Raw genomic sequence first — 67,325 nt, 5'->3', positions numbered from 1 at the left:
AGTCCAGTGTGCACATAGCCCAGTGTGAAGTAGTCCAGATGTGCACATAGTTCAGTGTGCACATAGTCCAGTGTGTACATAATCCAGATGTGCACGTAGCCTAGTATGCACATAGTCCTGAAAATAGTTCCATTTAAATGGAGGAGAGGACCCCTTGCTGAAGGACTATTGGCATTTGACAGCAGCTGGGAGGGGGAGAATCTCCCCCTGGCATACTGATCACACTCTGGATCAGTCACCAAACCTGAAAGTAATAGGCCAGCACAATCTCGACTTAGTTCACTTAAAGGGAGGAAAGAAGAGAGAAATGGTGGTGGTGGGGGGGGGGAGTTAAGTGGGTTGAGAAGTGGGGGTAATTCTGGGAGGATTGTGGGGAAGTGGTAAACATGATCAAATACACTGTTTGAAATTCTGAAAGAATTAATAAAAGTTATTTGGAAAAAAAGGAAAGAAAAAGAATTTTTACCAGTACATAAATGCCTCAGCTCCTTCTGTGAGGTTCAAGTAAAACCATCACAGTGTACAGGTGCTCCTCTTTCCGCACAGGTGGGCCATATGAGTTAGACACTGTGTTCGGTCTGACTTTTACTTTTGTGATAATTTTCATCACTAGCACTATCTAGGAGACTTGGTGAATTGTCTGAGGGATCTGTTGGGGGTTGGTCTGGTGCTGTGTATTCTGATGCTAATTCCTGCTCCCCCCCCCACAAGATCTGGTTGCCGCCCAGACAAGCACATTCTCACTACACTTGTCCTTGCTGTGTAAACCTTGCTCTACCTATCTAAAATTGATTGTTAATAAACAATGCTGCAGTTTAGGATTTGGCAGAAGAGAGAGAGAGAGAGAGAGAGAGAGAGAGAGAGAGAGAGAGAGAGAGAGAGATGGAGTTTTAGATTTGGGGGCCAGGGGTCAGGGGACCACAAAGCAGAAAAGAGAGAGGAGACAAGGACGGGTGGAGGAAGAAAGGAAGAGGAGGTCTCCATGTGTTAGCATGAAGAGAAGCACATGGCCAGATGGATGATGGAGGAAAGCAGCCCAGGTGAAGAACATTAGCAGGTGTTTAGGGACTGTGGACGGGAAGAAGCCCAGATGGGAAGGATTAAAGAGATGGCCCAGGATGGGGGCTGGGAAGTGGTAAGGACAGTTTACAGGGTTGATATCTGCCCAGTCCCAGGTAAAATGAGGCTTATCCTAAAATACAACAGGTGTGTGTGTGTCTTTTATTGATTATGATAGCGGGTTAGATAACACTGCCGTAATAATTATAGATATTTAATAATTAACACTAATAGATATTTTTATATTTACTACAGCAGGGATCAGTGATGATTCAAACAGCTGAGACTGTCACTGTTGTGAATGCCTCACTGTGTTGCTCTGGAAGCACCTGGCTCACTGTCTTCTCTGACTCATGGGCACATGGTCTTTTTTTTTTTTTTTAAAGATTTATTTATTATGTATACAGTATGCATCAGATCACATTATAGATGGTTGTGAGCCACCATGTGGTTGCCAGGAATTGAACTCAGGACCTCCAGAAGAGCAGTCAGTGTTCTTAACCGCTGAGCCATCTCTCCAGCCCTGAGTACATGGTCCTTAATCGGCAAATCTTTTGATGTCCCTGTCTCTTTTTGTCAAAGTCTTCTTAGTGACTTAGTTATCAAGGAGGCCCTATTTTTATTTATTGTTATTTCTTGATAAGCTACTATCATGTGGTTGTGTTTTAAAATACTATTTCCAGGAGCTGGGGGAGATGGCTCAGCAGGCAAGAGCACCAGCTGCTCTTCCCGGGGAACCCGGGTTCAGCTCCCAGCGCACAGGTGATGCCTCACAACTCTCTGTAACTCCAGTTTCAGGAGACCTGAAGCCTTCTCTGGCCTCTACGAGCACCAGATATGCAAGTGGTGCAAGGCACTCACACACATAAAAAGTAATAAAAAAAATCTCAAAATATATTTTAAAACACCTCTATTAAATTAAACATCGTAGTATATTTTTCTACTGAAACTTATTCCACTTTGTGAGCCCAGTGTAAGTATCCCATAATAGTCAATTTCTTCTACTGGTCCATTTTTTAAATATTTATTTTTATTTTATATGTATAAGTATTTTGTTTCCGTGTATGTCTGTGCACCACATGTGTTCAGCGCTGGTGGAGTCCTAAAGAGAGAATCATTTCCCCTAGTGCTGGAGCCACAGAAGGTCGGGAGCCGCCATGTGGGTGCTGCTGACTGCTGAGCTCTCCAGCCTCCGAATGCCGACCCTGTCCTTAAATCACTTCAAAGCATTTTCTTTCTACAGCTAGCAAATCCAACAAGCTAGTGTGTAATTGTGTGTGTTTTCCAGTGTTAAGATAGACCCATTTTAGAGGCTGTGTGTGAATCAGCAACCTTGCCATCAAAAAGACCCGAAAGCTTAGAGCCTTGAACGAGTGTATGAGAGAGCAACTCCGTGTTGAAAATTTACTTTTGTTTAAAAAAAAATCTAAGAAATTTTCATTCTACAAATGACTAATCTTGGACATGTCCTTTGGAGGGTCAGTCTCCAAGGCAACTATAAAGCATGGTCTATTAGCTAGCTTCCTGTTAATAAGAAGTTTTTGAGTGGCTGTCCCTTTTCCTTTCAATGGTTCCAGGTTTGTGCCAACAAAGTAATGAAATAGGGATTTGTCTTTCACAAATAAAGTACCATAGAAATTATCTCTAGGCTGACAGAGTAGTCCTGTGACATTTTGAATTAAACACAGCAATAGAACCATTTGTTTCATTTTAAGAGGATTGTATTTACAGAGCTCTTTGCCAGGGCCACATAATCTGAAAGACAGAACGCGTGACCCAGGGCTACGTTTATTATAAAGACTGCTGTGCCAAAGCTTCACTAGAAAAGCGCCAGGCAACAGGTTAAAATCATTTCTCCTCCTTGGTTAAAAACAAGTGGCTCAGACCCACAAGGCGGAGTAGGACAAGGTTACAGCGTGCCAGAAGCAGGCGTTAATGAAATCGTGAGCTCCATGCAATGCTCTGGCTTTATTCACTCTCCCAGGCAGAGTGGTGGCTTTGAGTCAACGTTGTCAGTGGTGACTAAGCCTGACCCATTTAGAGATACTTATTTCATAATTCTCCATCCGTGGGGCTTCGTGCTTCGAGAACAGTCGAGTGCTGCCAGGTCTTCTGCATTTTCAGATAGATTGTGGGAGACATGATTTTTAAAAAATGGATAGCCTTAATATTTGAGTAAAATCAAATGCCCCCTTTACTGATTTCCTTCAGGGAAAAGAGTTAACCTAAGAGATTATGAAGTGAAAGCTGTATGCTTTTTACAGGGGCAAAAAATACTTAGAAAATATGTACATAGAAATCTATTTCTTTGGAAATTTATTTAGAAAACAGATTACACATCCTTTTAAGTGAAAAATTTACTCAGTGGAAATAGATATTCAAAGAATAATTAATTAAAGGTTCAAATGGGGTAATATAAAAGGTTTATTAATTTTATTAATAATTAATTTTATTAATAATTAATTTTAAGTTAACGTATAAAACAACATGCTTAATTATGACAGTGTTGTTCGTGCACATCATTGCACTTTGTTCATGCTTGCCCACTAGGAAGTGTTAGCGAACATTTTCCTTAATGTTTTATTAATTCTTTGAGAATTTCACACAGTGTGTTTTGATTACACCCTCCCTCCACTACTCCAGCTGTATCCTCTTACATCCACCCTCCCCTCCTGACCTCCAGTAATAACCCTGATGACACACAAGAGACAAAGAGACAGCATCTCTGCGACAGTTGATATATGAAGCTCCGTACCACGCTACCCCAAGTAACAACCCTTTCATCAGAAAATGTCACTGGCATATCTCAAATGCATTCTTCTTTTTGAAAAGACATATGAACAACATCACTGTAGAGTTTGAAGTGATTGTCAAATCAAGTATGATTTAATCCAGGTATGAAAAACAGTTATCTCTACTCAGAGAGAAGGTCCTGCCTCTGGCCTCAGCTCCCAGGTGTGACCTTCCAGCCCTTGGCTGGCCTGCCTGGTGAAGGGTCTTTATCAGAAGCTAGGCTTCGGTAGTGCGGAAGGAAGGAAGCAGCAGGAAGTTGGACCACTAGTTTGAAGATTCTTAGCATTTTCACGTACATAACCCAGGACCTGTTGCAGCTTAGAGCATGTGAGTGCAACGCCTAAGTTCCTCTGTGTAGTAAATTTGTGGTACTGGGCTAGAAGCCCTGGAAAGAAAGTGACCACCTGTCTGTGTGTATTGGATGACTTGCTGTCCTGTCTGGTTAGCCTGATATACAAAGTACTGTAAATTGGGTAACTTATAAACAATGCACGTTTCTCACAACTTAGAAGCAGTGGAGTTCAACATTAAATCTTTTGGGGCCTGTTTCCTAAATCATCAATTCTAATGTCTATTTCTTCACTGCATAGGAGAAGCTAGCATTGTTTAGTCTTTTTTTTTTCTAATAAAGACATTAACGTCAATAATGAGAGCCCCCGCCCTCAGTATCTAATTAACTCCTTAAAGTCCCACATCCAGTAGCACCAGCAAATGAACTGAGAAGGAGGCTAAACATCCACTGCATAGCACTCGCTGTGTGCCGGCCAGTATCTAAGCCCTTGCTGTGAATAAATTGTCTTAACCAATCCAATAACGCTATGAAAATAATAAATTGTCATCTGACGCAGTGGGCAGAGAGTGACATGGCTTGTCTTTGGTGCAACAGGAAGTAGCAAAATCAGGATGTGAGCCTCAGTCGGCTTTGAGCTTCCTCACACTGTCAGAGAGCAGAGGAAATAAGGCTGTTTCTGTATCTGTTACATAAACGTAGATTTTCCTGTCTGAAAAGCCCTTATTACCAGTTAATACTTTTGAAGACATGTTCAGACTTTGAAGGCCAGCTTGGCCCTGCTCTGTTCTTGTCCTATATTGTTGTGGTTGCCCGCCCCTTTCTCAGTATTCTTTTTCTTTCTTTCTTTCTTTCTTTCTTTCTTTCTTTCTTTTTCTTTTTTTCCTTGCCTGAAGATTCTAACTGGCCTGGTTTTCAGGGTCCCTCTGCCTTAGCCTCCCGAAGAAGGGAATGTTCCGTGTTTTCTGACAAAGTATCTTTACCGCTCTTTATTCTTTATTCTTTATTCTTTCCTCGTCTCCCTAACATATTTTGTGTCCCTCCAGCCCACCCCATGGGTATCCCTTTCTTCTGTTTGCTCTTTTCATCCATTAATCTTAGGGTTTTTTTCCCCTTTTATACCAACTGTTCTGCTGGAACCCCTGCCCACCGCTGCATAAGCTGGGAAATCCTGTCTGCACTCCCCCCACCCCCCACCCCAATCCTGCCCACACCGAGAAAACTCTGAACAAGGAAATGGCACCTAAAGCCCAGTTCCACATTTTGGACAGCGGGTGCAGCACACCTTTCTGATATGACCTGTCCAAGTGCCCGCCCAAGGGCTTAGCATATCTTGATCCGGGAAACCTGACTGAAACAATGAGGGGATGAAGAAATAACAGGCACGTGCAGCAAAGCTTGGGTCAGGTGAGCCACCAGCACTCTGATGGAGTGGCACCCACAGGCACCCACAACCTGGGACCCCAGCACAGGGTCGGGTGCAGGGCGGAAAAAAAGCTTGTCTCAGAAGGAGGTCTCTGAGGGTAAGCAGTCTCAGGCTGCAGGCACTAGTTTTTGCACATACTGGTTAGTTGTTCACCAACACTCATACTTGTCAAGATTTGCCCTGGAACAAAAAGAAGACTTTGCCATCCCTCTGAACCTCACCCTAGGGGAAAGGCTTTGTCAATTCCCATGCGTCTGAGGCATCGGGTCCTTGATATGGCCGTGCTTATGTCACCATGCATTCACCTAGGACTTGCTAATCTTCATTTCGGGGCTTCCTCAGCTCTGCATGGGGGTGAGTTGGGTGGCTGTTTATTACTCTATTTTTCTCACCGCAAGTAATCCTGGACAGTGATGTGCTGTCTCAGTCCATTAGATCAGCTACAACAAAGCGCCATAAAGTGGGTAGGCTACTGTTAGTGTTTCTGTTGTTGCAGTGAAACACCCATGACCTAAACGCAAGCGGGGAGAAGAGGGTTTATTTTGGCTTACACTTCCGTCTTGCTGTTCGTCATTAAAGGAAATCAGGATAGGAACTCAAACAGGCCAAGAACCTGGAGGCAGGAGCTGATGCAGAGGCCATGGAGGGGTGCTGCTTACTGGCTTGCTCCTCATGGCTTGTTCAGTCTGTTTTCTTATAGAACCCAGGACCATGAGCCTAGGACTGGCACCACCCACAGTGGGCTGGGCCCTCCCCGGATGAATTGCTAAGAAAAGAGACCCTTACATGGGTCTCATGGAAGCATTTCCCTCAATTTGGGTTCCCTCCTTTCAGATAACTCTAGTTTGACATAAGACTCGACAGCACAGCTATAAACAATGGAAATTTATTTTCACCAGCAACAGAGTAGAGCCTGGTTCCCTAAACACCAGGCTAACAGAGAAAAACAATACTTCAACCCTAAAACAACATAGTCCCTCCTAAACATTGCAAATGCTTCCAAAAGAACAAACTTTATTTAAATAATAATAATAATAATAATAATAATAATAATAATAATAACAACACAATTAAGCCAACCACCCAACTCCTGATATGCAAATCCCAGTGTAAAAACACAAGCAACAACAACAACAACACCCAAGACATGTCTCCTCCAAAGTCTACCCCTTGTAATGTTCCTCAACAGGAGTGACCTGGATGAAATTCTAGACAAAGAATTCAAAAGCCTGGTGATCAATCCATTCACAGAAATAAAAGAAGGCATAAACAGACTCCTGAATGAAATCCCAGAGCACACCAACAGCTGAATGAAATAAGGAATTCAATGTAAGAGATGAATGGAATTCAATGAGGACAGAAATACCCCGGGAAAGCCAAACTGAAATGATGCTGGAAATGAAAATTCCAGTAAGTGAAATGAAAAGCCGGGTGGGAAGCCTCACCTGTGAACAGATCACGAGGAGGACAAAACATCAGGGCTGGACGACAGGTAGACGACTTGGTGTAGTCACTCGAGGACAATAGAATTTTTTTTTTTAATGTTACTATAAGATGCATGATCTCTGGGACATCATGAAAGATAATCTACACCTATGGGCACAGAATAAGGGGTGGCGTACAGCGTTTCCTTGAAACTCAAACAGCCCCTCAGGGAGGGGCTTATGGAGTAAAGAGCAGGCCACATACCAGGGAAACAGAGTCTGAGGGTTCTCTAGGTTCCTTTCCAGCCGTGTAGACGCCGTCCACAGTCCACAGCTGCTGGGAACCAGACTCCGACCTGCCAACCCGAAGAGAAAAATCTCTTATCAGTGAACTACCTGAGTGCTGAGCAGAGGGATTCAGGCTTACAGCTTTCCAGTGTGTTGTCACCCATGTTGGGGTTTTTTTTTTCAGCGTTGCAGCTGCTTTTGTGGGGAGCAGGGATTGCAAAGTTCTTGCTCTGGTTAGTGAGATGTGTAAGCAGGCCTGAGCCATACATAGTGGGTCAGAGTGAGACTCCCAAGTTGGAAGCCTAGGAGGATTCCAGATAGATCCAAGCTGAAAGCCTTCCCTCCTCGGGTACAGGCGCTTGGGAGTGGCTTGTCGAATGTGCTGGAAGTGACTTTTGTGAAGAAGAGACTTTGGCAAAGCCGAATACTGTAAACTGGCATATGGATCTAGTTTATACGGTGACAAAGCAAGCTAAAAGAGATAAAAAAAAAAAAAAAAGACAAAAGCATAGGGGGGACATGTCTGTACAGGTCACCTGGAGGCAAATGTGGCCAAGATCTGTGTCAGCTGAGTTCCTGGGGGGAAAGAACTGACAGCTAGACGCAGCCGAATTCAATTTATAATATGAACTGCAAATTAATCTAAAATGTCAGAAAGCAGGTGGGAGAGGGCCATGACGGGGGAATTACAGAGGGGCCTAGGGAAGTCTGGGATAGGCATACGTCTATGGAGTGGTCTGCCGTGATGATCTCAAAGGCAACGCCATTTAGGGTATGTGCAGTTTATGTTTGTCAGTTATACACAGCAATAAAGCTGGCCATTACAAAAGGAGTAGGAGAGGCACTGTATGTTGACGTAGAACTGTGTTCCAATGTAATAAGCAAAAGGGGAAGTTTCCAGAATCACGTGCATAGCTTGATCTCCTGTTTTGAAACAATTTTTAAAACAAGCTTTAAGATCCTTAGGCCACTGTACATTGTTTTTGTACCGGCAGGCTGGCACAGGTGACCTTGCTCAGTCCTGGTCTTGCAGCTCAGGACCGGAGAGAGTAGCTGCACGCTGGTAGTGAGGTGTCCTTCTCAAGTTAAAACCTTCAACGGGAACTGTTAGTTTTGGGCAAGCGGTCATTTAACTGAATACTCACTAAGCATCCCACTCGCCGCCTAAGGAGCACTCTCACAGCAGCCCTGGGACCACCAAAGGACTTCTAGAGGCCTGGGAACTAGCATACAAGAGGTGAGCCTCAGGGCAACCAAGCGCCTGGGGGCGGGGCGAGGCTACCTAGGAAAGAGCTTCCGGAGGTGGAGCTTCCATCAGCGGGCGGGTCATCCCCTCAAGGGGCGGGGCGTGGGCGGGAGTCAGGGTCTAGCGCTGGGTGAACCGTGAATGTAAACACAGCACCTGGGGACGTGGCGGGGTTGACAGGGACCCCGGGGTCTCTGAGAGCCGGCACTTCCGAAGGGCGGGGCATTATTGAGGGGGCGGAGATTGGAGGGTCTGAACCCTAGCAAACTGGCTGGGTCAGGCTTCCCGGAGGGGCGTGGCATGGGCGGGGCCTGCGCGCCCATTCAGTCCCTCGTAGTCGGCGGCTTTAGGCGGCGCTGGAGCCCGCCCACCTGGAGATGGTTGCTGGAGTTCAAACCAGCGGAGTCTTTGCTTGACCTGAGGGCCTGCCTTGGCCTCAGGCGTATCTCCTGAGGTAACGTTTGTTGCGCAGCAGCAGGGAGTCGGCGGGGCGGGCGGGCCGAAGCACCGAGTCAAGCTCTCGGAGCTGCCTGGCTGTGGAAGGGGAGAGCAGAACCGAACCCGCTGGGAACCAAGCCTGTCGAGCCGAGCCAAGCTGCCCCTGGGGCTGTTCAGCTTTCCGGCGGGTTGGCTTCTGGCTCTGTGAAGGGTCTTTTGCCTGGGATCCGGCTGTCCCAGCCCCCTTCCCTCCCTAGGCAGTTACGATAAGATAAATTGGACTGCGCGGTTTTAGAGTGGTGCGTTTGCACTGTCAGGGCTTGGCGTCGCCTCTTTCTAGCCCAGTCTGGAAGCAGAGGTTGCAGGGAGATGGGGCAGGCTGCTCCGTGCCCAACTCCCCTTAGAGATTCTAAGGAATGGTCCAGGTCAAGTTCTGGACGTTTCCGGCACCCTCGCCTCTCAAAAAGTGTTTGCAATCCAAGTACATTTTGTAAAATTCACTCTTAACATGATGTACTTAAAAATGAATTCATCTATTAAAAAACTGAAGCTTCCTTCGTAAGTAAATATATCTTAATATCACAGGGAAGCATGAACCATGAGTGAAAGATTTATACAGCTTATAAAAAATACATGTATTTATGAACTACTTTAAAGTTTCGTGATATCTCTCTTTAAATATTAAGTAAAATGTGAATTTTCAGAGTCCTTTACTGCTGGATACGTAACCTTAGTATAGCTTCCAGTGTAACTCCTGGCAAGTACTGCAGTATTCCCACAAGCTAGATTTTCATAAGGGCAGAAAGTAGTTTTAATAATTTACTAATAAAATCACTTAATGTATATAATGATTCATAAATAAACTAAGCATAAAATTATTATATGCCCTAATGATGCTTTTGTGGTGTTTTTCCAAGATTGAAAGTGACGTCAGATGGATGTTGGTGAGTACCCCATGGCAGCAGATGCTGCGTTTCATAGGCTCAGTGTGAACTGTAACTTGGAAGCTGCTCTTAGGTAAGAAAGTCTTGACAACGAGGCGATCTGTGTTTTGTTTTTGTTTTTGTTTTTTAACATGAAAAGAAATGATCAGTTTTTAAAAAGTGGCCTCATTATAATCAAGGTAGAATTTTTATATAAAACATTTCCAAGAAAAAAAAAAGTAAATGGAAATGCATTATGACTAAGTGGTGTTCCATGTTCATAAGCCATTACTGTAACTCATGTTATTAAACTAAATGTGAACATATGATTAAAAAGGATATCTAAGTAATAAAAATCAGTTTTTCTTACACTGTAAAATATACTGACACACACATTGCTATAATGGTGTGCTATTTGAAGTTTATAATTGGGAAGGAGGGATTTAATGCTCTATTTATGTGAGATGAAAGAAAATTAACATGTATATTTTACTGAATTATTGGTATCAATATAATGTTTTTTAAAAGAAGTGTTTATTCACTTGTATTGTTTTTTTTTCTGCACTTATGTCTGTGTACCATGTGTGTGCCTGGTGCATGTGTGGGTGCTGGGAATTGAACCTGGGTCCTCTGTGAGAGCAGCAAGTGCTCTTACTGAGCCATCTGTCCAGCTTTTAATAACATTAATTCTTTATGATGATTCAGTAAACTGGAGTTTAATGAGTTGAGTAAGTTGAGCAACTTTTGTTATGTGCAACCAAACCTGATGTATAGCAAAATCCTGCTGTGTCGAAAACTATGAAGTAATTATAGGAGACCTGGCATGTGATAAAGTCTTCATCTTTACTGCTTCTCTAGTATAAAGTTTTATACTAGGGATAACATCTCTTAGTGGAAACTTTAAGTATTTTGTAGGCTACAAAATATAAGTGAAACAGTTATGGTCATATTGGTATGGATGTTTTTCTTATGCCTCTGAGTTTAGAATCCAGACTCTGCTCCTTTACTAGACACACACACACACGCACACACACACGCACACGCACACACGCACACACACACACACACGCACGTGCACACGCACATGCACACACGCACACGCGCACACACACGCACACACACATGCACACACACGCACACACACATGCACACGCACACACACACGCACACACACGCACACGCACGCACACTTTTTAAGGGCACAGTCACTACAGTAGATCTGTAGGCTGTGCTCTGAATTGTTGCCTTGTATTGCCTGAGAGGCTCTCAGTTCCCCGTGTAACTGTTCAGCCAGGCACAGGTGCGTAGAGTATTCCCCCTTCTCTGTTGCTCGAGATGCAAGTTGGCAAGGGTGTTGTTTTCCATCGCAGTGTCCAAGCCCTAACAATGACTCTTCATTTTTATTTTCAGTGATTTTATAGGTCAGTCCTGCTTCTGGGATCCAACTTTATGCTGTGGTTAAGAAATGTTTCACATCGCTCAGACTGAGTCACAAGACAAGTGTATTTACGTTGTAAATAAATATTTCAGTAGCTTTGAAGGTAAGTTCAATTCTGACTCATTGAATCATTAGTTAAGTTTGGAACCATTTTATCATTGTTAAGCCTCTCAGATAATTGTATATTTAATCCTCTCAAATAACTATATATTTAACATTTTGGATTCTTACATAAAACATACAGAGAAGATTACAGATAATTTGTTCTATATATCGACATGTCTGGGCTTCAGAGTGTTAGACTTTGTCGTATCCCCAGTAGTTAATACCTAGGGCATCTTGCTAAAGAGAATAATGTCTATTCTTGTGCTCTTTATCACTGGTTGCAGAGGGTCAGATATGTACTCATGCAAACTCTGTCCCTACTATGTCCACGTTTCCCAGAATTCTTATGTTCAAACTGCCACCTGAAATTCGTTGCAAATCATTTGGCTTTCTGTTAGAGTTGTGGTTTGACTTATGGAATGAAAATAGTTCAGAAGAATACAACTTTCTACTGCAACATTTCTTTAAAAAAAAAAAAGAAAGAAATGTTAATTTATTATGTATACAGTGTTTTGCCTGCATTATACCTGCAGGCCAGAAGAGGGCACTAGATCTCATTATAAATGGTTATGAGCTACTGGGAATTGAACCTTTGGAAGAGCAACCAGGGCTCTTAACCTCTGAGCCGTCTCTCCAGCCCCACAGCAATATTTCTTGAGTGTGTGCTACACACACGTAAAGTGGCCCAGTCCTCAGAGCGACTTCATGAGTACTCGGATCCCTGCCTTATGGGTGAGAGGCCAGGGTTAGAGTCTCGTGGTCAGTAGGTGGCACAGCTGAGACTTTCCGTGCTTTCAGTTGAGTTGTACCGTCTCCCAGATCTCGCAGGACTGTAGCGGAACTTCAGTGTGGCATTTCCTTTGTAGGATACAGTAAGACACAGCACTTGGCCATGAGGAAAACAGAAATTGGGGTATATACTATTTTGGATGCTTCCTCTCAAGAGGCCTCCCCAGGCACTTCTCCCATGTACAAACGCAGTTACATGCGATTCTCTCTTTTTCCTTCATGCAACACGCTCAACTTCAGTCGTATCATTTACCATTGCATTCAGCCATTGCCCATGGTTTTGAGCACAGTTTTGCACAGAATAGCACAGAGCAGCACGTGTCAATGCATGGGAATGGAAGATTACCGTTAAGTTGTGTTAGTAGGATTATTTTCATTTTCTGATATTATCCTGTACAGTTAGACTACAAGTAGATGTGGGAGAGCTGGAAGGAAACAAGCGGCATTTTCTGGTACTTACAGAATGAAGAGGAATAATCTCTCTGCTGTGAATAAAGTGGTCCAGTCGTCACCAGTAGTGAAACAGCCCAAACGTGGCCTCTCCACCTCTCTCAACCAGACTCATGCGTGCCCAGCCCTTCTAGACTGGGGCACTTTGCCTCACCATGTGATACTGCAAGTTTTTCAGTATCTTCCTCTGATAGATCGAGCCCGGGCATCCTCTGTGTGCAGGAGATGGAATGAAGTGTTTCACATTCCTGATCTTTGGAGAAAGTTTGAGTTTGAGCTGAACCAATCGGCCACTTCTTACTTTAAGTCCACGCATCCTGATCTTATTCAACAGATCATCAAAAAGCACGCAGCGCATCTGCAGTATGTCAGCTTTAAGGTACAGAGCAGCGTGTGTGTGTGTGTGTGTGTGTGTGTGTGTGTGTGTGTGTGTGTGTGTGTGTGTCCCCTTGCTTTCAGGGACTTGGTAAACCTCCAGGGATTTTATCCCACATTATTTTCTGATTTTCTCTCGAGTTTATTGTACAGACTGAAATAGAGAACCTGAGCTTAATTGAATGACATAAAATTCACTTTTCTCATTTGGCTCGTATTACGCAGGTAATTATAAAGAGCTGAAAGCATGAAGTGCTTCCAAGTTACTTTGTCATATCTCAGTTTCTCCCTTTGTGAGCTCAGACATTTTGTATCGATGAAAGGGATTAGCAAACCTTGGTTATTGAATTCCATTAAATAATTGCCTTCCCAGCAGGCCTGATAAAAATGCCTTCAGGAAATTGGGATTAAAATTGTCTTCCCAGGTCGATGGGAGCACTGAGTCAGCAGAAGCTGCCTGTGGCATCCTCTCTCAGCTCGTCAACTGCTCTATCCAGACCTTGGGGTTGATTTCAACAGCCAAGCCAAGTTTCATGAATGTGCCAAAGGTAAGACCGCTGTGCTTCCTGGGAGATACGCTCAACTTCTTTTAAAATGATATTCGCGTTCATGTGTGTGCAGGTGCGTGTACGTGTGCGTGTATGCAACTGTCAGAGACCAACCTTGGGTGCCATCCGCAGAAACACCATCCACCCGCCTGGAGACTTGGCTGGAAGTTTACCGATCAGGCTAAGCCAGCTAACCCCAGGGGTCTGCCTGCCAGTTAAAACTTGGTGCAGGATAATCAAGGAGGAAAGACGGAGCTGCTGAGAGGTGCCCTGAACCGTGTGTTGCAGAAGCCACCATCTTACTTGGGCCTTACCTGTATGTCATCTGCACCTCTGAGACACCTCCGGTGGGCCACTCTGCCCCTGCTGTCTTAGTTTCTTGTCCTGTTGCTGTGAGGAAACAATCAGTCAAAAGCAATGTAAGGGAGAAAGCGCCTGCCCTGTCCATCACGGGTCCATCACGGCCAGGAGGTCAAGGCAGCGGGAGTTTGAAGCATCCGGTCACGTTGCATCCATTTCTAGGCAGCATAGAATGCTGACCGCATGCGGCAGTTGAGTTCCCATTCCTCAGGGACCCCAGGACCCCAGACAGGAAAGGCCGCCACCCATAGCCGGTGGCAAGTCTTCTCACCTCAGTTATCATAATCAGGATACTCAGGGATAGCAAGGTGGCTCAGTGGGTAAACGTGCTGGGTTTGGTCCACAGAACCCATAGGATGTCAGGAGAGAAACAACTCCTGTAATTTGCCCTTGAATTCCACATATGGGCAATAGCACACACACGTGAAGTTAATCCCCAGAGGCTCCCAGGTGGTTCCAGACTCTGTCGGATTGACAGCCAGCACTAACTACTGCAGTATCCAGTCTGCTTTACATCGCTTGCTAGTGCTCAACACCATCTTAACGATTTGTTGTCGTCTCCTCACTGTCAGACTAACTCTCTGAAGGATGAGAGTCTGGCTTTTTTTTTTTTTAATCATCATAAATCCAGGTTAACATGGTATGTGTTTTTTAGCAAGCACTTCAGTATGGTTGTTGCTAAAAATCTACCTCATGGAACCTCCTATAGAAGCAGATAGTGATCACTGTTCCTTCACTCCTATAACTGGGTCATGGCTCCCTTAGGCAAGCTTTCTCCTGGCCTGCTATCTTTTTAAGAGATAATGCTGGGAAAAAATTGGGTCACTTGGGGATTTAGAATAATATAAGTAATCAGATGAAAACTTAATAGTGCTAACCAGTTAGTTACTCCTTGCTTATAAACCATGGGGCCAGGCTGGCCTGATGCTTCTTAGGGTCTGAAAACTGAGGCTAGCATCTCCCATCAGCCTCCAGGGCCTGCGTCTGGGTTCACTGGTGCTATTTCCCAGCAGATGCCAGGCAGTAGCTAGCCTGCTGTCTCATGGCTTCTAGACACCCTGAGAAGCTCTCTGAGAGCCATTTTTGTTTTTTTCTACTTATAAAACTAGTGGAAAAACTAGATAAAATTATGGTATTTTACTAAATATAAAGTATAGCAAATACGATTATAACGAAACATGTACTCTGCTGCTTCAGTGCCCTTCAAGACTGAAACAGCAGATTAAAGAGGAAAAATCAACTTATAGTTCTTGAAAAAGGGATACAGTCCTATAGGAATTTAGTAGCACTCTAGCCCTCTAGTATGTGAAAAATGACTTTTAATTAGTGTGAATCAACAAATTTACACATTTTTAACCAGTGTGGTTATCCTAATAGGGCCAGTGGAACCTTTAATACAACCAAGATTGATTTTGTGGGAAAAAAAGGGATTTTGCCCCGGATTTGGTTTCCACACTCTCTGACTTTGCAGAAACAGTGAATCTGAAAATGTGTGGAAATATACCTTTATTGATGGCAAATTATTAATAAGCTTTATTTTGTGGTCCTTCTAAACAAGTAACTACTTTTATTTACTTTGTTTAAATCTTCTAGGGAAAAAAAACCCATAAGATTGTAACCCTTTATTCATTGTTTTAAAAATATTTATTCACTACCATGAGCAGATCTTATCTTAGGCCTGGAAATGTGGATGTGATGAAACAGGGGAAATGTGTTTCTCCTAGCCAGGAGTCAGAGAAACCCAGAGAATAACTATTGTAGGCTTTGAGAGCTCTGCAGTTCTGCCTCTCATGCTCAGCTCCATTGGTGCAGTGGGAGGGCCAGCACAGACAATGCAAGAAGGAAGCACACGGCTCCATGCCATGCAGACTTCATCTGTGAGCACAGAAGTCTGTGCCCCCCCCGCCCCCTCCCCGTGCAGCCCCCAGACAATGCAATATTATGCTTCAGATTATTTTCAACCCTTTCAAAATGAAAAAAAGTTACTCTTCACTCATGAAACAGAGAGAAACAGACTCTCCAATGAGCTTACCCAGTGGTCCATAATTAGTTAATCTCCATTCTAAAAATAATAATAAATTATGTCCTTTTAATATTGGATATCAATATTGAAAATAGCTAAGATATCCTTTACAAGATATTTGGGGTATTTTCCTTTGCTGTCACTCCATTCCCAGTTGTTCTATGAAACTTTTTGTTATAGGAATGTGATATATGCCTTAAGAAAGTCTGCACCATAAAAAATTAGTTTTTCCCCAGGGATTCAAAGTTAGTTTTACATATGCATATCATTCAATGTAATGCAACACATAAATGGGTTTAGCAATGGAAGTCACATGATCATCTCCCTAGACACACATGAGGGAGTTCAATACCCCTCACTGACATCCCTCTAAAATTAGATAAGTATATCTACTTTAACTACTCTTATTCAATATGATGCAGGAAGTCTTCACTAGGACAATAAAATAAGAGAATAAATAAAAGGATACACATAAGAAAGGAGGAAGACAAAGTATTCATTCTTGCAGATATGACTTCACCAGAAAGCTCTTAAATGCCAGCAAAGTAACAAGTTATAGAATCACCAAAGAAGAGTTGTAGCCTTTCTATATATGAGTAATGAAACTGCTAAGAAAGAAGAAATCAAGAAAAAATCCCATTTATAGTACCCCCAAAACCTAGAATTAAACTTAACCAGGAAGCAGGGTGGTGAAAGACCTCTGCGATGAAAACCTTAAGACAGGGAAGAAAGGCATTGAGGAAGACACTAGAAGGTGGAAAAACCACACAGCAAAATCAATACTGTAAAAATCGGCTACATGAGCCAAAGCGACTTAGAGATTCAACGGCTTCCATCGAAACCGTGCTGGCAGTCTTCACAGGAGAGGAAACAAACCCTCACCACCAAGGCAATTATAGTCAGAAAAGCTACGTGCAAGAAGCAAACGCCAGTCTCAAGTTCTGTGGCAGAGCCGGCGTCACAGGAGCTGCTCAGAACTATCACCAAACATAGAAACCAGTGTTGCAGAATATAAGACCTAAAGCTGAGCTCAAACAGCCACAGTCACCTAGTGTCCTACAGAAGTCAAAACCATATATTGGAAACTTACAACATCTTCATCAAATGTTGGTTGGGAAACTGCATATCCACATGTAGAAGAAGGAAACTAGATTCATATCTTACTCTGTACATAAGTCACTGGAATAGAATGTAAGACTTAAAACCGAGTTCAAATATCACTGAATACCTGCAAACGACAAGAACAGACATCAGAAGAGTACTGTACGATCCAGCTGTGGTCCTGGTAGTTACCTCAAGTAGTAGTCTAAGTCAACTACAGAGACGCTTGCATAGCCATGCCTGTTGACTCACTGTTCACAGTAGCTAAGATAGAACCAACAGGCGAATGAATGAAGCAAGATATAGCCACAGTAGGCTTTTGTGAAACCGTGGTATTTGCAGGAAAATGTACTGAAGTGGAGATCAATATGTTAACTGAAGTAGACCAGACTCCAGAATACAAATACTGCACGTTTTCTCTCACATGCAGTCTCTGTCTCTCTTGTCTCCCTGTCTCTCTCTCTTTGTCTCTCTGTGTCTGTCTGTCTGTCTGTCTGTCTGTCTGTCTGTCTGTCTGTCTCTCTCTCTCTCTCTGTGTGTGTGTGTGTGTGTGTGTGTGTGTGTGTGTGTGTGTGTGTGTGTGTATTTTAGATCATGACAGAAGGGAACCATGAAAGAAGGAAGGGGAAAGAGAGAAGAATGGAATATACATGACAAGAGAGCAAGGGTAGTATTTGAAGGGACTATGGGATCGGAGATGGATTAAGAGGGGAGGGAATGGCAGACAGAAGGGAGTGAATAAAAACAAAGTATAAAGATGAAAATGTATAAAATATAGACAGTATGAAAATGCCATAAGGAAACTCATTCTTTGTAGACTAATTTCATTTGAAAAGGAAATAGAAATCTCTTCTGCTGGCTAGTAATACCATGGAAACATAATATATTTGTTGTTTTTACTGTGTTCTTAGCATTTAACAAATTGTTTTTTTAAAGCTACTTGACTGGTAGCCGGGTGTGGTGGTGTTCACCTTTAATCCCAGTGCTTGGGAGGCAGAGGCAGGAGGATCTCTGTGAGTTCAAGTCCAACCTGGTCTACAAAGTGAGTCCAGGACACCAGGGCTACACAGAGAAACCCTATCTCAAAAAAATGAAAATAAATAAATAAATAAAGCTACTTGATTGAAACTGTGAATTTTAAATAATATTTTCATGATTTTTTTTCTTGTTGCCATGCAAGTCTCATTTTGTGTCAGCACTTACAGTTGTGTTTGTCAACTCCAAATCATTGTCATCAATTAAAATTGAAGACACCCCAGTGGATGACCCCTCACTTAAGATCCTTGTGGCTAACAACAGCGACACTCTGCGGCTCCTGAAAATGAGTAGCTGTCCTCATGTCTCATCTGATGGTAGGGTGCGTTTTTATATAAATTGATTGATGGTTTTTTATTATAGCAGCAATAGATTACTTATTGAAAAGTACATACCTTTGGAACATAATTTATTAATTTTATTCCAAAGCAATCTTAGTCTTCAAGTTGGGTGTGAGACACTTGTTCAGAGAATATTTTTCCCCTTAGGACATGTGTTAATCTGTTCTAAATTACTGACCTATGTTGGACAATTTCATGCACATATATATTATCTTCTCTTGTTCGTCCCCTGTCTGAGCCTCTTCTTCTTTCAAGCTAGCTCCTCTTCTAATTAATTTCTTCTCCAAATTTTTGATGCACCGAGTTTATTAGGAAAGCTTTCATGAGCATGGGCAACTTAACAGTGGCAGCACCACTGAAAAAAACTTCTCCCCCAGCAACAATCAACAGGAAATAGCTCCTCAGGGAGAGGCGGAACCTAATGAGCCCCCCAATGATGATATTCAGGGGGGTAACCTTAGCTTCTGTGAGTCAGGAGTGCAACAAAAATGTCACGTCCAGAAGACAGCATTCTACAGTATACTTTCCATCCACCTGCCTCAGCCTTTCCTAAGTCTTGAGGGCGTTATATAGATACTCTTGTTTAGGGTTGAGCACTCAAAAGTCACTTGTATTTTCATCTCTTTTACCAGCTAAAGACTCTGTAGTAACTGCTGTCCACTACGAAATGGTGCTTCTCTAATCAAGGCTAAACAGCACTAACCCATGAGCATAAGATAAATATTTAGAGGTCAGTTTGAGGGCCAGGGCATGCCTGTTTAGCAGAATGATAGTAGACACTTCCATGCCAGATCCCTTCCAACCATGGGCTTTTGAACAGGTTTACAATAATATCAAGCGTGATTTGATTAGAAAGTGGATGGTTATGCCCCTAACAGCCGTGCCACTATTGCGCCAGTGGCCACTTTTTGCCTAGTGGAGGTTGCAGCTATGGAGGCTTCATAGCTGGGTAGGACTGCTGATCCTTTTCTCCTCTCCTTTGCTTTCTGACACCCAGCCTTCAAAGCACATTGGAGCATTATGAAAGTTGGCCTGCAGGAAAGTACATCTCAGTTTCGGCTTGATTTGTCCACATCCTGCAGCCGGGGCATATGGTTCATCATCTAGTGTCATCTTCACTTTCTCTCTTGACTGTTTTGAAGTGTTTGTTAAGTGATGTCTTTCACTTCCTTGGTTTGGTTTATTCCAAGGTGTGCAGGTGGGGACGGTTGTGAATGGGCTGTTTTCCTGACTTGCTGCTCAGCACAGTGTTGGTATGCAGAAAAGGGTAATGACTTGTGTACGCTCATTTTGTATCCCGCTCCTTTTTGTCAGCCCTAAAAGTTTCCTGACAGAGGCTTATGTAGAGCATCATCTACAACTTCTTTACTTCCATCCCTATTGTCTTCATCGGGGTTCTATTGCTGTGATAAAACACTATGAGCGAAATCTTGGGGAAGAAAAGATTTCTTTCATTTTATATCTTATATTTCATCATCCAGAGAAGTCAGGGCAGGAACTCAAGGCTGGAACTTGGAGACAGGAAATGATACAGAGGTCATAGAGGAACGAGAAATGTTGCTTTTTGCCTACTTTCCTGTGGCTTGCTCAACCTGCTTTTTCATACATCCCACCTTCCCAGGGTGCCACTGCCCACAATAGGCTTGGCACTGCCACATCAATCACTAATGAAGAAAATTCACCACAGGCCTGATGTGGTATTTTCTCAGCTGAGATGACCTCTTCCCAGATGACTTTTGTTTTTGACAAACTGACATAAAACTACTAGGACAGTTATTTCTATTCCTTTTATTTGCTTCTCTCAGCTTGGCATTCCATGGCTGCTGATACTATAGTAAGAGTGGAGAAAGCGAGCAGCCTTGGTTTGTTTCTCATTTTAGTCAGAATGATTTGGGATTTTCGCATTTATTTGATGTCAGCTGTAGGTTTGTCATATATAGCCTTCATTGTGTGTTGAGATACTTTTTTTTTCTTCCCAGTTTCTTCAAGGCTTTTATCATGAAGGAATGTGGCCTTTTGTTGGAACACTTTTCTGTTTCTATTGAGATGATCATGTGGCTTTTGGTTTGATTGCACAAGTTGATCCTTCCTTGTAGCTGTAGAATAAAGCCAACTTGATCATGCTAAATGACCTTTTGGATGAGTTCCTATATTTGACTTGTAAGCATTTTAAAAAACTATTTTGTGTGTTCACCTTTTAGTGTGCTGGTCAACAAAGTCTGTGGTACATGTGTGGAAATCAGGCATGGGTCCTCACCGTCCAACTCATCTGAGGCAGGATATATCTTGTTAGCCACTGTGTCCGGCAGGTCAGCTGTCCCAGGCACTTCTGAGGTTTCTTCATCTCTGCCTTCCACCTTGTCTTAGGAGCATCAGGCTTGCAGACAGGTTGCCACATCCAGCTTCACATGGGTTCCCGGGATCCGAACTCGGGTCCTTTATGCCAGCACAGCAAGCTCATTAAGCACTGAGATGTGTGGGTGTCTGGTTGGGATTTTTGTCATGCATGGCCTTCAGGATGATTGGTCTGTAATTTATTTATTTGTCTAGTTATTTTTTTTAAATTAACACTTCAAAGAGGTGGGTTTAATCATGGCATCTTCATGCATATGCATGTGTTGTTATTCTTTATGCCTATTTGTCTCACCTTCTCCATTTGCCTCCCCTCCCCCTTGCTAGCCCCCTTCCTGTCTCTTCTGCTTTCATGTCACATGTATCCCATGACTTTCTCCCGTCTCCCTCTCATCGTCCTCTCCTTTCACGGTGCTCCCTTCATGCTCAGTAGGTTTTCTTCAACTGACCCAAGCTAATGTCATCTGGGAAAAGTCAATTTCAATTGAGAAAACGCCTCCATCAGATTGGCCTGAAGTCAAGTCTGGGAGCATCTCCTGATTAATAATTGATGTGGGCCCACTGTGGGCGGTGCCAGCTCTGGGCAGGTAGTCTAGGGTATCTGGAAAAGGCAGCTAGGCGAGCCACGGAAGTAACCAGTGAGCAGCAGTCCTCCATGGGCTCAGCTTCAGTCGCTGCCTCCAGGTTCCTGTCTGGGCTGTGATCTCAAAGACTAAGTCCAATAAGCCCCGGCCTCCCCCACGTTACTTTTGGTCAGTGTTTTATCACAGCCACAAGAAGGAAGCTAGGGCACCTTTCTGCTTTCATGTCGTGTGTGTGTGTGTGTGTGTGTGTGTGTGTTTTTGTGTGCGCGCGTGCGTGTGCACACACGCACATGTGTGTGTAAGCTTATAAACTTTGGTTTTGTTAGAAAGTAGGAAATTTGTATTTCCAAATATGCCTTGTTTTGTTTAACATGATGATCCTAGTCGATTCATTTTGCTAAGATGTTACAATTTCATTCTTCCTTACGACTCAATAAAAATCACCCTGTGTATGTCCCACCTTTTCTTACCAAATTCATCTGCTGATTGACACCTAGGCTGTGTCTCTGTCTTGGCTGTTTTGAATCATCAATCAACACGGTTTCCCCAGATATCTCTAGTCTACTGAGTTAACCTTTTGAGCACCCCCTAAATGGTTAGGACTGGTCTCATGGCAGCTCCCATTGTAGGTTCTTTAGGACTTCCCACACTGATCAGTGACTGTGCCAGTGCCCTCCCCACAAGCGGTGTATAAGGGTTGGGGGAGTTTTTAATTAGCTTGCACACGTGTAATGATATCATTTTAGCAGCCGTTTTCTCAAACATCATTAGTTATTTGTGTAATAAAACAACCGATAGAAAAAAAATGAAATTTACAGAATTCGTTTCCGTATATCAGTGTGCCTCTCTGTGCTTAAGGGTTTCCCTATCTCCCCCCAGGGATCCTCTGTGTGGCGGACCACTGTCAGGGCCTCAAGGAGCTGGCATTGAACTACTACATTCTGAGTGATGAGCTTCTCCTTGCACTCTCCAGTGAGACGCATGTGAATCTCGAGCATCTCCGGATAGATGTTGTGAGTGAGAACCCTGGGCACATCAAGTTTCACTCGATTAAGAAGCACAGCTGGGATGCGCTGATTAGGCACTCCCCAGGAGTTAACGTTGTTATGTACTTCTTTCTGTACGAAGAGGAGTTTGAGACGTTCTTCAAAGAAGAGACCCCCGTCACGCACCTTTATTTTGGGCGTTCCGTCAGCAGAACCATCCTAGGCCGGATAGGTCTTAACTGCCCGCGGCTGATTGAGCTGGTCGTGTGTGCAAACGGCCTCCAGCCCCTTGACCGGGAGCTCATTCGCATTGCTGAGCGCTGTAAAAACCTCACAGCGCTGGGCCTGAGTGAGTGTGAGGTCAGCTGCAGTGCATTCGTCGAGTTTGTGAGACTCTGTGGCAGAAGGCTCACCCAGCTGTCTATTATGGACGAAGTTCTGGTCCCTGATGACAACTACACACCAGAGGAAGTCCACACCGAAGTCTCCAAGTACCTGGGAAGAGTGTGGTTCCCGGATGTGATGCCTGTCTGGTAGCCAGCTACCATGGTGGGTTTTCTCTTCCTAGGGTTAGCTGTTGTCTGTGCAGGTATACATTTTGAGATGAGCTGTCGAACTATTTTAGGTTAACTAGCTACTGTTTGCCAGTTATCTTTATTGGTTGCTGCAGAATCATTTGAAACAATATAACAGATTTGAATAGCCAGAGGTCTTTGTCAGTAGGACACAGATGCTGTGTGTACTAGCTATCGGGTACTTTGTCTTCCTCCTTTCCTGTGTGTATCCTTTTATTTATTCTCTTATTTTATTGTTCTAGTGAAGACTTCCTGCATCATATTGAATATGAGTAGTTAAAGTAGATATACTTATCTAATTTTAGAGGGATGTAGGTGAGGGGTATTGAACTCCCTCATGTGTGTCTAGGGAGATGATCAAAGATTTAAATAGACAGACCTCTCAACCTTCTTTGGAGGCATATTTTAGCTTACTAAGTAGATTTATATTAACCTTATAATTAATATATAATTACAATTTGCAGTATTAGATTAAGTTATATATTTTAAAATTATAATCTTACATTACTTTAATTCTATCTGGTTCATTTTGGTACCAATACATGTTTTACAAAATATATACTGTTAAAAATCAAGATACCAGCTGGGCGTGGTGGTGCACGCCTTTAATCCCAGCACATGGGACACAGAGGCAGGCGGATTGCTGTGAGTTCCAGGACAGCCTGGTCTACAAAGAGAGTCCAGGGTAGCCAAGGCTTCACAGAGAAACCTTGTCTCAAATGAAAAAAAAAAAAATCAAGGTACCATTATAGAGGTCTACTTCATTGTACTTACAACCTTTTTAGCATCTTGTGACTGAGTAAGCAACTTTAATTTCTAGAGTAGTTTAAATCCATTTTTAGATTAATTTGGAAGATAATTGGCGTGTTATAAACAACAATACTAATTCAGTCCATAAAGATACAGCAAATAGAAGATACTGTGATTATTAGTGAAATATGCGGTATGAGGAAAGAGGTCAGTGGCTTTCCTGGCTTGCTCATGTTGACCTGGGACATGTCGTGTGCACATGTGACGCCATTTCATTAGTAGCACTGTAGCATCCTTCACAGGCTGTCCTTAGGTTGTCTTCTCATCTTAAAAGTTGCCTGGGAGCTCAGCTTGGTTGCTTAGCATTGTGCCTTCCCACTCTGTTCCTCCAGCTGCCCTGCACTCTGCCACCACTAGGTGTCAGTGCACCTCTCTACTAGTTCTTTGTGCTCCCTTGGATCTTCCCCCTGGCTCTTGCTAGGGCAGGCCATCATTGGCAGAGTCCCAGCCCCTGGGTCAGACCCTTCGCTCAAGTCCCAAGTACCCTTCTCTTCTTTGTCACACCATTGCTGTGCTGTGTGTGATCTGCTTGCCTCATTCTGTCCTGTTTACCTCACTGTACTGAGAGCTCCACCAGAACAAGAGTGCAGTTGTGTTTTGTGTGTACAGTTACTGTTAGAAGTCAACTTTCAACACGAAGAAACATTTATTATTTTCCAGTTTGGAGGATTTTTCATTATCAAAATGTCAGCATCCTGACCTAGGATGCATTGTGCTTTGTACATAGTTTGGAGAGTAGACTGTCCTCACTCATACATGCTCACAGCGAGCCCTGTGAGCAGGTATCGTCCATGCATGTGTGTTGCATGCATGTGTTCCTCACTCTTAGAACTGCGTGGCGCACGCCTTTAATCCCAGCACTCGAGAGGCAGAGGCAGGCGGATCGCTGTGAGTTTCGAGGCCAGCCTGGTCTACAAAAGCGAGTCCGAGAGAGCCAAGGCTACACAGAGAAACCCTATCTCGAAAAACAAACAAACAAACAAACAAAAAAGAACTGCGTGTAGCAGTGGTGAGTCCTAGGTAAAGCTAACAGTAGACTCTCCTTGAAGACAGAGTTCCAGCTGTTGCACATGGTATCATTTATACCTTCGGATCCCAGAAAGGCATGCCACAGTTTAAGCTTGAAATCTGATCAAGGTAACAGCAGCACAGGTGGGAGAGAACTGACTCTACCTCAGTGGAGCTGGGGTCAGGTAACGGGAATACTCCGCAGATAAGCCGATACCCTCATGGCAATGCTGGGCACACCTGCGTAGCAAGCTGTCAGGGTGGCAGTGGTGTTTGTCCCGGAGGTTAAGGCAGTGGAAGGGCCACCAAGGGATGGTTCTCCCTACAGCCTGGTAGCACCAGAAAAGGAAGCTGATGGCTCTCGGTGGCCTCCTGTAGGACCCTCGTGAACTAAGTAAGCTCTGTTGTGGGTCATGGAGAAAACTGCAGAGTGGTCTAAGTTCAGGAATTCATGCCCATCTCCCCCCGCGTTCCCCCCCCACCCCCCAGTTGGTTACCTCCTGGGTTAGTGAGAAGAAGGATAAAACATTTTAAAGTCAGCTGAAAAACAATACAGGAAAATGCTGTGCCTTTAAGGCCTCCCCCAGTAGATGGAGCTCTGTGTCGCCCTTCAGCAGCTGTGAGTGCTGCGATCCCTGGGAGCAGAGGCCCTGACTAGGTGGGTGGTCATAAACTTTACTCCTTGGAAGCATTTTAGTCCTGTTCGCATGTCTGTTCATGCTAAAAATGTTTGTTTGTGTTTATTGGAGGATCCTGGGAACTGCCTGATAAGTTTGTGGTGGGAAGTAAGTGGAGAGAGGGGTATCTGTGTGTCAGACCGAAGAAACGCTGAACAGAATGGCCACTTTTCCCTTTACCTTCCCTGTGACCTTTGCTGGCCTCATTTGCTTGTGTGCTACCGGGGGATGAGTCAGGAGGGCGGGCACTACGTTTTTTAGGTGTGTATTAGAATAACTTTTACAAGGAAAAGCAAGTTACCTAGAACATTTCTTTCTTTTGTCATTTGAACCTGATCAGAACGGGAGAACAGCTCTGATGTATTGCACTAGGGGGCGCTGTGTTCCAGTTCTTCCTAAGACAGATGGTCTTTGTCTGGACTTTACATGTCTACCAAACAGGTGTGCATGGCAGGCAGAAGGGGGCGCTCCTGCTCGGCTCTGTGGACCTTTCCTCCCCTATTTCAGTTAGTGAGCTTGGGTTTGAAAACGCTGTCCACATTTAACAATGCTTCGCCTCCTAAGCACCCATCTGGAATGTTGATTATCTGGAAAGCTGAGCACAAATGTCACTGTTCGGATAATTTGAAGCCCTCTAGGTTGCCTTCAGAGCCTATGCCGCACTTCCTTCTGTGTCTTCAGCAGGAACACGCTTGTCTATTGAAAGCAAATGTAATCTCTTGAAGCAATCCAAAGTTATTGGACACCAATGACTGGTAGAGGAAATTATCAAACTGGACAGTGATGGATATATACTTTTTAAATTAAAACTTAAACTCGTCATATACTATTCTCACATGAATATACAAACCTGCGTGTATATGCGCGCGTGCACGTGTGTGTGTGTGTGTGTGTGTGTGTGTGTGTGTGTGCTGACTGTGCAACATGGATCCTTAAAGGCCTGCGAACCATCGCTAACTCTCCTAGCCACCTGCGTGCATGCATGTGTGGTGGCCTCTGGGACAAGCTGTTCATCCATGAGAAGCGCTCAGGAGTCGCCCTCAGCTGCACATATGCGCTGCTGCTGTGGCTTAAGTGTGAGTGGCCCTCTCTCCCTCAGCCTGAGGTAACGCAGGCCATCGTTTCCTTACAGTCCTCTCTGAATCTTGTCACCTCTCTGTGTTCTTGGAAATGGTGTTGTTTTATTTGTCTTTGACCTTATAAGAAGAGCATCCTGCTTTATGTGAAGTTTTCACTTTTCTTTACTTACTGTAAATTTCTATGATTTATGTACATTTCTGTATATTGTTATATTTAACTGAGCTCCGTTTATTATGGCTGCTGTGTAATTTTGGTTCTGTAACTATGGCCTGGTCTTTAAAGTCTGCCTCTGCTAATGGGCACTTGGATTTTCCCCGGCACTATTGTCATTAACTTTATTATGTATAAGCATACAAATGGAGTCATTGCTCCAATAATAAAGCTCAATCAATTGTCTTTTCCCTTAGCATACCTACAAATAAGTATGGAGTCATTCTATATTTTTAAAGGACTTAAAGAAAATTTCATGAGGGAAATTTACAGATGATTACTCCAGTTTGGTCATTTCTTACTGACCGCCTTGAAGTCAGAATTTATCTGTTCCTTTGCACTTGTATGATTTTGTTTTCTCCCACTACTTCCTGTCAGCAATGTAAAAAAGGAATGATGGATAGTGTGTTGGGTAATTGTATACGTAGTGTGTGTGGGAGTGGTTCTGGGTAATTGTATACGTAGTGTGTGTGGGAGTGGTTCTGGGTAATTGTATACGTAGTGTGTGTGGGAGTGGTTCTGGGTAATTGTATACGTAGTGTGTGTGGGAGTGGTTCTGGGTAATTGTATACGTAGTGTGTGTGGGAGTGGTTCTGGGTTCATATGGCGTTGATAGATGAGGCGGCCTCACTTGGCTCACGAGACACTTCAGCCAAGGGTAGCTTTCTCTCTCATCCTAACACCCTATGTGTATGCAGCCTCACTGAGATCTAGAACATGCCTTTTAAGGGAGGGTGTCACCATTCACTTCCTAGAAATCTCTTACTCTCATGGAGCATGAGGGAGTGTGGATAAAAAGACCAGCAAACCATAGCCTGACCAAGGTAAGAGCGTTGCCGAGAGCTCCTCACCTCGGCACAGGAGAAGCCTCGGGTTTCATCAGCACATGTTTAGTGAATGCTTTGGGCCACACCTTGTAAGTTTCTCTTCAGTCTTGTGTCATAGAAAGCCCTTCGGGCAGAGAAGATCTCAGAAATACGGGCTAGACACGTTGGAATTCATCTGTTTATTTCGGCCATCAGGAGTTAAAAAGCTAAAGCATAAAAGCACCCCGGTCCTCTGGGTGACTGGAAGATGAGAGCCCACGCGTCAGAGTGGCGAGGAGCTGGAATCAGGACTGTGGAGCTTTGCACTGATGACATTTCCTCAGGAGCAGGACGTGCTCCAGCCTCTGAGACGGCTCTGAGTTTGGGAGCTCTGTCTTTGTCTTTTGCTCACAGGTACGCGGTGGGGTCGCTGGAGTCACAGTTTTCAATGTGCACGTGGGACTGTATGCCAGGGTAAACTGTCTGCAGGGGCAGCACGGTGCCCAGTTTCTCCCCCTTTTTGATTGAACCTTTATGCTTAATTGGCTTAATGTAGAAAATTTTGGCACAGAAACCTGAAAGAAAGTGAAGATATTATCTGGACTGACATAGCCTTGAGTGAGACATTTAAAACAGAGGGTAGGGGAGATAACTTAGGCGGCAAAGTGCTTGCGTCACAGGCATAGGGACCTGGGTTTTATTCCTGTAACCAGTGAAAAACACTGAGAGTTGTGACATGTGCTTGTGAACTCCACCCTGGGAAGGTAGAGACAGATGTACTCCTGATGATGCCTCCCTGGCCAGCCTGCTTAGCCTACTGGCCGAGTGTTGGCCCAATGAGATACCTTGTTCTAAAAGCAAAGTAGGTGACACCCGAGGAATGACACCTGAAGATGACCTCTGACCTCTACATGCTCGAGCTCACAAACACAAGCCTCCATGGTCAGAGCCCCCACAAGCTCGGAAAGCTTGTCAGTCTCTCCAAAGAAGGTGACATCTGCCGATATGCTGTCAGAAAGCCCTGAAATAAAGACAGTGAGAAGCCCAGGCCCCGAGTGCCCAGTGTTTCGGGGTCTTGTTACACCCCACGTCCTGCAACACAAACACCAATGTATTGCTCTGGAGAAATAGCACACTAAGAAAAATAAGGAGAAGGCTTACGGCCGAGAGAACAAAGCAAGCCAAAGAAAATGCCAGGAATAGATGGCCAAGAGATGCGGAGTCCTTACCCGGAGTTTCTACTGGGAAGTCCAGTCTAAGAGTGACAGGTCAGTGATTAGACTCAGGGGAGGGGGCAGAAGTGGGCAAACCTCAGCAAGAGACAGAGCTGAATAAATTCAGGAAGACAGAATCCCATTTTAGAAATAAGGTGACAGAGGGAGAATGTATTCAAATAAAAATGTAATAAAATATTGGAGAATAGTATCAGAAAGGATTAGGCAGTAGAAAATTAATGTAGAATGAATGTTATCTCCAAGACATATATAATCTAACAAAACTACTAGTCCTAAAGAAGACAGGTGGAATTAACAATACCAAAAGTGATACTTTTCAAAATATTAAAAAACAAACAAACAAACAAACAAACAAAGATAATTCCAAGTAGAGAAACAATTATAGCAAGATGGTTTTAGGATCACCTAAGAGTGTCTCTAAGTGTGAATGGGCTCGTCTACTTAAAACTTTCTTTTGATGGCACAAATAATCAGACCCCAGTTTTATGCCGCATAAAACACCCCACAGTGATATTAAAGGCCAAAAATGAAGAGTTGGACAAAGATTTGCCAAGGAAGCAGAGGCAGCTGAAAGCAAGGGGTACCATCTTGTTACCAGAGAGTAGAATGCAGCTCCAAGCACATTGAAACAAGACTCCGGACGGTAGCTAGCACTAACTGCCAATTCATGAGGAAGATGAAGCCCTTATGACTGCCCATGCCCTCCCAGAAGCCATCACAGCAGAGACAATGGAGGTGAAAGGGTAACTTGGCAGAAACCCACTGAAAAGGAGACTTAAAAAAAAAAAAAGATTCATTTATTTATTCAGAAGAGGGCATCATATCACATTATAGATGGTTGTGAGCCACCATGTGGTTGCTGGAATTGAACTCAGGACCTCTAGAAGAACAGTTAGTGCTCTTAACCACTGAGCTGTCCCTCCAGCCCCCGAAAAGGAGACTTTAAGTAGCACTCTCAGAGCAATGGCGAACTGAAAGTCGGGTGGGAAGTAAAGCTGTGGAACTGTACTATCCAATGTGGTAACTGTAGCCACACAAGGCAAGCAATTAACATGCAGATCATTTGAATGTAGATTTGCTGTGCAGTACACAAAACATTTTAAGCAAGCAGCATAAATTGAGAACTACTTCAGTAGTTATTTTTGTTTGTTTGGTTGGTTTTTTGAAACAAGGTCTCCCTGTGTAGCTACAGAGGGCCTTCCCAATGCTAGAGTGATGGCCCAGCTAGCAATTGGTCTTACTCTGGAGCCCAGGGTGACCTGGGACTCTGAGGTTCTCATGCCTCCCAAGATCTCACACCTGAGATCACAGGTGTGATCCACCACACCCAGCTATGGAAATTTAAGCATAATTACATATTTAAAATATTTTGGAGACATTGGGTCAAATAAAATCTTAAAATAAGGTTTGTGGGGTTTTTTTCTCAATAAGGCTGCTAGAAATGTGCAATTATATATTCAACTTGTATTATGTTTTTGTTGACTAGCACTGCTATAAAAAGTCTAAGCAAACAAATACAGTATGTCTTAGACACTAAACAAAAGCTGACAAAAGATGTATGATGCTTCTATACAGAAACTAATAATAGGACAGCTGAAAAAACAATTGGAGATCTAAATAATCAGAGGGCACAATATGCTCATTGAAGGACTGACTTGGTTTAAAGACACCAACATACACACACACACACACACACACACACACACACACACACCATACCACACCACACAGCAAATACAATCAAAGCCCCAGTAGGATTTGTAGAAATTGGCATCCAGTTCTGCAATTTATGTGAAAGAAATAGTAAAACAAAACAAAACCAAACCAAAAAATTAACCCCTGTCTCATGTCTTACAGGAGCTCCTTATTGATTGACTGTGGATCAAAGTACGAGGAACCACATAGTGAAGTTTGTCTTCATTGTTAGCAGGTATGTCTTCACAGGCCAAAATAAGTTAAATTATTCACTAAACTTGACCATGTAAAAACAATTTCTTCCTGTTAAGATAACATCTATAAGGAAATGGCACCCTGCAGCCTAGGGTAAGAGTGTGTATATGTGTGCACATCTGGCCAAGGTCACCCATCAAGAAATATAAAAAATTTCCTATGGACAAATCAGTAGGAGTTTGGCAAATCATTTAGATACGTTCTTTATAAAGGATTAAATTACCCATGTTATCAGTATGTATGGGAAGGTGCCAATGTCTGTAGCTTTCAGGGAAAAGCAGATGAAAACCACAGTGTTGGCACCGCACACAGGCCAGACAGCAGGAAAGCATGAAGCCTGTATGGAGCAACTGGAACTCTCCAGCTCTTGGCAGAGGCACAAATCACAACAGCCACTTCGGAAAACTGCATGGCAGCATCTCCTGCAGCTTCAAACACACACTAGTTACAACACAGCACACTGGCAAGTGACCACTTGAAGATGAATACACGGATGCATTGATCAGGTGACCCTGTAGCCCTCTGCTCTGACTGGACGAAGGGTTTGTTTTGGCTTACCCCTGGTTTGACTGGGAATGTCCCCCATAGGCTCAATATTTGAATGTTTGGTCCCCAGTTGGTGGAACTGCTTGGGAAGGGTTATGAGGCGTGGTTTTATTGGAGGGCGAATGCCACTGGGGATGGGCTTTTTGAAGTTTCAAAAGCCCACTCTATTCCCAGTTAGCTTTCTCTCTGCTTTATAGTTGTTGTCTTAGTGTGTGTGTGTGTGTGTGTGTGTGTGTGTGTGTGTGTGTGTGTTGTGTGTGTGTGTGTGTGTGTGTGTGTGTGTGTGTTTCTGGCCTGCGACTCACCTGTTATGCTAGGCTGGCTGGTTAGCAAGTCCCAGGGATCCTCTGCCTCGACCTCCCCATTGTTGGGGTTAAAAGGGTACCTCCCACCATGTTGGATTTTTTTTATGTGATTTCCAGAGATGGTACCCAGGCTCTCTCTTCAGCCTGCTCTTGTAATGAGCACATATGTTCACTTCTGTGGTAGTGTGGTGGTGAGTCTTTGTTGGCCTCTGACTGGAGTTAGTGCCGTTAGAAGACACTGAGTCTAAGGGTCTCCACAGAGGCTTAACCAAGGATGAAGGACCCATCCTCGTACAAGTGGCACCATGGGCTAGGGGCCCAGACTGAATCAAGGAGAGAGGAGGCAGACGCCTGATGAGCACCAGCATTCATCTTTGCTTCCCCACTGTAGATCCTGTGCACAGTGCTCCTACTGCCATGCCTTTTCCGCCCCGATAGACTATTTTTCGGCTTTTGGTATTTTTGGCCACAGTAATGGGGAAGTAGCAACGGGGAGAGGTTTCAAAAGACAACTCATCACCAAGGCTTTGAGAGAACCCAAGCTATTTCCTGGCTGTTTTCTGTCACCTAAGTGGCAGCAGAACCCAGTGTCATTAAACTGTGTCTCTTACGTGGTGATACTTTGTAGCCAAAGCTGTGGTCACCGTGGCCACCTAAGAGGTAACCAAGTTGAAGCAGTAATCAGATTCATCTGAACCTTAGAGCTGCTGTGACCCTAGAAAGGGATTGATGGGTAGCCTCCTAAAGCCTTACTGGGTATACTCAGCTCCACACAGGTACTTACACACATGCACAAAAATAAATAGTAAATGAATGTAAGAAATTGAAGGAAAAGAAAACCAAGGTGGCACCTGAGGAAAGATACCCAAGGTTGTCCTGTGGCCTCCATGTGACTTGTGCACATGTGCATATACACATATGCACTTGCACATAGGAACTTGCACACACACACACACACACACACACACACACACACACACACTCCTTAAAAGAGTACAAGAGAGGCTGGGCATATAAAATATACATACATCTCAGTGATAGAGCAAACGTGCACATTACTCTGGGCTCCAGCCTCAGCACCACAAACAGGCACCAGAAAAAAAAAACTCCTAATAGCATTTTCCCAATCACTTAAAACTGGTTGTTACCATAGTAACTATTTAAAGAAGGAGAGATGAAAGTGGGATGTGTTTACACAAAAGAGCGAGCATGTGGCGTTTACCCTGGGCTCACTAGCCCGTTTCCATTACCGGGAATGCCTTCTCTTCCCCAATGAGCTGCGTTTGTTCGCTTCTAAACAAAGTGAATGAGCGTGGATCTAAGAACACGCGTGAATTTCACAGCTGTCATAGGTAATTCAAGAAGCTCCGCAAGAAGCAGTACAGACTTCTACTTCTACCTCCAAACAGGCCAGACGGATGTGCGTGTGGTAATGGTTAGTGATTACCTTGCTGAGAGCAGTAGCATAGTGCCAGCGCAGGGGACTCTGGGAAGCTGGTCATGTTCTGTCTTGTTGCCCAAATGTGTTTACCTTGTAACAGTTTGTGAGAGTCTACTCTTCTACAGTGTACAATATTTATCATGTATTACTTATCGTGGCACACGCCTTTAATCCCAGCACATGTGGAACACTGTGAGTTCAAGGCCAGCCTGGTCTACAGAGCGAGTCCAGGACAGCTGAGATAACACAGAGAAACCCTGTCTCAAAAAAAAAAAAAAATCAATAGAATTCAGATGAACAAACAGCAATTCATTTGTGAACTTTGAGATTCTGATAAATGAAGGTACATGTCTCTGTCATAGCCATGGCTGTTGGTGGCAGTTTTGTTCAGAAATTCTTCTGAGCAAAGCTACATGGACATCAGAAGGGAACAGCTTTGCCAACTGTGAGTTTGGTGGTCTCGTACTTAGGCAGGGGAAGCTTCGAGCACCTTCTAGTTTTCGCTTGGGCTATTCTGTATGTTCTAGATCTTACCATCCTGAAAGAAACACAAAACTTCTGTGTATGGAACCTGCATTAAATAAGTAAGCATCAGCATCTGGAACCGTGTCCCAGATCTGTACTCTTACCTCTTCCAGATAGTCGAACACCATTATTGATGGCGTTTTTGTTTCTGTACGGCTTCTCCTGCCCCACTATTGTCCCGGTGAATGGTGCATACACCACAGAGCCATCTGAGCACAGGACATCCACACCTGGGTGATGCCTTTGGGTTCTAGAATATAAATAAGAGCCATCACACTGAGGGGGCTGGCCCAGGGAAGTGTGTCGCCAATGTATTGTTCTTGGCAAACAGCACCCAGCCTTGGGCATCAAAACTTGAAACAGCCAGAAGGTGGTGCAGTGCCCAGGATATTTTACTCTCTTTAGCCCAATTTTAAACTCCTGTCCACAAGTACTAATGGCCATATTGTAAACATCAAATAGTTTTAAATCATATTTGATTCACAGTAAGCATTAAATAGTAATATTGTGTGGTATTTAGGAGAAATTTCTGAATCTTGACCCTTCAAGGCCTTTTACTTTTCAGTGTTGGGAGCCCAGGGCCTAGTGGGTACTAGGCAAGTGCTGTACCACTGAGCCATACACTCCCTCTCAAAACCAATTAAGAAGAGCATCTTTAATCCCAGTGCTCAGGAGGCAGAGGCAGGTGGATCTCTATGAGTTCGAGGCCAGCCTGGTCTACAGAATGAGTCCAGGACAGCCAAGGCTACACAGAGAAACTGTGTCTCAAAAAACCAAAAAAGAAGAAGGAAGGAAGGAAGGAAGGAAGGGAGAGCTCCTGTTTTAGGGAACCTATTGTATAAATATCATGTGATCCCCGGGTCTTGTTTTTTTCTCACAGTAGAAGTACTTACAAACTTCACTTGATATAAATGCTGTATAACACAGTGAGGGAGACCTCCCAGGCTTGTCAAGTGCACGGAGTACAAACAAACCATTCCACATAGTGAGGCTTCTCTGTGACCCAGCGGTTCTGGCTTCCCACTGCTCTCACTGCCTGTCCCTCCCAGGCTCGCTCTCTCCTGTGGCCACTACTGATCAACCGGACTCTCAAGGACAGGGCTCTTAGAGCTGGGTATAAGGCAACATTGACCAGGGTCCATGGGAAGCATCTAGCAGTCACAGTGCAGTTTGGATTACAAACCTGTGAGAACGCACGCAGGCAAGTCTGAGGTCATTCTTGGCCCCGTCCGGTGTATGTGGCATGTCTTTGTGAGTGGTACCGTGTGGTTAGGGTGTTGCTGTGTGCCTTCTCTCTTGGCCCCGTCCGGTGTATGTGGCATGTCTTTGTGAGTGGTACCGTGTGGTTAGGGTGGGAATATGTGATGCAGTGCGTAAGTAGCTGTTTTGCCCACGGTGTGCATGCTGTCAGGACCTCAGGAGTATCACCCTCATCTGGAAGGGATGGAGAGGTTCTCTTGCCTGCTCAGGGTCAGCCTCTAATGTTCAAATTCTAGAACCTCGGTCAGTGGCAGCATGGTGGGTGCAAAAAGAATCCAAAGGACTGAATTCGAATGCAGCCTTTACCATCTCCAACTCTGCACGGGATGATCAACCGCTTCAAATTCCTTATCTATGAAATGCAATAAAAAGAGGGTTTTTTTCCCCTCCATATTGGAAAACCAAATGAGGTGAGACAATGTGTGGAGAATCTGAGGACGGAAAAACGAAACAAAGCATTGTTTTGATTCGTTTCCCTTCACCTGCCTCCTGTTCTGTCCCCAGTTCAGACCCCATCCTTGACACAGAGTTTTTGGAAGTAGCTCCAAATACAATCGCTGTTGCACACATCACTGGGCTCCAGGCTGGCAGAGGGAGGGTGCTGTGATTCCTCATACCTTTGAGCAGAGTACTGTCCACAGCCATAGCTGTCACACGTCCGGATCTCGTTGGAAGATTTGCTGGCACATATGTTAGCCCATGGTCCTGCCAGGGCTGCAGAGGAGAAACGGGACAGTGGTGAGCACCGCCAGCTTGTGTCTCCCAAGACTCTGTGGTCTATTCCCACCTCTCCTTCTAGGAGTCTATAGGTAAATTTTTCCTATGGATAATTGATTCAGATAGAATATGTAGTCTCCTAGCTATATAATTCTGTTCTGTGGCCTATAAAATATTTATAAGTACTAACTTCCATTATCTCACTGTTTGGAATCATTCATGAATAAGTGATATAAATTGTGCTTCTCATTCTTCCATTGCTTGTTACCGGACCTGGGAACCACTATGGTTAAGCAAAAGTTAATAGCATGGCTTAAAAAACAAATTGGACAGTAACCTGGAAGTATTGTTTTATACTCAGGTCCAACTCGCAGGCAAGGCATACTCTGAACTCTTCAGTTTACATAACGTGAACTAAATCTCGTATTTGCAGACACAGAGGTGGATATTTGAGAAGTGATCTAGACTGACAAACCACAGTTAGCTTAAAGTGAGATCAGGCAGAGGTTGGGAAGGGAGTGGAGGTGGTGGTGTGACAACTCTGAATAGTAAACGGGCGAGCAGCAGCTCCGACTCTGTCTCGGTCTCCGTCTCCGTCTCCATCTCTCTCTCTCTCTCTCTCTCTCTCTCTCTCTCTCTCTCTCTCTCTCTCTCTCTCTCTTCCTCTCTCTGAGTATTTGTGCAAAGTTAGTGCATCTTACCCCTTTAATATTATAAACAATACCAACTGAATTGAATTCCCAGTTCTCAATGTTAGTATTCATAGAGGCATGGTTAGCAATCTTAGCCTTTGACTTTGAAGCAAAAGCAAGAACCTGCTAATTTATGGTTGGTTTTATGGAAGGGCATTTTATTCTTCACTAATATTTAAGCTGTGAAGAAAAGCTACAGGATATGGCCGTGAAGTATATTCGTTACTGTAGCTTCAACTGTGAGTCTCAAAAGCCTTCTGCTGTGGAGCCAAGCGTCAAGTCAATGCTCTGATCAGGCTACAACAGTGTGGAACCAGCACTAATCCTGGGCAACTGAGGCATCTAGTGGACAGATCATCAGTCTGTTTTTCTTGCCTGCTGTGAGCCTCTAGGGAGCCTTCCCTTTGGAACTAGCCTTTGCTTCAGGGGCTTCCCAATCCAGTTCCTACTTGAGACTTTTAACTTCTAGGGTTTTTTGTTGTGGGGGGCAGAAGTTACTGGTTAAGTTCCAGGCCAGGATTGCAAGGATTGTGTGAAGGTCTTCCACCATGTTTATATTTCCCTTAGTGGAGAATCAGAGCACCAGGGAGAGTAATGGGGAAGGTTTCTGCTCCACCTGCTATGCCATTCCCACCTCCTCCAACTCTAATGATCAATATCAATTTTTATGTCACATACCTGCTATCATTGACTTTTATGTCTACCCCCAAAATCAGGACTAAACCAGGTATGTAATGTTTAAATTAGCCAGGGTTCTAACATTGTACTTTTGACTTACCAGTGGAAAGCAAAGCAGCGGAGATAAGGACTGATGTGGAAAACATCTGGATTTTTGCTTCCTGTTTCTTCCTCTAATTAGAATTGCTCTGTGCACACACCGTTCAAGTTTGAGTTATATATTCTCCGGTAATTTAGCTTACCTGTATTTCTCCAAGAGTTAGTAATGAGACTCGGAAAACAAAGTGAGTCAAGTTAAACTGGAATGTTCCACAGAGAGCTGTCTGGTTGCACAGAGACCTCTGTAAAAGCTTTTGATCTGGAGAAGCAGCCAGTGTTATTGGAGATAGTGGCTAAATATTAACAGGAATGAGAAGGCTGGATGCAGGCTGAGGGCTTTGGGCTGGGACTGGAAGGAGCATGAGCTATAGTTACTACTGTCTATGGAGGCCTTTCTCTCTGTGGATAGCACATGTTTCAGTAAAGAGCTGACTAGTAGCAATGGCGGACATTCCCTAATATCAGCATATGTCTTTGATGTGGTGGTTTTTCAATTGTCCAGTTAGGTTTCAACTACAAAAGATGTATACAGAATTTTAACAGTTTGATAAATTATGTTTATTTCTTTTAAGCATGTGATTTTAAATCCTTGTAGTAGTGGAGAGTAACACCTAAAGAATCCATCAGTGGGGAAATTATATTTGAGCTGTGATACAGGTCACTCAGTGGAGTATAAGAGCTTAAGTGAAGACCATATATATTAATTAAAAAATGTAAATATATTATTGAATGAAAAACACTTCTAGAACTATATATATCATACTATATCATTTCTTTCCATCTTCTAGACAAAAAGTGTTGCCCTTCATGAATGCTGCATTTATAAAAATGATGCAAAAGTATGCAGCACAGACTGGAGGGGGGAGCACTGTGTGGATATACACAGGCTACTTAAGCTCTCAAATATTTTGTTTCTGAAAAAGCCAAGAGCAACTATGCAAGCATTAGTTTGTCAATTACTTGCAGTACGGATGCAGAATTCTCTACTTCTCTGTACTTGTTACTTGTAGTTAACATTTTCTGAACTAGAATTTTCATATATAAACTGTCAGCTCCCCAAGATCCTTAGCGCACCGGGATTTGACTGTCTATGAAGCCCCCTCCTGTGCACCCCTGCTCAGTAGCTATAGGAAACTCCTGTTGTAACACTTCTTCATCGGCAGCCACACCCTGTCCGGTCTCTTCCTGAAGACTTCCCCAGCCCTTGGTTTTGGCGCACCTCTGTGGCTTTGACCAAGTGAGTCAGCGGTGACAGTATGTCCCTGCAGCCTGGCCTGTGGAACCTTTGTCTTTGTTCTCTCCTTCCTGTGTTCTGCCATCTCTGTGAAGGCCAGATTTCCAGGCTAACCTGCTGCCCCAGGACAGGACGAAAAGTCCCATAGAGCAGAGCCTCACAGCTGAAGTCAGAGCCAAGGAGGCTGCAGCAGTAACAGGACTATGTGGGAGGCTGCACCTGACTTCACACAGCTCTTCCAGGAGTGGGGTGTGCAGGCTGACATCACAATGGAGTCCATGAGGAGAATAATAGATCACTGGGGAGAAAGAGAATTTAGAAGCAGGCCCAGATGCATACAGTATGCAGCACACGGTAGACACAGCACCTCAGATCATCAGGGAAAAGATACAGCAGAGTGGAGACAACAGCTGGAAGGAAATAAAGGCTTGATCTGTACATCAAAGTGAACAGTGTTTCCATGCAAAAGAGGAAGAGAAAGGAAGGCAGGAAAATTATAGATCATGAAATTCACATAGCAATTTTGGAATAGATTAAGCCTTTCAGTGTCCAAAACCCCAGAGACTGAAAGAGCCATTTGCTGATGGGTTGTTGCAGCCATAAAGAAAGCAATATCCTGATGAGAGTCGAAGATAATAGTCTGTCAAGAATCCCTGAACATACATACAAATATATATATATATATATATATACATACATATATATGTGCAATCATTCATTTTTTCTCTATACATTCATAGCAATACGCTCTTCCTACACACATAAACACAAACATACACACTCCATTTTCTAATGTCCTAACAACATTTTTTCTCTATAGAATAAGGTACTTTTGAAAGTTTTTTTTTATTAAATGTGTTCTTTGATAATTCCAAGCACGTGGGTACTGCATTCTGACTGCTGTCACCTCCGCACACTGAGAATTCTCACACGGACTGCTTTGTAAGTAAATCAATATGAAAACGAGCAGACAGTATCCACAGACTGTAACAACAGAATGAATACTAATCATTAATAAGTGGTCGGTGTGTGCTGTGTTTCTCCTACAAATGGCTATAGAAACAGGAGAAAAAAAATTCACCTGCCAGATAAGTGGACACTTACAGAAGCTAATAGGCAGTTTAACCTTTTCAAAGGACAATTTAGCAATGCCTCTCACATTTCCAAATGCCCAAGACCTTTGTCCCAGCAATTTCATTGGCTTTCCTGCTTGTGGATCATACCCAGATTTATTGCTTATGTAAAAAGAATCCCTGGTGGATTTTATAGTCTTTCTCTTTTAAACCTACACAGGAAAAATATATTATCAAAACGTAGGGTTCCTCTGATTGACCTCAAAACACTCACAGGTCTGAAGAGTGGCTGTGGATGTTAAACATGACATCACAAACTGTTAGTTATTGAGAACCAGTAATGGCTTGTAGGATTTTTCTAAACTGTGCTCTCAGTTACTTTACAAAAACATCCCAGGCTTCCTGCTGGTCCCCTCCTCCAGAGCTCACTCAGAAGAACCTGCCTAACACTCTTAGACCACTGGCTTCTCACCACATGCCTGTGTTCAGAGATCAAAAATAAAACTAGACCCTCTCTACTGACATGTGACATATGTCTGCAACAGAGAGGGGCCACTAGATGTACATGCTTTGGGGACTGGGGACAATCTTGTAGTGACAAGTCCCTGCCCTTCCTACAAGCACCACCCTTCCCCCAGACACACACATCCATACGAAATGGAAATGATTATAAGCATGAGGAACTAGTCAGAACACTTTGAGTGGTGAAATGAAAAGATGGAGATTTGATATAAAATAATTTTAAACTAGGGGATGATTTCCAGGTTTTCTAGGGGATGGAGGCAGTCAGCTTGTACTAGAAGCTAACAAAGAATGTTGCAGAAAGCCATTTCTTTTTGAATTGTTGGAATGAATAATAGGTTAGGCAGGGTCATGACTCTTACAACAGAATAGAGATTAGGTTTGTCTCACTTTAAATTTGGTTGTAAGCTATGGAAGGTACTGCCATCTCTTTATAGAATTTGTATATATATCTTAAATACATTGCATCTTTGCATCATGGGTAATGCAGCATTTCAAGGTTGAAATGATATTGTAGGAGATTTTCTGGCTAGAGGCCCCCGTAGAAAAAGGTATCTATTTCTAGCTGGCAAATATGCAGGATATATGCCATTAATTCATTTATATGTCCAGAGCAGATATTACTAGCCAAGCCTGGAGGTCCATCAAACTATGTTGAGGTTAGCATGGATTAAAATCCACTGGCCACACCTAGTGAAAGATTCACCTTAATCCAAAGTTTGGCTGTGAGTTTTCTCAGTGCCCAAGTCTCAGATGTAGAGAGAGTGATTCAAGTGGCTGGGGACCAAATTAATGAAGACAGATGACAGGTAATAGACATGTAGGTAGATAGATCAATAAAGATTATGAGATTCAATGGAGATGATTCCTATATAACAAGAAATATACTTCCTATGGTTCTGGTCCTTGAGAAAGCATTTTAACACCCAAAAAAGGCAAAGGATTCAGAGCTTTTCCAACCACTGCTATGGTCCGGTATGAAGTTGTCTGTCTCCTCTCCCAGGAAGAAGTGGGATAGATGCTCCCCACTGGAGGTCACCAAACAGACTCACAACCCCAGATGCTAGGCCTCCTTTGCTTGTGCACAGCCCTGTTTTTCATAGTGAGTCCCTGGTGGCTGGCCAGGCAGCACAAGAAGCCAGAGTGAGCACGGCCACTCAGAGTGTCCTGATTTCTTTTAAAAATGGGCACGAGGAAGAGCAATGACATATATTAAATGTCTGTCTTCTTACACCTGTAACAGTTTATTTCAGTTGAGATTAAACATGGCATAAAATGCATCCTTTCAAATTGTACAACATGTTGATTTTTAGTATCTCCACAGAATCATAGTACCACCCTCTCATCCCAGAATGTTGTCATCACCTCAAATATAATGCACATTATCAGCCACCCTCCCCCCCATCTCCCTCAGCCCCTGATAACTCAGAATCTACCTTTTCCTTTTATGGTTTTTACCCATTCTAGATATTTTACGTGAGTGTAATCCTATAGCCATTGATGTCTTATGTCTGGCTTCTTTCTCTTTTTGTATTGTTTTCCACGTCCATCCATAGTGTAAATGTACCATGGCTAGACACTTAAGTTCCCACCCTTTGGGGACTGTCATGAATAATGCTGCTATGAGTATCCATGTACAGGTTTTTATGGGGCATAAGGTTTCAGCTTTCTTAGGTAGACACATGGAAGTGGAATTACTGACACAACTGTCTTGAGCAAAGACTGCCAAGCCATTTTCCAAGGTGAGCTTCGATCTGTGTTGAGCCCTGTGATGTATGAATCTGTTTTTTCCCACCACTTCACCAACACTTGTTGTTAGCCTTTTTCTTAAAACAGTGCCTGAGAAATGGAGTTTCAGGTTGTTTTTATAACCCCTTTTGTCTTCTGACTGGGTGCTGCTGTACTTTCACTGGTCATTTGACTCTCTCATTCTGAGAAGTTTCTATTTAAATCTTTTGCCTGATTTTTACTCTGTACCATTTGTCATTTTGTTGTTGAGATGTAAGAGATCTTTTCATATTCTGGATACTAGACCTTTGTAAGACACCTAACTGCAAATGTTTGTCCTGTTACAGGGGTTGTATTTTCACTTTCTAGAGAGCACCAGTAGAAGTTTAGAGGTTTGGAATGTTAATGAACGCCCCCGTGTTTGTGTTTACTTTTAACTGTTTGTGGTTTATATGCCATATCTGAAAAAAGAACCATCTTCTAAAATGACATTTCAAATATTTTTAGATTATTTATTTATAATTGATATACAAATTGGAAGCATTTTTTCATGCCTTTTGATGGGTTTGGAGATATGCGCATACATGAGATACCACCACCACTCTCCGATGGGTGAGATGGTATCACTGTGTGCATGTATGTACATGGGCAGATAGGCAGACAGGCATGCACGCACCCACACACGCATACACGCACCCATGCACGCACACCTGCCCCCTTAGGAAGCAAAACTAAGTGCAATGTTTGTGGACCGTATCTACTGTGTGCTGAGGGCAGAGACCTTCAAAGTGTGGAACTGCTTATCACAGCCTTCTAAACTTCTGGGTCTACCTTACAGCTTCAGCATCAGCATCCACCTGGCTCTGTCTCCTGAGACTGATGGGCTTTGTGCAGAACAGAGCGCGGTGCTCAGTCAGTGCCCTTTAGATATTCCAGCCCACCCACCCATTGAAATCCATTCTTTCTGACCGATAACCTCCTATTTTCAAAACTCTGCCTGGGATTTAGTTTATAGATACAGACTACTTGAGTCCAAGGTTCCAGAACATTCTAAGCAGTCTCGGTCTCCGTAGGCATACTTCTCACTCAGCTCCACCATCTGAGGGGACTTTGACCAACAGAAAGCAAACAGTTGATTGCCACTTCAGAAAACACAGACTTGGATTATCCCACACCACAGTAAACACTGAGCTTTGAACCCAGAAATTGCCCCACACACAGACATGTCACTATTGCCAGTGGTTACAACACACACATTTTTTGGCACCATTGTTCTGATTGATGCAGAGTGGCCGAACACCTTAATACAAGGGATAGCACCACCATTACAAGGGAAGAAATGATGCTGGTCTGCTCAGGGATGAAAATACCCATCTAGCCACTGACGTCATCTAAACAGAGAAAGTGTCAACAAGGATGTCTCCTGGAGTGATGAGTGTTCAGCAGACTTGTGCGCTGTGTGTGGGCAGCATGTGGAGCTCCTTGGTGAGACCCAGCAGGGAGCAAGCAGACCTGAGAGGGTGCAGCTCAGGGGACAGAATGGGGATGAGTGTGGACAGACCCAGGGGTGGGATGGGTGAGAGAAACGGGAACGTCCTGTAAGAGAAAGCCAGTTCACCCCGTGACACGTTTCAGAGGTGGAGATCCTTCCCTGGTGACCTGCTTCTAAAGCTGATCTATCTAAAGTTCTGCCTCCAGGGAGACCTGGCCTTGCCCTGGGAAACATTTCTGATGGAGATTAGCAGAGAGTGTAGACACGTCACAAGCATTCATGACATGATTGGGTAGATTATTCATATATATATTTATGAGAAGTTGAAGATTTGAGAGCATCCTGTTGTTGCAAGATCAGTTGGACCTGATGCCCTGAAAGGTGGTTTGATCCTCAGTGGGTTGCCTGACTTCAGTGGGTTGTTGGTAGGAATTAGAACTTTCCAGGGGAAAAAAAATGCAACCTTTCTGCCCTGGAGGCATTTTTCTGGGAGCTAGAGAGGGAGGGAGACAGGGAGGAATGAGGGGAGGGAGAAGGAAATAAACATATATTAAAGAATTTGCCCAGGCAGTTGGGAGGGCAAGCAGGGTAGGCAGGGGGGAGAGCTGGGAAGAGCTGACTCAGCACTGTGAGGTCTAAAGGGTTCAGGAGGCAGAATTCCCTCTTGGGAAGGGATGCTTAAGGCCTTCGGCTGATTGGGTGAGCGGAAGAGATGGCCCAGTGGTCGGCTAAGCCTGACATCCTGGTTCAATCCCCAGGACCCACATGGTGAGAGGAGAGAAAGGGCTCCAGCAAGTTGTCCTTTGACCTTACACTCGCTGTGGCATGTGTCTGCCTTCTGATGTATATACTCATATACAAATACTAAATGTAATGATTAACTTTTAGGAAAACATTTAAATATTAATCTCACCGACCGAAAGTAACTTCACAGCCACACTCCTCCGCTGGTATTTGAACAAACATCTACAAACGGTGATCAAACCAAGAGGACATGAAGTAACCACTGGGCCACCTGGTACCTTTGCTTCAGATAAACTATGTGTTCGCCTTTGAGTTGACTGAGAACAGGCCTGCTGCAGGAACCTGGCCTGAGACTGTAACCCTGGGACTTCCATGAATTTCATTTTGTTGACAGCCTAGGCCAGGAAAGCATCCCCAAGTCCCACCTTCCAGGCCCTGGCTGTGTCTTGAGAGTGCTCTGTTCTAGTCAGCAAGGAAGGGCCTTGGAGAGAGCAAAGATAGGAAGGCGCTGCTGTCGCAGGCTGGGAGGGTCCCACAGGGAAACACAAAGAGCTCAGCCCCAGGCCCTTCATCCCTGAGGCTAGAAGAGACAATACTGCAGGATAGTATGAACTGGATGAGGGGGTCCTGCCTCTGTGGCTCATAAAAATCATCTGTTAAGCAGTTAGTGTTTTTGTTCTTTTGTGGATCAGTAGCAATTTTTTTGAAATTTTTCCTCCCTGTCAAAAGTTCCAGGTTGCTTCTTTTATTCCCCAGAAAACTATGTTCTGCTTTTTTTTTTTTTTAAGGCCAACTTTGCCTTGCCAAGGTAGAAGGATTACATGTAATTCTCCATTAACCATCCCAGGGATGATGCTCCTTAGTGTTTCTTCCAAAGGCAACAAAGCCTTTTTGTTTTACTTTTTGCTGCTGAGCCTTGCTTGACCACAACTGGAACTCAAACAAGCCACAGCGGATTGAGCTTGACTCAAGGAAAGCACTCACCTGTGTCCAAGCTCCAGATCCAAGCACAGTCGCTCTGGATGACAGCCAGGTCAACATCCCAGAGACGTGTGTGTGTGTGTGTGTGTGTGTGTGTGTGTGTGTGTGTGTGTGTGTACACTGGGGTACCCACCTGGGCAAATGCACACACATAGAATCCAGAGACAATGTCAGGTGCCTCTATTGCTCACCAGGTTATTTTTTAATAATTCATTTATTTTTATTTTATGTTCATTGGTGGTTTCCCTACATGTACATCTGAGTGAGGTGTTGGATCTCCTGGAACTGGAGTTACAGACAGTTGTGAGCTGCCATGTCAGTGCTGGGGGGCGGGGATTGAACTCAGGTCCTCTGGAAGAGCAGCCAGTGAGTGCTCTTAACTGCTCAGCCATCTCTTCAGCCCCTCATTATTATTATTATTATTATTATTATTATTATTATTATTATTATTATTATTATTATTATTTTGAGACAAGGTCTCTCACAGAATCGGGAGCTCATTGTTTGGGCTATACTATTGGCCAGTAACCCCTGGAACTCATCTGTTCCTGCCACACACACTGTGTCTTGATCCCCTAGGATTACAGGCACACACTGCCCTGCCTGGTTTTCAGTGGGTGCAGGGGTTCTATCGATGCAGGCATTTTACTTGCTCAGCCATCTCCCCAGTCCTCACGTTTACTACCTTCTAAGGCATTACTTGCGTATTCTGTAAACAGATCTCATTACTGCTGTACTTATTTATTGGCAAATTTTGTCAGTTTTTTTATGTTTTGAGTTTTGATGTGCACTAATTTTAAATGAGAAGTTAGAAATATTTGTCTAATAATTCTTGTCTCCAATATTGCTTGTTTATATAGGTTGGATGAAATATTCATGGAAGGGGAGATTCCAAAGCATTTATTTGGATAGTTATTAAATGATACAAAACTAAAAAGGCCCAAGACTTGCCCAGACATTGTGTATTTCCTTGGAGTGATGTCACGGTGGGTCACACCTACTTAACAGAGCACAAATAAATGAGATAGGCTATGATGAGCAACTGGAGCTTGTATGGAAGGTGATGTCTCTCATGGGCCAGACCCCTGTTGCTTCTTCCTCAGTTTCCCCCATCTGTGTGGAATGCCCAATGTTGGCCGCAGGGCAAACCTCCACTAGTGGGCGCCATCGAACAGACCGTGAAACCTCCCGACGCTGCTGTTTCCAGTCCTGAAATGTACATTTGGAGCTTAAATGGCCCAGGCCTGGGAATGTAACTGAAATCTCTGGATCCATCAGGTTTTCTCGGCCTCCGCGCTGGCTCTGCCCTCTGGTTCTGAGTCATAGCCACAGTGGATGCTTGCAACTTTGGCACCACGGTGTGTCACCAACTGAAATGGTTTATCCTTTGTGGAAAAAGCTGGTCTTTATAGGTTGCTGCTCTTGTTTCCTTTTAACAAGGAGATTAACTTATTTCTACGTATTGAAGGCAAGTGGCAGTCTTAAGCAGTTTTCAGAGACCAGAGAGTGAGAGATGAGGCGGGGAGGGGTTGAATTGTTTACAATCAGAGCAGGAATCACGTTTGGGAATCAAATATTTCTGGCAAGTCCTCTCTGCACACAGGAGCCTCTCCGTTACTGGGGTAAGGCTGGACAGTAGAAGCACAAATGGGGCTCCCCAGGTGCTCTTATCTCCGATGGAGAAACTGTGTGGCTCACAGCTTGCTTCTCTGCTCTCCTGAACGTGTCCTTCATTTTCCCTGTACTGGCATCACGCGAAAGATGCCAGCAGGCCCTGGGCTGTCACCTTACAGGTCACCCTGCACTTTCTTCTTCTCTGCTGAAGTTGGGGGTTATAGTAGAGACTGGTCTATTCGGTTGGCATCAGTGTCGTGGGTTAGATCTGGAACGGCTCTGAAAAGGTCCTGTGTTAAAGGCTCTGTCCCCAGCAAACTGTGATTGGCAAGGAGTGGTTTTAAAAGGCCTTGTAGGGCATTGAACCATGAACTGTGAGCCCCAAGAAACCTTTCTCCTTTATAAGCTGATTGTCTCAGGTATCTTCTCACAGTAACAGAAGGCTGACCAAGACGGTGAGATAAAGCATACAAACCAGCTAGCGCAGGACCTGGAGTGTAGAAAGTGCCTGGAAAAGATCATCATTATTTTTGTCAGTTGTATACATTCATTTCCTTCATACTGGTATTCAATATGGAACTATCTCCAAATCTTCAATTTCATATAATACCAACAAGTTATTAAAGCATAGATAAGTGTGTCAATAACTATCGTTTTACTTTCTTAATTTTTGTGAGATAAATGTATAAAAATCAAAATCAGATAGCTATTAAAACTGATATTCTTTTTTAAAGGTAATTTTTCCATGATGCCTCTCTTTACATCTAGTTTTAAAGATAAAAAGGAAACCAATAAATTACCGTATATAAAAGACACTATTCTCATAGTTCTTTTTTCGTTTAAATCAAAAGACGCTGCTTATGACTGACTAAATGGCCCTTTCAACTTTAATATGGAGGGGATAATTAGTTGCAGTGAATTTTTTTTCCAGAAAGGAATAGTGAAGTATTTGATTTCCCACATTGGCTAACATGGGGGTGGGGGTGTTGCTCAGAACTACGCCTTGGCACTAGGTTATGACACATCCACATGTGTGCCCATGACATGTGTTCTCCTTTTGACATTTGTCAAAATGTACACACCACAGCCCCAGCCAAAGGATTCTCCAGGATGGGTTCGCCATTCAAAGCTGTATATGCGGCCTGGTGCATTCCAAATCTGAGCATAGGATATAAATAGCACCCGCAGTTGGGCAACAGCGTTGCCATTGTGGTGAGATCACTTCCAGGAAAACACCGACCTGCAGCAGTGGGAATAACATCTGGCTTTCCAGCAGTTGCCTTTAATTTATGTTTGGACATCCCATGTGAAATAGCGGCTGTCCTTATTAATGCTTCAGTTTCCATGTGCCTCACTCATTTTAACTCAAGGCAGTGAATACATGCAGAATTTGCTCGATTTAACAATGGGCTGTTCATCCCTGCCCTATCTGATCCCACTTCTTCCCATGCCAAAGGAACATAGTCTCTGACTTAAAATGTCTGAGTTGGGATTTCTGAACTCCATGAGGTCACAAAAGCAGTATGCATTCAGCAGAAGCCAGCGGTGGCAATAAAGAAGTGAATAAATAAGAATGTTAAATCTATGGGGTTAATCTGGTGACTCCGAGCCGTGTGTATCCGTCACTCCTCGCCGAACTTCTCTGGAGTTTCCCTCATGAGATTCTGTCACTGAGCATCCCTGGTGCTTTTTATCTTGTGGTGAACCCCGTGTTTATAAAAGTTTTTGTAGAGGCAGAAAACAAATATGAGGTTTTAATTCCAGAAAGGAACTGTATTTTCTTTTCCCAGATTCCCCGGCGCCCCTGCGAGCTGGGGCGAGCCGGGAAAGACTTTATAGACTAAGATAGCTCAACTTGGAGCAACAGTTCTGCCGTGGTTCCTCTATCCCATGCCGCTGTGCGCAGCCCTTCAGGCTTCACCTGCAGGGGTTGCTCTTCTCTCGCTTCCTGGAGTCCAGGAGGAAATCTGCTTGATCCCCCGGAGCTGTAGAAAGTCAGTTCAGACAAGTCCAAGCCACAGATCCCATGCACCTCATAGAAGCCACTGGCAGGCATAGTCCATCCATGTTCCAAAATGGTTCCTCTACGACACTCCATCTCTACCTGGTCCTCAGTATGTGGAAACCCCTTTTCTCAGTCTGGGTACCAGCTGCATGATGTAAGACCACCCTACTTCCTCCCCATCTAAGAAACCCAGTTTGAGTGTAAAATTGGAAAACGTTGGGCGCTTTCATTTGGGAAATGGAGGTCCAGTGATGAGATCCCACCTTCGTGGACACCGCTTCCTCAGCAGGGCTGTAAAATGTGTGTGGGGTGTTGAGGTTCCACCCCCTGGCAGTTTTTGAGTCAGGGCGTTTCTCCCAAGGTGTTTTCTTAAACAAACAAACAAACAAACAAACAAACCCTTGTAATGAACTGGCTATTCTTTATGTTGGCGCTCTGACCATCCTGCTCTGAGAACTTTGATAGCTCGCTGTGTATCTCCGAGTATAATAATTCCTTATCATCAAGAGATGGGTCATTGACTCATACCATGTCCTTGGCTGTTCTGTGAGTGAGTATGGGAAATGGCCAACACCTCTTATTGCCTGTGCTGAAAACTGTTCTGCAGCGTGGTCCGTCTGCCAGGCAGGTTTTGCAACGAGACATTCTAGGAGCCTCCTTGTGTGTTAGTACAAATCAAGGCTGATCATGACGGCACTGTTGCCAGGGTTTCAGTTTGGAGTGCCCCGCAGGCTCTGGTACTAACATAGGCCAATACCACTCTCCATTGCCAGCACTTTAAGGTTGTAGCGTGAATGCAGCCGTGTGAAGGGTACAGGTTAAGTTGTGGTTCTGGCTGCTCTCTGTGCCCCGGTAAGTCACCTAGTGAGCTCCACCCTACCCTCCCCTGCTGTCAAGGCCAGCACCGCTCCCTGTGCCTTCCCACTGCAATGGACTAACACTTTGGAAAACAGGTACAAAACCAGCCTTCTCTCCATGAGGTTGTGTCTGCTGGTCGAAGTGACCAATAGCACTTTTATTTTTAGTTATCTAGGGGTTTTGAGACAAGGTCTCCCAATGTAGCTCCCGGCTAGCATTGAAGATGTTATATAATCCAGGTTAGCCTTAAACTGACAAGCATGGTCCTGCCTCAGCCAGTGCTGGGGCTGCACATGTATGCTGGGCTAGCCATGGTACAGTAGCTTTCTCTGTGGCTGTGTGTGGTGTTAGCTCTCATGTCACTATTCACGCCACCCTAGTGTTACAGCTTTGGGGGATGGGATGGAGGTGATGTGGGTGTCTGAGAACGACCCCGGAACTATTGGTTGGCATTTGGTTTGCACTCATCTGGCTGTCCACGAATGGTGGCCAGTTGGCTCTGGGTGACTTCGAGGGCGCGGAGGAAGCTTGTAATTAAACATTTTTTGTTTCTGACCTGGACTCACTTTAGATTCTCTGAAATCTGGCATGGTCCAGCAGTCTCAGCCTGCCAATAGAACAGTTGAAAATCATCCAAAAAATTGTTAACTCAAGATGGCAAACAGAGATAAGGAACTAAAACCACTGTAGCTCTTTCTAGCCCTTGGTCAAAGCATGGCTTGTCATAATTATAGCAAAGCGTGTATTTTGTTCTTGACAGCCATTTAAAGGTGGAGTGTAAAAACAGGAAAGGTACATGCTAGCTGCTCATGGAAACTGGCTGTGGCAGTTGCAGGAGTATATCAGACGATCCATGGTACAATCGTAAAGGTGTTTATTGAGCACCTATTGTAGGCGGGCTTTGCACCAGGAGCTAAAGATAAGACAGAGATTCCAAATCCCTTCCTGGGCTGTGTAACTTGCATTCGAGGAAGGAGCTGTGGCCTCAGTAATGTGGTGATTTGCTTATATCTCGTTACTAACTTAGGAAAGTGGCTCAGGGAGAATATTTTTTGTTGTTGTTGGTTTGGTTTGGTTTTTTGAGACAGAGTTTCTCTGTGTAGCCCTGGCTGTCCTGGACTCACTTTGTAGACCCGGCCAAGGCCCTCAAACTCACGAAGATCAGCATGCCTCTGCCTTCTGAGTGCTGGGATTACAGGCTTGCGCCACCACGCCCTGCTGAGAACATGATGTTTGAGCCCTGACAGTGTTCATACACCATGATGCAAAGGGCGTGGGTGAGCCAATCAGTGGGCAGAAAAGAAGCACATGGGGGTTTCCCGGGCGGCATGAGGGATTGGGGTGGGGGTGCACTGATCATGTTTGAGCAGAACACAGCTGTGTCTATAGCTGTGGTTTTGAAAAGATGTCCCCGTCACTAGGAAAAAATGAGAGACTGGGCAAGGCAGTGAACAGGACAAGACATCGCTAACTTTGGCCTAGTGGTGGAGTTACAGAGCAGGAATGGGCGTTGCCGCAGCTCTCCTCTTTTTTGAGACATACTGACCTGCACCTTGTCAGTCACAGGCCATCAAGAAGGGTCCATATGGGAAGAGAAAGGTCCACAATCCTCCACAGCCAGCCAAACACACAAGCAGAAATGTAGGTGGCACAGTGGCCCAGTGGCACAGTGGCCCACAGTGGCACGGGGGAATGAATAGGTGTGTGAGCAAGCTGAAGGCTGAGCAGTGGTCCCCTGGGTGTAACACCTTCAAGGTCACAGGGGTTGTTGGCGCCTGGTGCCCATCATCAAAGGACTGGGAAAGCTGTCTCCTTCCTTCTTTGTGTGCCAGTCTCCCGCCTCCCCACGCCCTGGTGTCTGTTAGCACAACTGGTGTCTTTACCACGTCCACCTCTTCCCACAAATGGTTCCACATGAGATCAGAAAGTCACTCCCCCAAACGTTTTCTAAGACAAACTGTGTGTCCCAGCCCTCTGTTCCTTCCCAGTACATGCCTCCTCTCTTTTGATCATATTTTTAAAGCAAAATTTCACTGAATGTCCTACCCATGTTGGGAACAAATGACATGCTAATATGTTCAATTGATATCATATGTGGTAGCTTTGAAAGGTGCCAGACTATGTGAGGGAAGTTAGGGGCAGTGGAAAGTATCCATGGCAATGTCATCCTGTTTAGCAAACATACAAAGAGAATTTAAGCTGAGACAATCAAAGCATAACATAGAGGTAGACGTTGACAGGTCCAAGGTCAGAACCTGGATTTTCCACTGTGGGACGGCGAGACAAAAACAGCATTCATACACCTGGTGCCTTAAACATCACAGTAATCATGAGATCATGACTTAGGCTTCCCCAGAGCATGCCTACGTGGCCATACACCTTGTGCCTTGAACATCACAGTAATCATGAGATCATGAGTTAGGCCTCCCCAGACCTTGCCTACGTGTCCAACTGTCTCGTGCCTGTAGGAAGTATTCACAACTCAGAACAATATCAAATTTCAGTTAGAAAATAACCTCCATGTCTTTTCCATGCAGTAAGCTAGGAACACGCCTAACTCACCAAGTAGTTCATCTTTATAATCGTTTTTCTTGTGAGTTCTGTAAGTATTTTTCAACAGAAACTTTTTTTAAAAAGAGAAATAAAGCCTTATGTGTAACCCAGGAGTACCTAGGTAATGTGGTCAGCGCCTATGGAAAGCGCCTATGGAAAGGCCTCCTCTTGCTGGTGATGTGGCTCCCGTACTGTTCATCAAAGACCCCAGTGTGCAGCATCGTTTATCCTCCGCACACTACACTGCCGCTGAGGAGGAATCAACCTGAAGTTTATGTCTCTTGACCAAACTTGGCCCAGGAGAAAAGATCAAAAGCAATTGCGTGATGCAGTTTTCTGGGGGCAAAATGAAAGGGCTGTGGCAGTCCAATCAGAGTGCTGGAATGAAACACCATAAACCCAGGTGCTTATAAACAACAGCGACTTGTTTCTTGCAGTTCTCGAAGCTGGGATTTCCGAGATGAAGGGGCTGGCAGATGTGGTGTCTGGGAAGCAACTAGCTCCTGGTTCACAGAGTGGAGCCTTTTCACCGTGACCTCACATGAGTTCTTTTCCCATTCGTGAGCGCTCCACGTTCGTGATCTGACCGCCTACTGAAGGCCCCACTTGTTAGCGCTGTCATGCTAGGGGTGCTGTATGTTCCCCAGCCCATGTCTTTTTGTGATTCAAACTGCTTTCTGCTCACCTAGAAATCTATTATGAATACTACACTGTGCTAGTAAAAAAAACAACGTGCCCACCACAGATCAACAGATCTCACAGGACAGCAGCATGTAGCAAGCACTCAGTTGGTGTATGAGATCACGGAAAGCCGGGGAAGTAGCAGCTGTCTGCACAGGTCTGTCTGTGAAAAGGATGGATGCCTGCTCTCTCTTCCGTGATCTTTGGAATTACTAGACTCAGAAAAGCGATTTTTTTTTTTTAGTTAAGGACACTTTTTGCCTTTTTTCTTGCCTACCAATCACTCTGCCAGACTGATAAAAGGCTACTTGAGGTGGTCTCATGTGGAAGGATTTGAGGTGGCTGCATGCAGTAGGACACTAGTCGGGGAGGCTCCTTGTATTCAATAGCAAGCTAAGGGAGCATGTCCAGCCTCCCCTGGCCCCCTGCTCTCTCTGCACGTGGAGGTGCAGAGTTAGCCTGCAGTTACAGCCACCCAGCCCAGAAGGCTGTTTGCACTCACCAGAGCACCTAGGCTCATCTCAGCAATGTTAAACAGCCTCTCCTTTGTGTCAGAAAATCAAACCAAGTCATTGTTTGGCTTAAGTCACCTTTTAATCCATCTTCCCGCCAGACCTTCTGTGTCAGTTCTTCATTTGCCAAATTACAAAGAGAAGCCTCCGCTCTGTGATTCTGCTGCTTTCTACTAGGTCACATGAGGTGGGTGTGAGGGGTGGAGATGAAGGCAGGGGAGCCAGAGGCCACGTGGAGCAGAGCGTAAACCACTTTATCTCAGAAACGCAGGCATTTGTCTCGAGAAGGGCATTCTTCCTCCCTAGGAAAAAAATGCCTGGAACATTCTTCCAAATGAGAATCAAAACAATGACTTCAGATGAGGCCGACTCCACGGTGTAAACACAGAGGACCCCGTGCAGCATGGGTGTGAGGGCTCTGCCAGAGAAAGAGCAGACTGTGTGGCTGGGATCTCAGGTCGGCTCAGGTTTAGCCCCTACTCTCTTGACAAAGGTGCTGAACCCACGGGAGACTACTGGGAGGGGCCCCCAGAAAGGTCTCTTTCCAGCCAGAGCAGACAGGACTACAAGACAGGCAACTGTGCAGCTTTCTCCCTGTGGCCCTACCCCCTCCACTCAGAATGCCTGCATACTCTGCCGCCTGCCTTGTCCTGGAGCAGACAACAAAGTAACCACATTTGTTGATTAAAAATCAGCCTATCTGGAATATAAATATTCCTTTCAAGTAGCTATTTTACTCTATCTCTGCAGCATGTAGGAAGCCTGTTCTGTGTCACTGTTCCATCCAAATGCAATGCTAACCGAATCCCGGCTACTCAGCAACATCTGTTCCGAATTTCCCCATGATTTATGTGACTGTATGGCCAACTCTATGTATAAATATAGATTCTGCGAGGGTATGTCAGTGAATTTGTTTTATGTCCTAGTGCATCACACTGTAAAGCAGACATCCATATATCCAGGTTTATTATGTTGGTCAATGACATAGGATTGCTTCAGATGTATGTGCTCCTCGTAATTAATTCTGACAAGAATATTCTGCATAAGTGATTCTGTGACAACTGCAGGTAAGAGAGAAGCAGCAGGTTCTATTAATTCCACTTAGCAGCTGGGGAACTCTTGGTCATAACAAATCCAAGCACTCACACACAATACATATAAAACATACACACAGGCATGTGCATACTCATACACACATACACATTCTAATGTATGCACACATATACATATATGCACACACTCACATACATATACAGGTACACATACTAACACATGTATGTAATACTTACACATACTTACATATACACATATATACATTTTACACCTACATATATGCTCACACACACACATATACTTACACACAAAGCACACACATGCACTATTTATTCTTTTTGGTGGATATTCTAATCTCAAAGTTAAAAAGTTGTTTTTTAATAAAGTAAGAAAGATGGCTCTCTGCTCTCACATGCTGCAGCCCACACCCCTCACTCACTATGATCTCAATAGAGGTGTCACCTAGGAACGTGAATGGGCAGGTGCCTGTTGTCACTCCCACTCATACTGAATAAGATCTGCTGTCACCTCTGATCTCCACACATACTAGTACACATATGTGCACATACATACCAGGCTTTGAAAAGGGAATTTGCCCTTCTGTCTTTGGTCAAGTAAGGACAGTGTTCTTTCCTTTAGGGGACGCAACATCCAAGTTTCCATCTTGGGAGCAAAAGGCAGACCCTCCCCCGACACCTGTCCCACTGCTACCTTGACCCTGGGCTCACAGCCTAGCAATTAGGAGTTCTGTGGTCTATCAAATTCCTCACACTATAGTATGGTGTTCAAGAGGATCGTAAGACTAAGACAAGGTATTTTCAATAGTTCTGTACTGACTCAAAATACTAGAAATTATTTTTGGAAGCAATGGGGATTCTTCGGAGACTTTACATCAGGAAGCTAAATGGAATGGAATTGGAATTCAGGCCCAGACAGGAGCCAGGTGTGGTGGCCACAGCTGCAATCCTGGTGCTCAGGGGCCTGACAGGAGGGTCACAAGTTCTACGGAAGGGAACGAAGGAGGACAGGAAGAGGAGGGAGAGAGAAGAAATGGAAGGAGGAAAAAAAGTGGGGAAAGAAGGAACTGTCAGCTCTACCCAGGAATTGTAAAGATTGTTCGGATCCTGCCTCAGCAGCCCTTTGAATTGGGAAGACCCCAAGTCTTCTGAGTCTCAGGCTCTCGGTGGTAAGATGAGGATGCTGTTGTCTTCCTCTAGGACAACCACGGGGATTACAGCATGAATGCCTCCAGTAATAGATGCTTAGAGAGTTGTTCCTTTCTCCATGAATGGACCTCCTGGACAGAGGTGCGCAGGAAGGCTGAGGGGTTCCAGCCATCTTCCTAGAGGGAGGGAGGGAAGGGAAAGGAGGGACGGGGAGGGAGGGAGGGAGGGAGGGAGGGAAGGGGGGCGAGCCTTAAAGAGAGGAGTCTGTAGGCTTATGGAGTGAGACGGTGGGCAGTGCTGAGGACTCGGTGGGCAGTGCTGAGGACTGTTGGATGGGCAGTGCTGCTGTTAGGTTGAGGCACTCAAGGGAGAGGGTATTTGGGTTTGGTTTGGTGCAGGGGTCAGAGGGCAGCTACCTGAGGGTACAGCATGTCTGCTGTAGCTGATGAAACTGGGATGGGTGCAAGGCCAGTGTGTGTGTGTGTGTGTGTGTGTGTGTGTGTGTGTGTGTGTGTGTGTGTCAAAGCTCCATCCAACCCACCTTAGATTGGGACAGGAATTAGAAGCAGACTGTGTTGGTTAAAGCTCCTGAGATCTGGAGTTGTTACTGTAGCCTGACCTAGAGGATACAAAAAAGAACCTCAGCACTGAACCTTACCGCCACCTCCTCTTTTTCCCTGGGAATGCTCATCTCCACCAGGCCTCTGGTCCAGCCTTCATGAGAAGGGAGTGTGCTGTTACAAAGTAACGCATTTATCCTACCTGCCCCCTGTGACACCATGCTCTCTCCCACCCTTGGACTTTGGCCCAGCTGATAAATAAGCTGTTTTTGTTGAAGCACACAAAGAGTGTAATTAGCACATTCAGAGGAAGCTGCCAGGCAGGCCACATCTTCACTGACTAGGACCGGCCTTGATGTTCACATTTGAAAACCTCACCCCTACACACCAGACACCAGCCGCGTCCCCTCTCTTCTTCTGCATGCACTCTGTTAGTTGTGAGTAGCTTTGCAATTCTTGTTTTCCAAAATTCCCATGATATGATGTCTTCCCCTTTCTGACTCCACAATCTCAAAGGCCAATCTGCCTTTCTCCTTAGAGAACTTCAAAGCGTTATTTCTTCTTTAATGTCGTCTCAATTTGCAGTCAGAGTCCTTGGCCTCCCTTGGGAGGGACTGCCTCTCTCCTCTTATATGAGGCCTCCTCTCTGAGTTCACTTTTCCTCCTTTGTCTCATCTTAGGCATCTGGGGTGGCCCTTCTCCCCTGAGGTCATATACAAGTCACTCTTTGAACCAGCACACTATTTACAGTGCCTGGTGGAGGAGAACCGCGGGCCTAGTTGGGCCACAGTCACCGTACACAGTGGTCCACACAGATCTAGAGACAACACAAGTCACCATCTAGGGAGATAGCAGCTGCAGGTGGGATGCACAGGTGGTACCCAGGAGAAGACCTCCCTCAAACAGAGTCCATGCCCGGTTGGGGTTCTGGAAAATATACACAAAAGCATGCCATGATGCCAAATGATGTTAATTTGAAGACAGATAAAAGTTGCAAGGCTCTGACGTTCTAATACTAGCTGGCCTTTAAAGAGCATTTCATGCTGGGCGTGGTGGCACACTCTTTTAATCCCAGCATTTGGGAGGCAGAGGCAGGTGGATTGGTGTGAGTTCGAGGACAGCCTGGTCTACAAAGCAAGTCTAGGACAGCCAGGCCTACGCAGAGAAACCCTGTCTCAAAAAACAAAAAACAAAAAAATAAAGAACGTTTCATATGTATGTACCAAACAGTGCAAGCCACTGCAGTGTTTGTTGCCCACATGGTGACACTAGCCTTGGTGTCCAGATATGTGATAAGGGAGTGGGGAGCTCAGGCTAAGGTAGTCGGCCTGAGGTCACACAGCAATGAAGAAGAGAGCTTGTTTGCGTAGGACCCAGATGGTTCCCATGCCCTTCCTTACACACAATATGTGCCCTCATGCCTCGTTTTAGTCACATGGCTGCCCCTGGCTTGTGCCCCTGCGAGTGCTTGACATGCCTCCTTGTGAGGGGGGCACCAGACCCAGATTCCCCTCACCCCACCTATCTGGGCCTTGCTTCCTGCTATGAATAACTACAGGGTTTCTTCTCACAATGCAAACTGAAAAACCCCATTTGAACTCTCTTGCCGCTGGCCCTGAGAGCTGGGAAACAGCCCACAGATTCCGGCAGGGGTTTGCTGGGAGCAGGGGGAGGTGAGCTGGAGTTTATAGCCCAGGCTGCAGGCATCCCGCTGGCTGGCTTGGATGGTCTTGCCTTTCAGAGGAGGGGGGCGGGGCGGGCGGCGGGGGACCGAGTTGTTATTGCATCAACTCCCCTGACGCCCTGGAAAACTATAGCTCCCCTCACCCCTTCCTCTGTGGCTCTTCTCTGTCTCTAAAATGAAAAGCAGATTCCTGGCGGACCCTAGAGGCTGTGAGCAGGCTGCCGCTGGAGGTGTGTGGAGCAAGAGTGGTCCGTCCGGCCCATCTGTTTCTCATTGACTCCAGTGGGGTGTGTTCCTCAGACAATGGAGCAGTGTGCTGCCTCCTCAGGCATAGGCCTGCCCCATGACCCTGCAGCCTGCTGGCAGCCGGCGGGAAGAGGCCCTCCTCCACTGTGCAGCTGGCCAGGGGTTGGGGAGCTGGTTCCTAGAGTGTGGGGGTGGCTCCCCCTGCCATCAGCTCTTCTTCCTAGAAAGATGGGCTTCAGCTGTTTCCTCAAGATTCCCCCGTAACCTCCCTAAGTGTAATTTACCTTCAGTGCAGAAACAGGAGTGATGAGGCCCCGCCATCCCCCTATCTCCCCCCATCCCCGACGCAGAGTTGTAGTCCTGTGTTCTGCCAGTCTGTTTCTCTGAGCACTGTATATCCTTCCTTTAAAAACATACTAACAAGCTGGTGCACAGTTCTGAGCCAGTGGCCTAAGTGCTGACTGCAGACAACCTCAGGTTGCAGGTTCCGAAGGACACGGGAAATGCTTCTGTTTGTATGGCTTTTCATGCATTAAGATGTCTCCATTTCGAGGGCTGCAGGGACCAGGGCAGGGGCAGCTGGATGACGCCACTTGCACAGATTGCTTCTGCCCCATCCACAGTCCACACTGTGGGTGGGCTACTACGTGCTCCTGTCCTGGCCTGATTGGAAAAGTGGGACTACTTTTCCAATCCAGTCACTAGGCCCGTGCCACACCCTAAGATGTGTAAGACCGTGAGCGTAGTCTTACTTGAACCTATTTAGCAAGTCGCCTGATGTCTGAGTGGTCCAGATTTTGCCATTATAATCCTGAGACACAGTCAGTACCCCTTTCCTCAAGCCATTTCCCATGACATGCTGCTGGTGGAACTTCTGAGCCAGTGGGCATGCACACTTGAAAGAGTAACAAGTGCCGTCCACAACACCCGCCCTCATGCAATGCTGGGCTCTCTAACCCTTGGCCATCTTTTGAGTGCTTCGAGGGGGAATCCGTTCATCCTTGTGCTCAGTCTTCTCCTCCTTTAGGTCTGCACTTCCGGCTCTAGCTAGCTGACTATCTTATAACATTTTAAACTGACCTCCAAGTAGCGCAGTGCGTTAGGATGTTGTCCCTCCGCCCCAGTTCAGCAGCTGTGGATCTCAGGTTGCCGTTTGCCTTCTTGTCTTGTTTATGATGCGTTTGCATTTTGTGGACTAAAGGTTTAGATTCAGTAAGTAGGAACTAGGTACAGTGGTGTGAACCTGGACTGTCCTGGAGGCTGAGGCAAAAAGACTGCTTGAGTCTAGGAATTTGAAACCAAGAAAAAGACATCTTAAAACCCACAAATTTACATAGCTAGCCTACCAGTCTTTTTGATTATACTCTATTTTCTCACTTTTTCTTTTCTTTCTTTTTTTTTTTATTTCCTTCTCCCCATTGATATTCAGTATACACTAGTCTTTGCATGTAGATGTCACGCTCTCATTTAAAGACAAAATTATCATCTAGAGCAACTAGAATATTATTTATGTTCGCTTTGGCTCTAGATTATCAAACTTAAAAGAAAACCCTAGTTACTTCTTATGCAATTAATGGAATTCATAGGTGTTAAAACAGAAGTGTGTGATTCTTCTCATTCTTATCGGAAAGTTACCATCCAATCAGTTTAAACATTTTCAGCCCAGTGTCTATGTTCGAAGTTAAGATATAGTCCATATGCTGCAACAGAACTTAGAATCATGGCCACACCTCATCCTCCTAGCCTCCATCCCAGAATCCCTGGCGCTTTCTCCATTCTGCCCCCACAGGAAGGACCAGAGCCTAAGAGGTAAGTAGGAGTTGGACTAGATTCTGACCTGTGGGACCTTTAGAGATGACATGATTTATTTGTGTGTGTACTGAAGAAAACCCACAAAGCAGAAAGGAGTGTGCCTCCATGAGTGACCCTCAAGCTGCCAAAATACAGGGGCTGCAGGGCTGTCCATCTGTGCCTTCCCAGGCTTCTTTCTTGCCCTCCTCTGATGTCATCAGAAACACACACTCATATATATAGACATACCATACCTCCCCAACAGACACACACACACACACACACACACACACACACACACACACACAGAGACATACCATGCACACATACACACAAAACCAGCCACTAGAAGACAGAAGAACTGTCCCTGTGGTCTGTACAGGCCACAGCATCTTAGATCAAAGAGCAAGGGAGAAATCAGGGGGTGAAAAGGAAGTAGCCATATCTATATCTATATATAATCTATATCTATATCTATATCTATATCTATATATAATCTATATCTATATCTATATCATATACATGAACATTCCCCAAGTCTCCACCTAGAGGAAGTACTATTGTAGAATTCCTCGAGGACATTTTAGGCTGCATCTCCTGCTTGCGGCTGGGAACACACCACAGTTTCTTTTTAAAGCATAGTAAACCACAGTGTACTTTGGATGTCCCAAACAAAAGCGATTTTATACGGCTGAGGCTACAGCTCCATGGGGAAGTGCTTGCCTAGCAGACCGAAGCCCTGGCTTTCATTCCCACAATGAAGCACAAACAACAAAGCTGTGGAAAGAATGCCATGATGGCAGATAAAAATTGTGCTTCAGTGATGGCCTTAGGTTAACACTCAGAATAATCCACGTCACTTGAAGTCAGTGAGGTTTGGGGTTTGTTTTTGCTTTTAAGCAGAAGAAATTTGTTACTTGAATTTCTTGAAATTCAAATGATCTTGGTTTTTACACTATAGTCCCAGCTCTTCTTTTTTTTAGACAAACTCTCAATATGTAGCCTTGGCTGGTCTGTAACCTGCTGTGTACATCAGATTGGCTGCCAACTCATAGAGATCCACCTGATTCAGCCTCCCAAGCACTGGATAAAAGATGTGTACAATCACACTCCAGTTCATTTACTTTTTCACGTTGCCATATCCTGGATCCAAAGATCAGGAAAAGCAAAGGAGTGCTGATGCAGTGGCACGATGTGTTTCACCCCAGTCTATGTACCACTCCTCTACTCTTCTTCTTTCCAGGAAGATGAGCTATAGCTCAGAACCCTGCTTAGTGTAACAATCCCAAATGCAGTACCAGGTGCGCACAAAGAGCTATTCCCACCTGCTTAACTTTGTCAGTCATTGGGAAGAGACCAGCACTCGGCAGGAGTTTTAGGCAGCATAGGTTATAACTGCAGATCACCCTCAACTGTGGAGACAAAGATCTGGCACAAGAAATGCATTTCTTTAAAAAAGAAAGAAAGACATGCATTTATTGGTTTCACTGAAATATTCACACCACAGAACAACTGAGAGAAATGGCAGGCATACAATTTTCCAATAAAAGAGTCTAACTAGTTGTTTGAATTGGGACCTATGTGCCTTTTCAGACCTTCATGTTGAGAACCGGGATCTCACATTTTCAAGGCTTACTACCTCTGTAGCCAGAGGAAGTTTCCTTTGAGTTCTTACACATCTGAAGGGGATACAGTAATCCTCATGTGACCCCACCTTTCTTCAGAACCCATGCATTTGCAACCACTCTGGGCTACAGAGTGAGACCTTGCAGATGTCCCCGTAAAGCAACAAAGGGCAAGCCTGGAGCTTTTTTGTTTTGTTTTGTTTGTTTGTTCATTTGTTTGCTTTAAGATTAGTTTTCCTCCACAGCGATATTAGTAAATTGGTCTCGCGGTGTTTTTAGGGTATCTTTTAATGGGAGCCCCTGAGCTTCAAGTCCCCAGTGCCATCATTTACAAAAGTGCACTCACAGCCAAAGCTCATGGCATCCATGATGTAAGGATGGACGTGCAGCAAGCTTGGCCGTGGGCTTCCTTGTGTCCCCCCCCCCCCCGCCCACTTATGCTCACACAGTGCTACTCTTTACCAGCCAGGAAAATGGGCCAAGCTGTACGATCCATTTGCACACTGACCCCGCTGGAGACTTTACTCTGGTCTTTGTCCCTGGGGTTTGATCAGGTAAGGACTCCATGTACCAACGTTTCACACTCCCAGAAGGAAAAATAGATGTTCAACAGTTGAGGCACTGTGACCCACCATAATTTAGGGACAGTTCTCTAAAATAATAGGGAAATGCCACCAGCTAAGCACCTGGCGCCACTGAGGAGGCTTTGCTAAAGATGGCATTCTCAGGCCTGCTTAGGTCACTGCTTACACAACCACCTTCAAACTCACTTTATTAGAACGCCCTGAGCCACTTCAATTTGCACACCAGTAAAAGTGTATGTAATTACTTGTTTGCAATTGCTTTTGCACCAGTTGCTCGTACTCTTTCCTCTAGAAGTTCTGTATCTTGAATGGGACTTGGTGGGGGATGGGGAGGGAGCCTGTGCCCCCACCCCCTGCCTGGTGCAGCACTCTGCTCTCCTCAGCTCTCTCTCCTGCCTGGTACAAAACTCTGCTCTCCTCAGCTCTCTCTCCAAGCCTGGTGCAGCACTCTGCTCTCCTCAGCTCTCTCTCCTGCCTGGTGCAGCACTCTGCTCTCCTCAGCTCTCTCTCCTGCCTGGTGCAGCACTCTGCTCTCCTCAGCTCTCTCTCCTGCCTGGTGCAGCACTCTGCTCTCCTCAGCTCTCTCTCCTGCCTGGTGCAGCACTCTGCTCTCCTCAGCTCTCTCTCCTGCCTGGTGCAGCACTCTGCTCTCCTCAGCTCTCTCTCCTGCCTGGTGCAGCACTCTGCTCTCCTCAGCTCTCTCTCCTGCCTGGTGCAGCACTCTGCTCTCCTCAGCTCTCTCTCCAAGCCTGGTGCAGCACTCTGCTCTCCTCAGCTCTCTCTCCAAGCCTGGTGCAGCACTCTGCTCTCCTCAGCTCTCTCTCCAAGCCTGGTGCAGCACTCTGCTCTCCTCAGCTCTCTCTCCAAGCCTGGTGCAGCACTCTGCTCTCCTCAGCTCTCTCTCCTGCCTGGTGCAGCACTCTGCTCTCCTCAGCTCTCTCTCCTGCCTGGTGCAGCACTCTGCTTTCCTCAGCTCTCTCTCCAAGCCTGTCCTCATTGCCCATTCACTTGGCTGCAGTCTTAGCTTGGCTCCTTGCTAACTGTCTCAGTTACTTCTGATAAGTTATCTCTGCTGATGAAATGAGGCAATTCATGCCAAATTAAAGTGTAAAGTCAGGTTTATTGGGGGAAGTGCTCAGGCCCCAAGGAATTGACCAGGGAAGTCAACAGGCAGAGGGAGACAGAAGGGAGGGGGAAGAGAAAGACAGACAGAGAGAGAGAGAGAGAGAGAGAGAGAGAGAGAGAGAGAGACAGAGACAGAGACAGAGACAGAGACAGAGACAGAGACAGAGAGAGACAGAGTGCAAAATGTCTTGATTATATAGTGAAGAGCCTCTGGGTGAGAGGAAGCCCCTACCCCTGGGCTGGAAAGCAGCATAGAGGGTAGAGTATGCCAGCCATGCCCTGTGCCAGGTTGGGACTAAGAGATGCTGGGAGAACCAAGAGGCCAGGTCAGAAACCCAACAACTTCTCTGTTCCTATAACACAATACTAAAACACCTTAACTAAGAACGAGTTTATTCTGGCTCACAGTTCAAGTGTGCACATTCCTTCATGTCAAGGAAGGCATAATGACAGGGGAACAAGGTGGGGACTGGTGGCTTTGCATCCGTAGTCAGTAGGCAGAGAGGGATGGGTGCTGGGTGCTGGGTGCTGGGTGCTGGGTGCTGGTGTGCATCTCACTTCCTTTTTTTTTTTCATTCTGTTCATTATCCAGCGAATAAAATGGTGCCACCCACAGTTAAGATGGGTCTTCTCACCTCATTTAACCTAATCCAGGTAATCCTTCAAAGGCACAGCCAGAGGCTGGTCTCCTAGCTAATTCAAGAGCCTGTCTTCCTGGCAATATTAACCCAACATGGGCCTACTGGGCTTTCCTTTGTAGTGATGAATTCAAAACATCCTTTTAGTTGCAAGCCTGAAAGCATTTGCAGAATTCCATGATTCTTCTCTTCTTGTTGCAAGCCTACCGCCATTCATCTTCAAATAACGGGAGTTCTACCAAGAAGGAGTGCTGTGGGGCTTGCTGTGCATTGCTGCCTCTGGAGTCATGGGCGCCTGTCGAAGGCCTGTTAAACCAGTGATGGAGTGGCAGGCTGTGTGGTGTTGTCTCTGCTCCTGGTCCTCACATCTGTTAAACTGCTGTCTATCACCTCGACATCCTGCTCTGCAATGAGCTAAAGGAAAGCCTTGTCGGGTCTAGAGAGGGTGCTCAGTGGCTAAGAACACTTATTGTTCTTGCAGAGGACCCAGGTTTGGGTCTCAGCACCTGCCTGAGGTGACCCACAACTGCCTGTCACTCCAACTTCAGGGGATCCAGTGGCCTCTCAGGGCACCTGCACATATGTGATACATATTCTCTCTCTGTCTTTCTGTCTCTCTCATATGCACACACACACACATACACACACACACACACACACACACACACACACACACACACATTTTTCAAAGGAAAAAAGAAAAGGAATGGTATGTCTAGAAAGAGCCATGCCCAGGATTCCTGCCCCAAGGTTTCCTAATCCTCTACTCCTGTGCCTACAGGGTTTCTCTCACACCCTTGGGGATGGGATGGGGGGGGGGGGGATGATGGGTAGTCTGTCAAGCCAGACTGCATCCTGAGCCAACTTCTCCAGGCTGGGTAGCACTACCCTGTTGCTAGTTTTAAAGACAAGCTCTTTTGTGAACCACACGGATGGTCTTGGCATGTTTAACCCAGTTTCTCACCTGGCATTTACTTGAATACTGATTCTAATCCACGGAAGTAGCTTTTGATTCTCTTCATCACTGTCTTAGGTCCCATGAGATGCTGATTTCAGTACACTGGGGTGGGGGTTGGGGTGCGTGAATGAAACATCATTTTAGAATCAAAGTCCTAAAAATCCTTTTAGTTAAGGGACTTGGGGGACCATAAAGACCAACACATCTTAAGCGATCGAGGAAGATTAAAATCCCCTAGATTCTCACTGTGGAAGGACAGACAGACATGTGGACACCATCAAGGCCAGATGGTGCTTTACCGAGGTTCACCGAGGGTGAGGAGTGCCGGGAATCAGAAGCTCTGCTTCTGGGTCCTGACTCTGGGATGGACTTGCTGTACGGACCTCGGACAAGGCAGGGCTCCTTGCTTTGTTTACAAACACAGGAACCGTTCTGGAAAGTGTCCAACACACCCCCACTTCCAACATTCATCATTGGTTTTGGATGCTGTGATTCAGTGGGAATGTTTCGGAAAGAGGGATCGGCTGACCTTGGGCTGACTGATCGGCCTGGGCAGCCAAAGGAACAGAAGGAATGCACACCTCCCCAGGACAGCCTCGGTGCCAGGGCACATTGCTTCTGCTCTATTTCGGCTCCTCCAGCTTATCTCTTTGCCTCGTGGAATCACTCAGAATGAGACGGCCTGTGTGCTGTCTGACCATCCAGCTCAGCACGCTGTGGCCCAGTCAGTTCACCTCACTATGTGTATGTGTGCCCGATGGAACAGAAAACAGATCTCAGCTGCCTCTGAAAGTGAACTCTATCCTTCCTCTCAGGACTGACTCACGGTTTAGCCACAGGAGTTGGGCATTGCCTCATCCTGGCGGTGAGACCCTGGCCTTCTGTTAGGCCAAGTTTAGACAAGAGCTCCCAGGCACAAGTGAGTAATTCCTGATGCGTCAGGGTGCACGCTGCTTCCTCCAGCTTCACAGACCTGGGGCCCCGGCCCGAAGCCTCCCCTGCTCCTCAGATGGACTTTTCTTTCCTTTGTATCCAGATTCTAAATCTACTGTCTGACAGGCAGAGATGAGTCAGTGCCCCTGGTAAACAACGGACTGGCACACTGCTGTCTCATGGGTCTGAACTTAGGTGTGAACCCCCTCGGTGCAATGACACAAAGACTTAAGCCCTCCACAGGCTTCTGAACCCTGTCCTCTCTTGGAGGCACGGGCAGCAGGTTAGACCCTGGCCACCCCACAGGTAGGAGGCCGGCGACCCTGTATTGTCTACAGATGTCCTTTTGCTCCCCTGTGATGGGAGGACAGTTATGAGACACCTCTGAAACCAGATATTCAGGCTAATATGAAACCCCTTCCAGGGGGCGTAAATAATCTAATTAGCTGTTAATACATAAACTCTCAAGAGTGCTCGGAGTTCTGCCTCACACCGCTTTCAAGCCGCTGCTGTTTCTCTCGGCAGGGGTGCGGAGACACCCCTCCCCCCTTCACACCCTGAAATGGATGTTACAAGAGGGATCCTCTCCTCCAGAGGAGGAGCCTCACTGCCTAGATCTCTTGGGCCACCCCAAAAGGTGGTGCACACAGCACTGTGCTTCCTGCACAAAGCATAGGCTGAGCACGTTGCCGTGTGCTTGTTTCAACCTTTGCCTCAGTCTGAAGCCCCGGAGGTTAAGAAGCATGCCGCTCGCTACTCCCGACAGAATCTGTGCAGAGGAGATGCTCCCGGGCTAGCTTGAATCTGAGGAAACAGATTGCGTTAGCCTCGCTGAAGGTACTGGATGGTACAGGTCTGAGAAGGCAGGTCAGAGCTGCCGGCATAAACAGCCGCCTGTGTGTGCAGTTTATGCAACTGATAAATGTTTATTGGACAGTGCTATGTATGAGGTACTCCTCGATACACTGGGAGCATAGACATAAACAAGGAATAAGATGACTCCCCACAGGAGTTTACACATTGTGGGGAGACATGTAATAAACAGCATGGCAAACAGTACAGCTATGCACAGCTGTTCAGACAAAACAAGACGACAGGGGCTGCATGGAATTGGGAAGATCTCTCTGTCTTCCCTAAAGTAACTTTTGAATCACAAGAAGTGGGGGCGGGTGAGGGATGGGGGTGAGGAGCCAGTACACTGTCCCTGAAGCAGAAATAAACTTGGCACATTAAAGAAACAGTGGCTGAAGAACACAGAGGTGCACCAGGAGTGGGTGTCATGAGGTTGGAGAGCCGCCTGGGACCAGATCTCACAGGTTATTGTAAGTGCACAGGGAGGCCACTGTGTTGCTTTGGGAAGGGGCAGGGCAAACGGTTCTTGGAGGCATTTTAAGGAGAGTCCTTGGTAACCAGGCTCAGTCCTTCCTGTATGGAAAGCCCCGTGTCCACCCACCTGTCCATCCAGGGAAGACAGATGGCTTTCCCAGGCCCCTGGCCTGCTCAGCTGTTCGGGTGTTTGTGTGGACCTTAAGGGAGAGAGAGATGTCCTTGAAACAGAGTGGCTAACTTGAGGAAAGAAGCCACAAACTTGGCATTGACCAACTTCTCGTTAGCCAAGGTTCTTTCAGTTGGGTGTAACAAGCACAATGCTAGTTAGGGAAAATCAAAAGAGAGTTTGCTGGCGTTTGTCATTCCAGGCTTAGATCTTGCCTCAAGGACTCTGCGTCAAGACTGTCCCTGTCACTGGATCCTCCTCTATTGTGTAGTCTTTGTGTTGATTTTATTCTCTCTTGTCCTAGGAGAGCCTCCTCCCGAATGGAGTCTCTGCCCATGCCTTTTGGAGCCCCAAAGGCTCAAGAAATCAATTTCTTGACATCAAAACCTACCTGATGATCAGTGCTATATGGTCAGGGTACCCCAAGCCAAGGCCTCAAGTGAGCCTGAGTTTTTATCTCCTCACCATAGATGTCTTTGTGGT

The 67,325-nt window shown here is 45.2% G+C and overlaps 2 protein-coding genes across 3 annotated transcripts; one reads left to right on the top strand and one right to left on the bottom strand.

Moving 5' to 3' along the window:
- Positions 1-8,602: 8,602 nt before the first annotated feature.
- On the top strand, positions 8,603-26,929 carry LOC311605998 (F-box/LRR-repeat protein 21). Of its 2 annotated transcripts, XM_084796895.1 has the most exons (7): positions 8,605-8,979; positions 9,881-9,907; positions 11,297-11,427; positions 12,681-13,047; positions 13,469-13,591; positions 18,256-18,427; positions 22,267-26,929. In XM_084796895.1, the coding sequence occupies exons 4-7, from the start codon at positions 12,682-12,684 to the stop codon at positions 22,908-22,910; spliced, it is 1,305 nt and encodes a 434-aa protein (XP_084653021.1). In that variant the 5' UTR covers positions 8,605-8,979; positions 9,881-9,907; positions 11,297-11,427; position 12,681; the 3' UTR covers positions 22,911-26,929. The 2 variants fall into 2 exon arrangements, with proteins under 2 accessions (XP_084653022.1, XP_084653021.1); XM_084796896.1 differs by lacking the exon at positions 11,297-11,427 and having other exon boundaries at positions 8,603-8,979; positions 9,881-9,980.
- Positions 26,930-27,726: 797 nt separating this feature from the next.
- On the bottom strand, positions 27,727-37,223 carry LECT2 (leukocyte cell derived chemotaxin 2). The gene is made up of 4 exons (XM_084794458.1): positions 36,989-37,223; positions 35,419-35,515; positions 33,646-33,791; positions 27,727-28,114 (listed from the first exon to the last, which is right to left on the bottom strand). Exons 1-4 carry the CDS (start codon positions 37,032-37,034, stop codon positions 27,948-27,950), a joined length of 456 nt encoding a protein of 151 aa, XP_084650584.1. The 5' UTR covers positions 37,035-37,223; the 3' UTR covers positions 27,727-27,947.
- Positions 37,224-67,325: the final 30,102 nt, after the last annotated feature.

This window comes from Acomys minous (genome assembly GCF_964271855.1).
Source record: "Acomys minous genome assembly, chromosome: 9".
Lineage (NCBI taxonomy): Eukaryota > Metazoa > Chordata > Mammalia > Rodentia > Muridae > Acomys > Acomys minous.
The sequence above is the reverse complement of the archived record's forward strand: the minus strand, read 5'-3'. Positions and strand labels throughout refer to the sequence as shown.

Coding starts and splice junctions, on each gene's coding strand:
- LOC311605998 (XM_084796896.1), top strand. CDS start 9,898: ATGGATGTTGGTGAGTACCCCATGGCAGCAGATGCTGCGTTTCATAGG. Junction 9,981..12,680: donor AACTTGGAAGCTGCTCTTAG/GTAAGAAAGTCT, acceptor TGGTACTTACAG/AATGAAGAGGAATAATCTCT. Junction 13,592..18,255: donor GTTTCATGAATGTGCCAAAG/GTAAGACCGCTG, acceptor TTGCCATGCAAG/TCTCATTTTGTGTCAGCACT.
- LECT2 (XM_084794458.1), bottom strand. CDS start 37,034: ATGTTTTCCACATCAGTCCTTATCTCCGCTGCTTTGCTTTCCACTG. Junction 35,516..36,988: donor CGCTGCTTTGCTTTCCACTG/GTAAGTCAAAAG, acceptor TCTCCTCTGCAG/CCCTGGCAGGACCATGGGCT. Junction 33,792..35,418: donor GGACAGTACTCTGCTCAAAG/GTATGAGGAATC, acceptor TTTATATTCTAG/AACCCAAAGGCATCACCCAG.